Genomic DNA, 72,089 nt, shown 5'->3' with positions numbered 1-72,089 from the left:
TAAATTCATTTTAATTTAATTTACTCTTAAAATTAAAGAAAAAATCCTAGTAAAGAAAAAAGTAATTCAGAAATCATCTTAACCCTTAAAAGAGGTCTTAAGGTCAAAATTGTTAGGAGTATGGACGAGGACTTTTAAGAGGCTTAAGAGTTTCTTTAGCAGAGGAGAAAATGGCAGAAAGACGAATAGGGAGAAGAAATTAGTTGCAGACAATGGATGACAGTGAGTTAATAAGACGCTATAGATTGACACCCGGCCCGAATTTTCATTTAAGGATGGCCTTGTGTTCATCCACTAAATGGGCTAACAGTAAACACTGTTCCTCTGTCCAGTTGGGCTTTCTCATCCTTCTTGGTTTTGATTTCATGTTTGTTACATTAAAACCAACATTCAAACCACCACTTAAATATACATGCGAGCAATCAGTGTAATTGGAAAGAGTGGACAATTTTTATCATTCTAAGCCAATCAAATACCTTATAGGAAATTAACAGCATGGTAAATAAAAAAAAAGGTTTTATATACACATATATAATGTGTGTGTGTGTGTGTGTGTGTGTGTGTGTGAGAACGGTCAAATCGGAAAATATACGCATGTAATTTCAAATTGAAGGCTTAGAATAGACCCTATACTTAAAATCACTCTTTTTTCCCTTCTTGGACAAACAAACAATCACAGTCTTCAAAAGATTGTGTCATACATAGCAACGGGGTCAACCCCGCCTCGTCACTAAGATAAAAGTTTTTGTCCTTTCCTTACTCAGAGTTGCTCTCAGATCGGTCCCGAATCGCTCTTAAGCTAAGACTCCTACGTAAAAGATTTTGATTTCCATTACACGAGAGTAGATGTTAAAACTTCATGCTGATTTGTACTCGGCTTTCGCCAAGATAAGCACCAACTAAGACATAGCTTTACAGTAACCTATGCTTCTCCATCCATTTACGCTTCTTTCCATATGGTGATGTAAATCTCCTTCTGTCTAGTGTTAACACACGTCAGCACACAAAACGGCTGCAACCACAGTGCGGTCCCCCCATGACAACCGTCTGGATTGAGCGGAGTAGGGAACATCTCTAGGGTCTTCAAGTGGGCACCTTCCGTCCTCAGTGTTTCGTCGACTAGCCCACGACACCTCAAGAGGGCTCGACAGTGACTCTGGCGTCCCATAGTCACCCCCCTTCGTCCCCTACTCAACTCAGCCCAGCTTACTGACCTCTACATCCCTCCTGCTGCTGAGACCTAACCACAATCTCACAATCGCTCCGCAACCCAACCATACGCGCCAACCCATTTGACTAAGGCTGTCGAGCCCCACTGGTGGGTTAATATGCAGTTTCAGTGGCAACGGTTCCGTATGGCATACCACCTACCGCAAAACACAATATCTGCCCAACCACCCGTCATTCACGCAATATACACAGGAACATAATGACTGTAAATACTATACAACCTATACAAATAAACCTACAGACTCTTCAAGTTTTCAAGAATTCTACGAAACCGTAGCATGGCGGCCTGTACACAGCCAGCTAGAATCTTTCCGTCTCAACCACAGCCAGTTGCTGCTCCTTTCTGCTGCTTCAGATAAGTTCTTTACTGTGCAACGCAAATCTTGACCACTGAATCCGACGTCTCCGAGGAACCGGATTGTAGAGTGTGCCACAAAACCTCGACAACCCACTTCCACTGGATAAACCTGGACTCTCCATCCTCGCTGTTCTGCTTCAGTGGCCAGATGAGCATACCGCAGTTTCTTCCTCTCATATGCCTCATCTACCGCATCCTCCTATGGCACTGTTAACTCTATCAGTTGAACAATTCGTGCTGATCCAGACCACAAAACAAAATCTGGTCGTAGGTTAGTGGTGGCAATCTCAGGTGGAAAAATAAGCCGTTGATCAAGATCAATCTTAAGCTAAATTAAGAGTTTTCTGAGAGGATTCTTAGAATCTTTATGAATATGGGCCGTGATATATTTTACTCTTAAATGGTTAAACACATTTTTTCAAAGGCTTGATTGTGTTTGTGGGGTGCACAGTAACATGTGTTCATGCTTTGTTTTTAAAAAATAGCATTATATTTCATATATTTTACCTTTATTCTACACTGCTCTGTCCCTCCTTGTAAAAACGGTCAGATGGTTTCCGGGTTCTATGAAGTCAGTCCCTCAAAACTACGCAATGGGCTCAGATTGGTTAGCTGGCCCAGTGTGTTGTGATTTGCTAACCGCCTATTGCACGTTTTCCGGAAACGTCACACCCCGTACCTTTACCGGTAGTTTGTGCTTTGGTGTATTATAAACGATGACTTCAATAAAACCATATCAATTTGAGCCCGAATCGGACCCAGAGAAGGTTAGTGAAGATGATCGAGCAGAACCTGTTCAAGAACGGCTGTTATACAACGTTTCAGAAAGGTTTGTTTTTTGTTGTCTCATTACTTGTTAGATAGCCTACGCTGTTATTTAATTGTACTGATTATTATAGTTTTACAAAAAATGAGCTTCATAAACAAGAATTTCATATAATCGGTCTAACAAATTATACTACAGTCCTCAAAGGGATTTTTTTTTAGTAAAGACTGCGGATCTATAGTGATCGTTACTGACTGTACGGCACCGTTACTTTTGTACTTTTAGAACGATTGTAGCCAAATATCTGTCACCAGAACTATTAACCCAAAACGAACACTAAACATTGGCTTTACTACAGTAGCCAAATCAAAGTCAAGTCATCCTCTTTTATATAGCGCTTTTAACAATGTAGATTGTTTCAAAGCAGCTTTACAGAGATAAAGTTATAATTTAAGGTAACAGAGATTGGTTTGGTTTTATAGTGGTTCTTGAAAAATGTTTTTTCCAGCTAAAGTTAGTTTTGATTGATTCACTTCCGTCTAAATGATCATTTTTTATTAAATTAGGGGCCGCTAAGACGACACTGTTCTCTCTAAACAGACTTTAAACGTGAACCTGTGATAGACGCTGATGGCGTTCACATGCGCATTAAGAATTGATTCTATAGTTATGTGAGTTTGAATATATGTGCGCAGGTTTGTAATTCCTTACAAACCATGCCTAAACAAACTACTTGTCTTGTCTATAAATTTCGATGCAGAATTTTATTTTATCTGATCACTTTGGGTAGGTACGCAAACCGAAAAATTCCACAACGCTTTATCTGTAGAGTGGTATAGGGATCCTCCATAGGGAGAGGCTAGTTGGTACTTCAGCACTGCATTGTCATCGGGTCAATCATTATTGTCATTATTGTCAAACACAGAACCATGTTTAGCATGCCTGTAGATAAACACGCATATAGATATACAATACATAAAAGCTCTAATCAAAGAATAATTTACACTAATTCCAAGTTCGCTGTTGAGATTAAAAAAAAGTTTGTAACGTTAGGTGTTTGTCGGATAACATTAAGTATGAATGAGCATTTAACAACCTGGTTTGCAGAGACAAACAGCGTTGTCATTTGTTTACTTCCTTGCTACAACGTACAATTAACAATACGAACTATTACAGGAAAACACATCGACGAAAAATAATTCATACCTACAGGTTGTGGCCCGTAAACAACAGCTTCTGTTCTTAAAGTTGGAACTGCTCCATCTTTCAGGACAAGCCGTTGTGCGAATCCTGCATTGAACTCGCCAAGATTGTGGAAGCTTTCCTCCGTAAAATGTGCAGCACAGAGAGCGGGATTTGGGTAATAATTAACCATTGATCCCTAACTCCCGCGACCCTAGGAAGGCTGAACAAAGTGTACCTGCAATCCGGATGAAAATAACAGCGTTTTGACTAGTGGTGGGGGAAAAAATCGATTCTGTTCAGTATCGCGATATTTTGCGCACGCAATTATATCGATACAGTAGCGCAAAGTATTGCGATATCTAATTATAAAATTATCTGTTTTACTTTCCGGTTTTCTCAGTTTACTCTGATCATTTACATTTGTGTATTACATCCACAAAGTGGCGCTTGTTGCAGTGCTTTGTTGTCGTACATTCGACAGCAAATTCAAATGAAAATGGCTTCAGTATTACGGTTGTACACGACGCTCCGCATCTTTCATATCGAAAGTGTGGATAAATTTCGGTTTTATGATTATTCTCAGGTTTATGTTACTCTATTATGTCTGCTTTATGTTACTCTATTGTATTTAAATAATTTTAATTTATGTGCTGGGAGCTCAGTGAGTTTTGTTTGTTTCATATTAAATATTACCTGCTCGGTCTTGTCTGTCAGCGCGTTGTCATTGTCCTCTATTTTTCACTGCTTGAGAACATGGGTTGAAATCGCCCTCTAAACCCTCATTCACTAAGTTAGGCCTATTCCCTAAGTTAACGTTAGTCCACTAATACTGTTCACTTGAAGGAGTGAATGAAAACGAGTGAGCGACAGGCGTTGAGCGTACATAAGCTGTACATTCGTTAATGCAGTGCAATGTGGGACAGAGACGCGATCTGACACGCGTCCCATTTTCTCACAAATCTCTACGTTTATTTAAATAATTCAAGATTGCTCTTATGAGAACACTCGACAAAACTGACATTTTGGCATAATTTGTGTGTGTTATGGTTTGTTCAAGCCCGAAAGAGAACTTGATACTGACGCGCGTCTTTTCTGTGGGTCGTGTGTGTGTGTGTGTGTAATACAGGCAGGATTTAACGGATACTGCGTAATTTTAAACTTTTTTTTTGTTTTTGTTGCGGTGCCGCGGTGGGCAAGTGATGAAACCAGTGTTGCAATGTGTCCCGAATGTTCAAGAACAAGTTTTTCAGTTTTTGCACTTCAGTTAATGTGTAGAAGATAATGTTTACAGAATTAAATGTGACATTTAAAGTGAGGTGAGCGGTCTTATTTTCCTAATTTTTTGTAATGCCTTTGAATAATATGGGGGGCGTGAATCGCAATATCGCAGAATCGAATCGCAATACTTGCTGTATCGCAATATATTGAGAATCGCAATAATATTGAATCGTGGCCCAAATATCGCAATACTATCGAATCGTCACATTTTTGCCAATTCCCACCCCTAGTTTCGACGGCATTGCGATGACAGCAGCCTACTATACCACAACAACTCTTCTCCAACGCAATATAAAATGGCCTCGCCCCCCTTATTTAGTGTTCTCGGAGGAGGGGTTTAGTGGGGTAAGTGATGTCAGCAACCCTGGAGGAATGTCGTGTAGTCCCTACTGGCCGTTTGCGGTAGTCCCTAGAAATTGATTTCTTTAAAAGCAAATATCTTCCTTTGCTTTGAACTTTTAGCGCTGTAACTTTGGAGATGTTGTTTATGCTCAAACAGCAACATTACACACTAGCTAAAGTTAGAAAGGTGAAATAGTGTTTTAACACCCCTTTAACGCTGTAATGGAAAAACGTACAATTTATAATATACATCGTTTATAACTTTTATATTTATAAAATTCTTTTTAACATGTTTTATGAACAATGAACCTGTTGTTTTCAACATTAGAGCAGCAAGGAGTGATGTGTATGCTAAGGAGTACCATGTGTATTCTAATATCATGTCTACTTTTACTTTGGCCTAATCTTATGTTGTAATCACATGTTATGTGTGAAACAGTGGACTGGGGCGAGTAAACCAGTGGTTGTACCTCATTAACAGAAGCTTCTATCAGAAAGTCTATTTCTTCTAGGCGTAAGCAACAAACCTCCCAGAAAAGCCGCTCCACAGGAGCACTTGATGGGGTTGGAGTGTTATACTTCAAGAAAATGTTCTTAATGTATAAAAAAAACTGATGCAGAATCTGAAGGTCATAGGCTGACCTCAGGTAGTCCATGACTTAATTAAAGTAGGTCTCTGGCTCTGCCTCAAAAGTGAAAAAGTCCATCTCACCCTGGCTGGCAGATGTTGTGGGCACTGTGCTGCAGGAGTAGTTGTGCGGCGGCACTCTGCTGTCAGAAGCTCTTTTACATGCCCCCTCATACCTGCATCTCTCAGCCATCGGAGTTTGAATATTGGACAACTGACATCTGCAAGAAGGGCAACTTTGTTGTCCAGCACACCGGCAAAACGAGTCTGGATAGCCTGAAAAATATAATTGTTATGTTTATGCCTACAAGGCCTACTGTTTATTATGTCATTGAATTACTTGCAAACCATGCCTTTTTTGGGATCAATATTATGGATTTAATTTTGTTTTAGGTTACTTACCGACATTTGTATTTGTTTTGATCTTCTTTTGCTATGATAATGAATATTCTGTTCCATGTTCATGAATAGTGTGATGCAAGAAATTTTAACAAGCTTAAAAGATGAAACATACATGCACTATGGCATCTGGAAGGCCTGCAGTCATCCTGGAGAGGGCATCTTTCACAGCCAGGGTCTTCTGCATCAGAACTTCAAGTGTGGGTAGTAAAGTCTCATATGGACAGTCGCCTTGTAAAATGTCCAGTGCTGCAGTCAGAGGCTTCATGGTGGTGCAGTACTCATGCAGGAACTGGTACTCTTTGTCTTTGAAGTACTTAACTCCCAGCTTAGTGCACAGAGTATTCAGCTCACTCATGGGGATCTCTGCAATTCTCTTTACAGCATCAAAAAAGGAATTCCACCTTGTGGATGTTGGTACCAGTAGCTTTCTTTTGCTGACTTCCTCCACTGTTTCTGATGCAAGGGTGGATCTACTTGATTTGGTCCAAAAAGCTGTGCATTTTGCTGTGCTGCTCCTATACACAGCCTTGCTCTCTACATTGGAAGTTAAATATTTTTCCACATAATTTGTGGAAATGAGGTTGATGGTGTGTGAAACACACTTGTGGTGCGGGGGAAGAGACAGCTGGCCATCACTTTCATATTCAGCTGAGAGGATTTCTGACAGATCTAAAAAAGTGACATCATCATCATCATCTTGGGTGGACTCTCCCTCCTCCGTCTCATCATCAGACTCTGTGACAGGCTGATAAACTTTAAACGCCTTGACAAAGTTGGATCCATTATCAGTCACTGTTGCAACTACTTTGTTGAATAGTCCATATGAAGAGTGAATGTTTTCGATTTCTGCACCAATAACATCATATGTGTGTCTACCGCAAATTCTCCTACATGCTAATGCAGCCTTGTTGTGCTCTAATGTGGATCTGCAGATCCAGTGGAGCATACTCCCATATAACTTCTGTTGTTAGCAGTCCAAATATCCGCGGTAGATGACACAAAGTTGACCTCATTCAGCGCAGCCTTCAGATTTCTCTCCATCACTGCATACTCCTTCTCCATGTAAGAAGAAAAAGCTGTTCTGTGAGGCAGCTCGGCATTGACATTAGTTGGGATCTTGTTTATTATGTCACGAAACGAGGGCGAGTCAACTGTGTTTAAGGGCAGTATTTCCTCTACAACATACTGCCCGACTAACTACTTCAACTCTCCCCCACATACTGGTTTTGCACCGAAATCCAGCTTTTGTTGTTTGGGTGGTGGGGGACCTCCTGCTCTCTGCTTCACATCACCTGGTGGGACTTGTCTCTGTAAGCTTGACTGTGCTGTGCTGCGACTCCAAATGTTACTTCAAATTTGACGTAGTGTTTTTGTAGCTATATAGCACTTTGTCGCCAGCACAGAGTGTACAACGAACCTTAATATTGCCATCTTTAGCTGACATAAACTCAAAATAGTGAATGTATTTCCAGCTAGAAAACGCGCATCTCTCTCCTCCCTCCATTGTTGTTTACGTTTGTGTCGCTGCGTTGCGTGGTATGTATTACACGTGACGTGAACTGTCCTCGTGCTGAAAACGTGACTTGTCGCATACGTGACTTCACCTTCCGAGACGCAAGAAGAAAGCGAAAGTATACATTTTTACCAAGGGAAATTTAAGGAAAATTATAAAAATAGTAACGCACAGTGACTTGGATAAGTAACTTTAATCTAATTACTGGTTTGGAAATAGTAACGCGTTAGATTACTCGTTACTGAAAAAAGTGGTCAGATTAGAGTAACACGCTACTAAGTAACGCGTTACCGGCATCACTGTTAGTGATGATGACATGTTGTCCAGTCGGGCGGTCCTGAGTTTTGATGAAATGACCAGCATCAGTCTGAATAACATTAGCATGCTTGAGTTTCTCTTATCATTAAATTCTGTCTCAGGTTGTAGAAGTATTAAATTTTCTTCTTAAAATGAAATAAATTAATTGAATAAAAAGTGATATCTTTAAAGGCCCACTGAAGTGCCTCGGAACGTGCAGCTTTGTTTGATGCGTTGACGTAATTTCCACTGAAACAGGAAGCTAAGGCAGAGGCGGGACATTTTGAATGGCCCCTCCCCCTTTTCAAATAGCCAAAAGCACTTAGTTTACCTCACAGACTGACAGCACCATGGCAGCGAATCCGAGCGCTGATGATACGCTGGATTCAATAGTAGAGATGTGAATAAATTCTAGCCATTTCATTCTTAACCAATGTACAGTTGGGAACCGGAATAAAACTGGAGCGTTTGAGCAACTGAACACACACTCCAACCCATATTGCTCTGTGATGAGCCAGGTGGTATTTATAGCATAGGGGGCGGAGCTTTATATTCTAGAAAGCATTTAATTGGACAGAAGATGTGATGAGAAGCTGAAGTCCGCGGTGATGTCATAAAAATTTGTGATCCATTTTAGTGAGTGTGTTGGTCCCACTCACATATGATCATGAGAGAACGCTCACCTGTCACTCACCTGATGCTCTCCTCTCCTCAGGTGTGTCATAAGTGTCACACATGATCATGAGAGAACATGAGAGAACGCTCACCTGATGCCCTCCTCTCCTCAGGTGTGTCATCAGTCTCACAAATGATCATGAGAGAACATTAGAGAACATGAGAGAACATGAGAATGCCCACCTGATGCTCTCCTCTCCTCAGGTGTGTCATCAGTCTCACACATGATCACAAGAGAACATGATAATGCTCACCTGTCGTTGTCAGTCTCACACATGACCATGAGAGAACATGAGAGAACATTAGAGAACGTCTCGGGTTATGACTATAACCCTTGTTCCCTGAGAAGGGAACGAGACACTGCGTCGAGAATCGACACTTTGGGGACGCTCCCTTAGCATGCGCCTCTGAAGTAAGAATGAAACTAATCCAATCCTGATTGGTGTTGCGTCGTGATGTAACATGTGACGGCATAACCGGATGCATAAAAGTGACGCTGACACACACACACATCAGCTCCGCGATGAAGCAAGACGCTCTAAGGCCTCGAGGGGCGTGGCAGGACTTCTCAGGGAACAAGGGTTATAGTCATAACCCGAGACGTTCCCTTTCGAGGGAACTCAACACTGCGTCGAGAATCGACACTTTGGGGAACGAATGCCCACTAAGCCACGCACCGAAAACAGGCCTGCCCCGGAGTGAAACTGATTCAGGCACTCAGCTAGGACAAGAGCACGTGTGCGCCAAGCGTACTAGGGAGGTGCAGACTATAGAACCTAACAAAAGTGTGTGGGGTAGCCCAACCGGCTGCCTCACAGATCTCCTTGATGGGAAATCCCGAAAGGAGGGCCCTAGAGGACGCCATGCCTCTAGTAGAATGAGCCCTAACGGCCAAAGGTGAAGGGAAATTCCGCACCTTGTAGGCCTACTTATGGTTTGTATAGCCGGGAGCCCCTAATAGGTGATCCAAAACACACTACAGTAGGTCCGACCTCCTCCAAGAAGAGGACCTCTCAAGGTAATACTCAGAACTCTGACTGGCAGAGCAAGGAACCTCTCCTTTTCTGCCGACACATGAGGTGGAGGATGAAATACTTGCAGGACCATGGACCTAGCCATGATCCCAGTCTCTTTAAAGAAATAGCTAAGAGAAAGGCTATCTTGAACGTGAGGTCCTAGGCGAAGCCGACTGGAGGTATTCGAAGGGAGCCAGGAATAGCCCTTCGAGAACCACCGCCAGGTCCCAGGAAGGAACCCTGGACCTGACTGTCGGTCTCATCCTCCAATACCATGGAGAAATAGTAAGACCAGTTGGTGCCTCCCTAAAGGCCCAACATTTAGTGGTGCATGGAACGCCGCAATGGCAGCCACGTACACCCTACGTGTGGAAGGGGAGAGATTCGCAGAGAAACAATCTTGAAGAAACTCCAGAACTGAAGCCATTGGGCAGTTAACTGGGTCTAACTCAAGTTCTCTACACCAAGTAGAAAAATATTTCACTTGAGGCCATATAATCTCCTAGTAGACGGAGCCCTAGAGATAAGTATGGTTTCGACCACCCCAGATGATAGACCAGCATCTAGGTACTGAGCCCCCTCAGAGGCCAGACCCACAATTTCCACAGTTCTGGATGAGGATGGAATATAGTGCCCTCCGTCTGAGACAACAGACCCCTCCTCATAGGAATCTGCCATGGCGGAGCTATCAGGGGTGAAATTAAGTCTGAAAACCATACTCGGGCTGGCCAAAACAGGGCTATCAGAAGAAGACTGATGCCCGTCCTGACGGACCCTCTCCAGGCGAAAGCGTACAGGCGAAGCCTCGGCCAGGCCTGTACCATGGCATCCAACCCCAGCGGGGCTGGATGAGTGAGTGAGAACCTAAGTGGACAGTGGGATGGACGTCCCTCGAGACGCAAACAGATCCACTTCCACTGGTCCAAACCTCTTCCATATGAACTCCACCACCTCTGGATGGAGTATCCATTCCCCGGGCCTCAGCCCCTGCCTCGACAGGATGTCCGCTCCCTGATTCAGATCCCCCGGGACATATATTGCTCTTATAGATAATATTTTCCCTTGGGGCCATAAAATGATCTGATGCGCCAATCTGGATAGAGGGCGCGATCTGAGTGTCCTTTGTCGGTTTAGATAAGCTACCACTGAGACGTGGTAACCTTTGATGTCTGTGAGGAAGCTCCTCAGAGCCCTGAACACAGCCAACATCTCTAGGCAATTTATATGCCAAGAATGATGATGGTCCTGCCACAGACCCCTGACAAAGTGGCCGTCCGAGACCGCGCCCCAGCAGTTTCAGTTTCCCGGCGACATGACGCCCCTACCACTAGCCCTTGGGACAAGAACCAAGGTTTCTTCCATATTAATAGGGAACGAAGGCATCTGCGCGTAACCTTTATTATATGGAACGGATTCCCCTTGGGGAAAAAACCCTTGGCTTTGAGCCACCATTGAAGGGGCCTCATGTGAAACAGGCCCAAAGGAATTATGTTGGATGCCGCTGTTATGAGGCCCAGCAGTCTTTGAAATTGCTTTACAGTGATGGCCTGGCCTAGCTTTATCCCGGACACCATGGCCAGGATGGATTCGATACGAAGCGGGAGACATACGTGCCCGCATCTTAACCGAATTCTATACCACGTCCAGAAGAGTAGTCTTCTGAGCTGGGTCCAACACATTTTTCTTAGTGTTAAGCCTCAACCCCCGGTTCTGAATGTGGCCAAGGACGACATCTCGATGCCGAACTGCCATTTCTCGAGACTGGGCCAATATGAGCCAGTCGGCGATGTAATTCAGTATACGGATGCCCTGAAGCCTCAGTGGAGCCAGAGCCGCATCCATACACTTTGTGAACGTGCGGGGAGAGAGTGAGGTCCTACCCTCAGAGGTCCTACAATCAGGACCTCTTCGCCTGAAGGTCGGCCCTCAGGTCACCCTTCTGGCTGGAGGACTTCGGTTGAGAGTGCTTCCTCTGTTTGCCAAACTCCCGCAGGAGGGCCTCTAGAGGCAACGCTCTCTTTTTTTCTTTTTTTTTTTTGCTTCCTGAAACCTGTCAACGACTGTAGTGACAGCGTTGGAAAACAGGCCAGAAGGAGATAGCGGAGCGGCCAACAGGAAATATTTGCCTCACTTAGATCTTTAAGAAGATCGGCCTGGTACGCCTGCAAAATCGTCCTAGAGTGCAGGCACGCACCAGCCTGACCTTTTCTTTTCTAAATATTTTACCAAAGGAACCAGGCTCTCGAGCCTGGCTTCGGGTATTAATCGGGATTCGTTCTCGACCCCCTGAAGCGGGTTTCCGGAAGGGCTGGACCGAAAAAGATTCTCGATTGGCGAATGCGAATGCTGCCTGGCCGCAAAAATGTTGGGCGGACAGTGCAGCCTGCGTTCGCTGGAAACCGATGTGTCCCGAAACGTTTTTAACGGCGGAAGAGCAACATCGATTTCCTGCACCATATAAGCCCAGCCAACCAGTGCAGAGGTGTCCCTGCACGGTTTGTTGGGCAGCGCCGGGGCTTAAAGTGAAGATGCCGGATCAGGAGAAAGATAGCACGCTAAAGCTTCCTCCATCTGCTGCAACTTGCCATAACCCGACTCTCTCGCACCCACCACATTCGAATAAACATATAATGAATGTGGTGAGATACCTAAAGAATGGGGTTTTTCCCAGGATCTACATATATATTTATATTTTTATAAAGATCTGGGAAAAACAGTAAGCCCCGGCTCTGAGGTTGTGAACGGTGCTGCAGGAATCTCTCGTCTAGTTCATTTTGACGGGGATCATCCTGCTTATTTTGTGGCCAGCTCATATATTTTATATATATAAATATATTTATTTATATATTTATTTAGTCTGGCCACCGCACGCATCACAACCTCCACGAGCTCTACATAAGCAGAAACATAAGCCGGCGAGTGTGACTCATGTTGCTCGTATCCGATGCTGAGCACATCTACTTCCTTATAAACAGATAGCTCGAGCACTGGGCACTCGTCACGGGCAGAAGAAGCCGCATCATGGGCTTCTGCGTCGTGAACGAGTGTCATAGAATCTGCGGATGATGAGAGAAAAGGTGCCTCAGCAGTCTCGTTCTGATGCTCTCCTCTCCTCAGGTGTGTCATCAACATCTTCAGCTGGAGACGGGAGGATCCTGAGACAGACTGACTCTATGTCTGAGCAGCGGCTCCATACAGGTAACAACATCATTCCTAATGTCTCTTCTGACTCTCACTGATAAAGTACAGTTAGGGGTGTAACAATATATCGTGTCACAATATATATCACAATAGAAAAGTGCAACAATATGTATCGTGGATAGTGACAATATATATCATGGATAGTTCACCCAAAATAAAAATTACTATGAGGAAAAAATTTAAGTTTACAGAATTTTTTGTTTCAGTACTACATTAAACTACTATATATAATGTTGAATATAATATATAATAATGCAATGGGGGAATATTTGTGGGTCCTGATAATGCCAAATGTCTTATGTTAGGCAAACAGTGCGTATCTGGTCCCTTCCGGTCTGAGCGAACGCTGGCGTGTTCTGACAGCCGCTGCTCTCTCGCTATCTCGCTATCCTTTTGTCTTCGTGACAAACTGTGGACTAATTATGGACTACTCAAGCGTGTTTTTTTTTTTCAACGCTGATTTTAAACGCTGAATTACGGTGCTGTTTAAAAAATTGTCTCTGCATCCCTTCAGTCAAGCTGCTACCTGCCAAACGCGAGCTTTCGCCACCGAAGCAAACAGGCTACTTCAACTGTTTTCCGTGAGTAAGCTTCTACTTTCTCTCGGACTATTGGTTGCCATATGCTAGTCAGGTTGATATGGTCTTAGAAAGGGCTGTATCTTCCACATACTTGCACTGTGTAGTAGTTCAGCTGCCCGGTGTGCTGGCTAACGTGGTTTAAAATCTGGCTGGGTATGCGCGACTCTAGGATGATCATCCTCTTTTTATTGCACGTAACTTTTTTATCTGCTTCTTTTTATTTTTGCGCGCTGTCTCAAGAAACTTTGCTGCCTTTTTGCCGGTGGGGTTTTTATGACATGACTTTTTATTCGTCGTTGGATCTGCACCATCTGAACCCTAAAGTTCGGTCATCGCTGCCCACTAATCTTTACAATCACTGCGCTGCTCTTGGTATCGCCCGCCGGCTTCGTTACATACATCGGGGCTCCCACAAACATTGTACTGGGCTCTCTACTTCAGCTCACTCAGTTGACTCAGTTGACGGATGTATTATTCCCGTCGTCTGGTCTTCCTCTCGTCGGCTGTCTACAAAATCTCGCAGAGAAGGCGGAAATATTAACTCTGCAAATCACCGTTCTCTGGAATATGCCCCACTTGGGGCCCTATCACCAGCTAAAACTTCCTCTGCATCAGCTCAGCCTTCAGTGAAAATGGCTCTAGTAAACGCTAGATCACTATCAAATAAAACATTCATTATGAACAACTTCTTCTCATCTTATGCCTTGGATTTTCTGTTTGTGACTGAAACCTGGTTGAAATCTGACGATGTTTCGTCTCTGGGCGAATTATCTCCTCCTGACTGTTCCTTTTACAGCACTCCCAGGCCAAATGGATCTGGTGGTGGTCTAGCTACAATCTTCAAGAAGTCATTTAAATGTCAACTACTGCCCGTAGATACTTTTTCCAGTTTTGAAGCACAACTATTGCACATCGACCTAAATGGTCCTCTAATTTGCATCCTGATTTATAGACCACCGAAAGTCAACACAACGTTTATCCATGAGCTCTCAGACTTCCTGTCAAATCAAGTGTCACGCTGTGATAGACTGTTGGTTCTGGGGGATTTCAATATCCATGTTTGCTGCCCCTCTAAACCTATGGTTAAAAATTTTATGAACCTCATTGACTCACTCAGTTTCGCACAGTGTGTCTCTTCTCCTATTTTGACTCGTGGTCTCTCTATGCATTCATGTGAAGTATTTGATGCTGGTATTTCTGATCACTATTCTGTTTTATTTGAACCTGCAGTTCCATATGTACAGCCCGTCCTCTTTCAGCCTGTGTGCTGCTCCCGTGTTTTTCATGCCACTACTGCACTAGAATTCTCAACCACCTTTTCTAATTGTGAGGTCTCTTTGTCACCTGATATGAACACTGATGAGTTGGTTCTCGTCTTCAACTCTGCCTGCTCTACTGCATTGGATATTGTTGCCCCTTTGAAGCCTAGAAGGCAAAAACCTAAATCAAACTCTCAACCTTGGTTAAATGACTCTACCCGTGTGCTCAGACGGGAATGCAGAAGGGCTGAGCGCAGGTGGAAAAAGGACGGGCTACAGGTCTCTTATCAAATTTTAAAAGATTGTCTTGCCACCTATCAAAAGTCGGTCAGTGATGAAAAGTCTCAATATCTTTCAAATTTAATTGCTATGAATGCAAACAGGCCACAAGTTCTTTTTAAAACTATAAACTCAGTTCTTAATCCAGCCACCTGCTCAGCTCCTGTTGGCAATCTCGAGACCTGTATAGAATTCTTAGGTTTCTTTGTACAGAAGATACTAGATATCAGATCTCGCCTCTCTCCTTCTGACACGGCTGTTTCTCCCCTTATCTCTCCTTCTAGTAATTTTACTAGTTTTAAACCAGTGTCTCAGTCTCAATTAAGTGCATTAATTTCCAAAATGAAAGTGACATACTGTCAATCTGATGTACTGCCTGGCCGTTTGCTTAGAGAGGTATTAGACACTATTAGCCCTGCGCTTTTAACTATTATAAACAGTTCTCTGTCCACTGGGGTTTTCCCTGAGTCTTTTAAGCATGCTTCTGTACAGCCCTTGCTAAAAAGATCTAACCTTGATCCATCTGTTCTTAGTAACTACCGGGCAATTTCTAAACTCCCATTCATTTCAAAGGTTTTAGAGAAAGCAGTGCTCTCACAGTTTACTTCTTACTTAGATGCCTTTAACATTTTGGATAAGTTACAATCTGGTTTTAGAGCACTTCACAGTACAGAGTCAGCCTTGCTTAAAGTTACAAATGATCTATTGTTGTCTACTGATTCAGGGTCATCTGTCATTCTGTTACTGCTAGATCTGAGTGCAGCTTTTGACACGATTGACCATGACATCCTCTTGAAACGACTTCAATATACAGTAGGGGTTCAAGGCACGGCATTACAATGGTTCAACTCTTATTTAAAGGGTAGGACGTTTTCAGTAAATATCGGGTCGTTTACCTCACCTACTGCACCCGTCACTTATGGTGTTCCCCAGGGTTCTATTCTTGGCCCTTTGTTGTTTTCACTCTACATGCTTCCCCTGGGCTCCATTCTCCAGAAACATGGCATAAACTATCACTGCTACGCCGATGACCTACAACTTTACCTTCCAATCAAACTTGAAAATGATTTCTCTATACAACTCCTTTTATCATGTCTTGATGAAGTGAAAATTTGGATGGCGAACAATTTCCTGCAACTAAACACTGACAAAACTGAGGTGCTTCTGCTAGGCCCCACTGCACTCAATACTACTCTGACAAGTAGGTTAGGCTCCCTCAGTGATAGCTTACAACCCTATGTAAAAAATCTAGGGGTCTATTTTGACCCTTCACTACAATTCGACAAACAGGTGAACACGGTTGTAAAGAGTAGCTTCTTCCACCTCAGATCTGTTGCGAAGGTAAAACATTTTCTTTCTCAAAAAGATCTTGAAATTGTCATCCATGCACTAATCTCTTCTAGACTGGACTATTGTAATTCTCTATATGTCGGTCTTCCACAAAGCACTCTATCTCGGCTTCAGATGGTCCAAAATGCGGCAGCCAGACTGCTGACAGGAACAAAAAAACGGGAGCATATTACTCCTGTTCTTGTTTCATTGCACTGGCTCCCTGTCAAGTTTAGAGTTGATTTTAAGGTACTTCTTTTTGTATATAAGGCTCTCCAAAAATCAACCCCGGATTATCTCTATGAACTTATCCAGCCACATACAACCTCTAGGTCATTAAGATCCTGTAACCAGCTTCTTTTATCAGTTCCTCGTTCACGTTGCAAATCAAAAGGCGACAGAGCTTTCGCGGTTGCTGCACCTAAACTTTGGAACAGCTTACCCTTTAATATCAGGGCCTCTCCATCGCTCAATGCTTTTAAATCTAGCCTAAAGACTCATTTTTATACTCTTGCATTTGAGTGACGCTGTGTATGGTACACTGTGTAAATGTACGTAGAAATGTTCTTTTATTCGTTTATTATTATTAATAGTTTTCTTTATTAATTTTTAAATTTTTATTTTTGACCGTCTGTAAAGCACTTTGGATCAACTAATGTTGTGTTTATGTTGTGCTCTATAAATAAATTGACTTGACTTGACTTGACTTATGTTACTAGTAAAATGTGGCCTACATTATTTTAAATATATCTAGTCACAATGAAAGCATGTTCATCTAAAATAATTTTGTATTTTCAGCTTCAGAATCATGCATATTTTTATTCTGGTGTCTCTATTGTCCTGCGCATTGGGTTTCCAGCACCAAGACCAAGCCTATTCATTTACACCCACATTGTAATACTAAATTTAGCATTTTAATCAATTACATTTTTTAATTTTTTGAGCTTTTATCATATGTTTTGGAGTATAATAATATTGTATCGTGCCTATGTACAGTGTTAAAATATCTAGAATATGTCAGTCATTCCCTCTTAGTAGCCACTGATCCTGAAATCTTACATAACTTCTGCTATATATCACACAGTCATTCAACTGGGATTATCTGCGGCATACAGCAGTTCTACAACAGGACAGATCTCTCAACTCTCCTCGAGAAATAATGGCCAAATGGCTAATAAATCATATAAAAACAGTGCCCTTTTATTCTGATTGCTTTTAAACCTTCATCGTTACAATCATGGAATCAGATCTCTGGTGTTCAGCCCAGATCCCGCCGCACATTAACTTCTGTGCAGAGCTGATAAACACTTCCTGCAGGATTTATATCTGCACACCAGGGATTAATGGAATATGAAAATATTAGTATATTGTATATGAAATCATGATCATCAAAGTTTGTGGCAGATGGCATGTCAAACATTGTACAGTGATGATGGCAATAAATAGGAGTATGTGCTTTAGACACACATACGTGTCCAGTTTGTGTTTGTGTTTTTCTTCTATAATCATGGGTGTTATTTGAGCTGGAGGAACAGGATTCATCCCACTAAATAATCTTTCTTTTGGGACTCCTCTAGTGTTGGACTTTACATGAAAAAGCAATAGCAGCAGACAGTGTATCTGTGGCTTGCTCTGGAGGGAAACTGCTTATCGCAGGACTCCTGTCAGGAACAGTGTTATTTTTAGAGTGGCAGCTTTGTTTGGGAAGTGTTTCCCAGCGGGATTATCTGCCCTGTCGGAGGCATTCGAGTACCTCACTGTTTTAATCTCTCAGTGTGACTGTAAGTGATAATAGATTATGATGGCAGAGCTGATCCCACAGTGACCACAGCTCAACCTTAATCTGGCATCCTCACAGATCGCTTCAGTTCAATCTAGAGGGATGAGCGGAGCGGCACCTCACTCCTCTCAGAAGATCATTTATGGTCAGCACTGGACTGGCCATCTTTGGCTTCTCTCACTTCAGGAAATTTCATCAGTGGGATGCAGAATTAATCCGTTCAGTATTAAAGTGCTGTTGCTTCCTTCCCAGAGAAATTGCCAATTGATTCTGCTTTCAGAAGAGGAACTTTTAGTGTGACGTCCAGAACGAGAGAGATTGAAGGGGATTAGTTTCTTTTCTGACCTCTGTGTCCAAAAAGGCGTCCGCTATGAAAGCATCTCTCCCTCTGTGTGGATTTGAAATATTCATGCACTGATTACTCATTTACAATGCAGATTTATCACATAATCTAGGCCTAGGGATTAGGCTGATCAGGGTCCTGCCATTCTGGATGAAAAGCTTTCAAAACTCAACAATATACTGCAAGCAATATACATAGTAGGGGTGTCCCCGACTAAGAATTTTCATAGTCGAATCAGAATCGTCAAGTCTTCCCTATAGTCGACTAATAGTCGAATCGTGTGTGTGGGGTTAGGGAGGGGGCCAGGCTTTAACATTTTAAAGCCTGGATGTACAGAACATCACACAAAGATATAGAAAAAAATGTAGAAAAACATTTCGGATCAATACAACTAAGAAATAACATAAATAACTGCAGAAAGGCCACACTGCAGACAGGATTTGCATTTCACATGCAAATCAAATTAAATCGGCTAAATTGCCTACAGGGCGCAATATCTATGCACCGAAAAATAATCAACAATTAATTTACAGGATTAAATTAGAACAGAATATGCCTTTCTAAAAAAACAAAAAACGAAACAAGTCTGAATCAAGTCACAAGATGCAGAACAAATGTGTGCAAAGTGCCTAAATTGCAGGGCAACATATATTCAAAACACAAGCCACAGATAGTTAAATTAGATTACCCTGAGTGGTCAATAAATAAAATAAAAAATAAAGATATTATTAAAATATCGAAAGTATAGCCAGAATGGTCAACTTTGTCTTTTTAACTGCATAAACAACAATAAACGTTGAACTCGAGTGACAGTTTATCTAAACATGTTCACAGCATCCAAAAATCAAATTAGAACCGTCTGAAATGTTTTGAAATCACTTGTTCCCTACCTGATCGAGAGAGAAAAAAATGCAGTCTTTCACTCTGTCTGTGTCTCTGTGTCCATTTGAGTCTTTTCAAATTGTGTGCGCATATAAAATACATTCTAAAACGCTTAACATGAAAAACGTTTAACGGCTTAATGTCCTAAGACAGTTATATTAAAAGATCAAATTCTATGCACACCTTATTAATAAAGCAGTTTTAATACTGAGCCCAGTAGCCTATATGAACGCAACGCGTTTAATTAAACGCTAATTTTCCTCCCATTGAAAACCGTAATTATAAAGAAAACCAACTTGTTAACGTTGGCCTGCAGAAGTGCGATCATGGTTTCCTGATGCTAAATTCAGTCTGGGAAAATATCCTTTCTGATGGTGTGCATCCACTCTTTAGATTTTCTTATCCCAGAAATTTTTAAAGATTTAAATCCCTGCCGCCAAAACGCTCCTCATCGGTCACGTATCGAAAGTGAAATTTAAATCTGTCACGGGGTGTTTGGATGTATTCATGCACGTTAAACATATTTATTTAAAGCTTCTTCCTTTGCACATTTGTATTTACAGCATTATCATAATAGGCTCCTATATTAACGTATTGACAGAAATCCAGTAGTTCTATGTGAAATCAGACATTCAGCACCCTTATGCGAAGATTCGACTGTGAGATTGGTAGTCGAATCAGGCTCCTCCTATCGATGCATCGAATCTTCCACTGTTCGGGGTCACCCCTAATACAAAGTACATCTTGATTACATATTTCAGCCTCTATTCCCTTTTCCCTGAGATGAATGGGAACGCTAATGGACAGAGGTGTCCAGGTGTCATATTGTACATCAAACTCTTATTTGATAAGTAATGTAGTGTTGAGGGTTTGATAAGTAATCCAGTGTTGAGGGTAAGCAATCTAGTGTCAGGGCTGAACTGGCCATCGGGCATACCGGGCATTTTCCCGGTGGGCCGACGTGCTTTTTGGGCCGATACAGATCATTCTTTAAAAAAAAATGTTTTTGTCTAAACAGCCCATAATACTCGTACATCTGGTCCAATCACATCTTTAAACTCCTCTCCCTTTGGGCTCTGCCTCTGAGCGAGCGTGCAGTGTCACTGTGCATTCTGTAAAAATAGTCAGAGATGGAGAAGAAACGAATGTAGGAATTTGCAGAGAAATAGCGTGAAAAAAAGAAACGGGTCCTTCAAGTGTCTGATGAGGATATTGAGGAGGATCAGGAGAGAATGAGTGAGTGTAGAGAACTGTGGTAAGCAGAACTAGGCAACTTTCAGAACACTGAGGCGATGAGTGTTGGAACCCATTACCCATTTACGCATTATTTACACATCTGCATAGTTGACGATTATGCATTTTACTAGAATTGTAATGAGACGCGTTTGTAAACCATGTTTTCCGCCAAAATAAAAGATCATGTGTTTATCTCTTTCAAGCATAGAAAATTGTTTTAGGATTCATCATTGTGGAGTAGTTCGATTGTATTTTAAAATTAATTTTTACTCATTCCTACTCACTCATTAGGCTACTTGGCATTAGTGGTTTTAATATGAGTTCGTATACATATTCAGGGGCGTAAAAAGATCGGTTGTGTTTATGATTATATGTAGTGGGCCAGTCTGGGCCAAAATGCCCAGGCCGATTTTTAGTCCCAGTCCAGCCCTGTCTAGTGTTGAGGGTTTTTTATTCAAATATTTTTATTGAGTTTTGAATTGTAAACATTTATGAAACACTTAACAAGTCCCTATACAGCAACCCCAACATACATAATAATAAATGACAGTGTAAATCATAAAAAATAAATAAAAAAAAACCTGATGTAACGCAGTGCGGTTGAAGTAAAGATGAGGCAGGATCCAACTGCAGCACACGCTTTAATTAACAAACTACAAACTTTACAACAAGCAAGACTGGATACAGGGCTGACATGAGTTCTTACAGAAGAACTCACCAAATCGTGATCCAGCAGCCATGCCTTTCTGGAGTCCAGTCGACGTCCAGATTCTCCGTCTTCGCCAGGAGAATCACGCCATCGAGGATTATGACACAGAAATGAGCACACAGTGCTTGAAGATCTTCTTCCGCGGGGGATTATCGGAACCTCTCGGGTCTCAGATGCCCGAACATGATCCGCACGGGTCTTTAGAGTGGTATATCGACTTGGCCCTGTTGTGGGGCGGCTCTTCGTTTACCGTGGGCGTGGAGGACAAACTGCGAGAGCCTGCGCTTCACGTCAGCCCGGTCTCGCCCGCACCCGCGCTTCACTTCAGCTCTGCCGAGACCACGCTCCACAAGCCCGCGCTTCACGTCTGCTCAGCCGAACCCACGTTTCACTTCAGCTGTGCCGAGACCACGCTCCACAAGCCCGCGCTTCACTTCAGCTCTGCCGAGACCACGCTCCACAAGCCCGCGCTTCACGCCTGCTCAGCCGAACCCGCGCTTCACGAGTCAAGTGAGCCAAGTGCCGAGTCAAGTGAGTCAAGTGCCGAGTCAAGTGAGTCAAGTGCCGAGTCAAGTGAATCAAGTGCTGAGTCAAGTGAGTCTAGTGCCGAATCAAGTGTGTCAAGTGCCGAGTCAAGTGAATCAAGTGCCGAGCCAAGTGAGTCAAGTGCCGAGTTAAGTGAATCAAGTGCCGAGTCAAGTGAGTCAAGTGCCGAATCAAGTGAGTCAAGTGCCGAGTCAAGTGAGTCAAGTGCCGAGTCAAGTGAGTCAAGTGAGTCAAGTGCCGAATCAAGTGAGTCAAGTGAGTCAAGTGCCGAGTCAAGTGAATCAAGTGCCGAGTCAAGTGAATCAAGTGCCGAGTCAAGTGAGTCAAGTGCCGAGTCAAGTGAGTCAAGTAACGAGTCAAGTGAGTCAAGTGGCGAGTCAAGTGAGTCAAGTGTCGAATCAAGTGAGTCAAGTGCCAAGTCAAGTGAATCAAGTGCCGAATCAAGTGAGACAAGTGCGTCCAGTGCTGAATCAAACCAAGTGAGTGAATCTAGCCAAGTGAGGGTATCTAGCCCAGTGACTCGCCGTCGCAGGAAGAGGAGAAGGAGGACTCGTTCGGCTCGCCAGGCTCCGGTGAGCGTAACCAGACTCCTCGCCCTGCCGGCCCCGCCTCTGCGCCTCGCCCTGCCGGCCCCGCCTCTGCGCCTCGTCTTACCTGTGTCCTTCAAGCTCTGGGAGGTCACTCTTGAACCCAGTTACAGCCAGGAGGTTCCTCCCGTGGATTTCCCCAAGTATTTTTTGGGGGGGGGGGGGGGGCAGTAGGTACCCTGAGAGGGCGCTGACATGGACCTTGTCGGTGCTATCTTCACCTGAGCCTCCTATGCCCTCGTCCCCTGCCAAGTGTGCTCCGCCCTGGTCCCCTGCCAAGTGTGCTCCGCCCTGCTCTCTCTGTCACAAATGTAAGAAAAAGTGTCAAAAATTAAAGACCAAAACTGTATTAACTTTGGGCAAGCCCAGAACATATGATAGAGGGTAGCCGGAGCCTGACGGCATCGGGAGCAAGTCTGGTCGACATCTGGATATATCCTGGCAAGCTTACTCCTAGATAAATTAAGCCTATGGAGCACCTTAAACTGAAGCAAACCATGTCTGATGCAAATCGAAGTTGAATGTATTCTCTTAATTGCGCTTTCCCAGAGTTGTCCGACAGTCTAAATCCTAGTTCTCCCTTCCATCCTGCCCTAATATGACTAAGTGACGGCGAGGCGATCATCTGAATATCCTCATATAAACTACTCACTCCTCCCCTTTGATTTAGATCCCCCTCCAACCACTCCTCTATCCAGTTATTTGACGAGGATAACGGAAAGGAAGAGAAATGTTTCCGAACAAAGACGCGCACCTGCTGATACCTAATACCAAATAATGCGAACTGGGGATATTATACTCATTTACCAGCTGCTCAAATGACATGAACACACCATCCTTAAAAAGATCCTTCACCCGTTTCAGACCATTCCTGGACCATGACTTAAATACTGTATCCATGAGTGAGGGTGGAAAGAGTGCGTTGGCCGAGATTGGGAGAGAGGACATAGCCTGTCTATGTTTGAAGTGGGTCCTGAATTGGGACCATATTCGAAGTGAGCCACTCACAATAAGATTATTTGTAAGGCGCTGCTTACTGAGTGGCAATGGCGCACATACTAAAGAAGGTAGGGATGAGCGGAATGTTGTTCCATTTTAACCCATACAGGTCCACCCCCCTCGTTAGACGCAGAGACCCAATATATTAATTTATGAATATTAGCTGCCCAGTAATATTGTAAAAAATTTGGTAGTGCCAAGCCTCCCGCCTTTTTCTGTTTCTCCAGATGTGACCTCCTTATTCGTGGGATGGTCTTGTTCCAGATAAAGGTAGAAATAGATTTATCAAGCTCTTTGAAAAAAGACTTTGGGATAAAAACAGGTATTGTATTAAACAAAAATAAGAACCTGGGCATAATTATCATCTTGACAGAATTAACCCTGCCAGCAAGTGATATGGGCAGCGCTGACCAACGGGAAATGTCCTGTTTGGCCCTTTCCAGGGCTGGTTTAAAGTTATGCTTGAATAAATCCCTGTAGTTGCTAGTTACTGAAACGCCAAGATAAGTAAAAGTGTCGCAAGTTTCTTTTAGTTAATATGCCTCAAAAGACATCTGTCGAGCCTGGTCGTTAATAGGAAAGAGCAAACTCTTAGTAAGGTTGATTTTGTAGCCTGAAATGTCTCCAAAGTTAGAGATCATTTCTAATGCCTTAGGAATAGAGGTGCAAGGATCAGACAGGTACAGTATCAAGTCGTCCGCATATAGAGACAATTTGTGATTTTGGCCCCCCCTGATAACACCCGTGATCTCCTCGGCACTCCTAAGTGCAACTGCTAGTGGTTCGATGGTGAGGTCAAACAGAAATGGGCTCAATGGACAGCCCTGTCTACCTATAGGAAAATAGTTGGAGATTTTTTTATTAGTATGGACGGAGGCCTGCGGGGTAGCATATACTCATACTCAATCCGATCAAACGCTTTATGAGCATCGAGGGAGAGCAAAACCTCTGCTGTAGGTGGAGTTTCCGGGGAGTAAATAATATTAAAAAGCCTCCGTATGTTGCCAAAAAGCTGCCGCCCAGTAATAAAACCAGTCTGATCTGGATGTATCACTGTATGCATAACAGACTCCAATCTACTAGCCAGAACCTTGGTCAAGATTTTGTAATCACAGCACAGTAGATTTATAGGCTGAAATGACTCACAATTCAGAGGGTCTTTTCCTTTCTTAAGAAGGACTGAGATAGTGGCCTGGGTCATTGTGGGAGGGAGAGTCTTACGCTCCAATGCCTCGGTATTTCCTTTTTTTAAAAGAGGGGTTAGTTTAACTGAGAATTTCTTTAAAAATTCAATAGGCAAGCCATCAGGGCCCGGAGCTTTATCGCTCTTCATTTTTTTAATTGCCCGATCAATTTCGGCTGCTGAAATGTTACTATCAAGATCTGCCCTGTCTTGTCGGCCTATGGTTGGGAACTCGAGACCATCGAAAAACTGAGCTAACTTAGTGCTATCCCAATTTTCAGTGGCTTAGAGATCTTCATAGAATTTTCTGAATTGTTTATTTATGCTTTTTTGATCTGTGCTTATCCCTTCTGGAGAGTTAATCTCTGCTATAAATCTAGCCTCTGTGGATTGCCTTAGCTGATGGCTTAGTAGTTTGCTGGCTCGTTCCCCATGCTCGTAAAATTCCTGACGAGATTTAAGATAGAGCTCCTCAGCTACTCCAGATGCGAGAGTATCGAATTCTGTTAACAAACCTATTCTCTCTTTACAAAGAGCCGCAGATGGAGCTTCAGAATTTGTATGATCAACATCCCCTATCAAAGAGATCAACTCATTAAGGCGTGCTGACCGTTTTCTGTTCATGCTTACAAGATATTATCTGACCACGTAAATATGCTTTCATTGCCTCCCACAGGTTTGAGTGGCTAGTGTCTGGTGATTGGTTTGTTTCTAGAAAGAAGTCGATTTAGGCGGATAGGAAGTTAACAAAATCTTCATCAAACAAAAGACGTGGGTTAAGTCTCCAATTGCGTTGTGGAGGCTCGTTATCTGGAAAGCAGAGCACCATTGTTACTGGGCTATGGTCAGAGATAACAATACTATCATATTCACTAGACCTCAGCAGGTGGAGGAGTTTCTTGTCCAGCAAAAAATAATCTAACCCGGAATACGAATTATGTACTGGAGAAAAAATAGAATACTGTCTAGAAACCGGATTTCTATATCTCCATGCATCAATCACCCCAATGTGCTTGGAGAAAAGCGTTAATAGTCTCTGCTGATTTACTTAGTGTTCTCGGTACAACCCTAGAACGGTCCATAGTGGGATCCAAAACACAGTTTAGATCTCCCCCAAGAACCAATTGGTGACTGTTTAATTCTGGAAGGAGTGAGAAAAAGTCAGTAAAAAATGTAGCATTATCCCAGTTTGGAGCATAGACGCAGGCCAGTACTACTGGTAAGTTAAATAAATGTCCTTGAACAATAATAAACCGACCGTCTCTATCTTCCCTGTAGATAAGAATGCATTTAGCGTTAAATTTGGAGTGAAAAATCTGTGAAAAGCCCCCTCTCTTAAGTCTGGAGTGATCCTTATCAAGCAAGTGTGTCTCGGTTAAGAATGCTATGTCTTTTTCCAGCTTTAATAAATAAAAAAATACCTTACTAGGCTTTACTGGGTGATTAAGCCCTTTGATATTCCAGTTCGTGAATTTAGTGTTTGCCCACCCCGAACCACTAAACTTATTTCTCGCCATATTCTAGTATCTGAAATGACCTGACAGCAGCCTGTCTAGAAACGACCTGATCGTAAAGCCTTTTCACAACTGACAGATCTCTGTTTAGACATTGTGGAATTAAAACCAATAATAAAAAACACAAAAACAACAGAAAATACAAAAACACAAAATCAAACATATAACTCCATTGCTGGCCTCTCCCCGAACGAAAGGCTGCATACTCCCCCAGTCGTATATTATCGCACAACATAAAGCTTACCTTGTGAGACCGAGTCCCACCAAAACTATATTAATAACAGAATAACATGTTGCAGCTAATCTTAACTGTAACCAAATATAGTACACACTCCCTAAATGTCCAATCTAGCACCTTTTTTATATTACACTTTATGTGAGTTTGTTTTTATGTAAAAATTTTCTGGTGCATAATGGATCCAATAGAACAACATTAACTTTCGATGGAGTTTCAAAACCGTCCAGTCATGCCAACAAGGCCTTGGGCCAAAAAAGAACAGTGGAGGAAATATACATTTTAAATCAACAAGTTATGTGTTATCAAGGCCAAATCCGCCCAAAACAGAGTTTGTCGTAAATTTACGCCTTTGCTGACGGTCTTTAGCTGGTGATTGGATATATTAAAATCCCCTTTTCTTAAAGTCTTTATCAGGATGATAATTCGGATAACGTTGGTCAAACATACCTCTGGATCCGATGTAAGAAACCATGGAAAAGTATGTCACTCGATCTGCGCTGTCACACCTTTAGGTTGCACGCTTCAGGTTTACCATTATGAAATCCTTGGCCTGTTTTGGATCTTTAAAGCTTGTGCGTACACCATCTGACGTCGTTATCCTCAGCTCCGCCGGGTACCACAGGCCGTAGTGGATTCCCTCACAACTCCTTAATAGGCCCCGTACTTCATTGAACTCTGCCTGCTGCTTGGACACTGCCTGTGTGTAGTCTGGTTGGATGCGGATCTTATCGCCGCCCCCCGTAGTCAGCTGTTTCATCTGCCCGGCTTTCCTTAGTATTTCCTCCTTCTCCTGGTAATAATGGCATCTGATGACAAAGCCTCTCGGCGGGTCACTGTTACCCGGTCTCATGCGCAGCCTACGGTGTGCCCGGCCCAGTAAAGGGGGCTTATCGAGACCAAGCGTCTCCTTCAGGCACTGAGATATAAAATCCGTTGCACGCTTCCCGTCCTCCCGTCTTTCCTTTATCCCGGTAATACACAGGTTATTGCGACGCGACCGTGCCTCCAGGTCCTCATTTCGTGCTTTCTGGGTAAAAAGCTCCCTCTGCACGTTAGCCATGTCCCGCTCCAGAGCAGCAATCAGATCGGAGTGGCTGTTGGCTGCAGACTCGAGTGCGACCACCCGTTTATCTAGGGCTTCACTCTTGGCGTTAGCATTATCGTTGGCTAGTATAATTTCTGCTCTTAACTGGTCAACCTGGTTCTGAATTTCAGCGGATTGTGTCTCTGCTTTAGTGAGCAATTCCGTCCTTAGCACGGCGATTGCTAGGAGGATGGCCTCATGTCCGGGTCCGCGGTCAAGTGCGGCGTTAGGTACAGCATCCGGTGTAGCGTTAGCCTCTGGGCTAGCCTTGGAGCTAGCCCTTGTATCAGGCGCTTTTCGGGGGTTTTGAGACATTTTCAGCGAGCGTTAGGTCAAAATGTCAAGCCTGGTACGACGCCTTGGATTCAATAATAAGCGTGATACAAGGTATTTACATTAAATTGCTGCTTCTATATTTCTTAATAGTGTTGGCGAGGAGTTCGGTAAACCACGTCCTCACATAGTGTTGAGGGTTCGATAAATTATCTAGTGTTGAGGGTTTAATAAGTAATCCAGTGTTGAGGGTTTAATAAGTAATCCAGTGTTGAGGGTTTAATAAGTAATCCAGTGTTGAGGGTTCATTAAGTAATCTAGTGTTGAGGGTTTGATAAGTAATCTAGTGTTGAGGGTTTGATAAGTAATCTAGTGCTGAGGGTTTGATAAGTAATCTAGTGCTGAGGGTTCGTTAAGTAATCTAGTGTTGAGGATTTGATAAGTAATCTAGTGTTGAGAGTTTGATAAGTAATCCAGTTTTGAGAGTTTAATAAGTAATCCAGTGTTGAGGGTTTGTTAAGTAATCCAGTGTTGAGGATTCGATAAGTAATCTAGTGTTGAGGGTTTGATAAGTAATCCAGTGTTGAGGGTTTAAGTAATCCAGTGTTGAGGATTCGATAAGTAATCTAGTGTTGAGGGTTTGATAAGTAATCTATTGTTGAGGGTCCGTTAAGTAATCTAGTGTTGAGGGTTTGATAAGTAATTTAGTGTTGTGGGTTTGATAAATAATCCAGTGTTAAGGGTTCGTTCCCTTTAAGAGGAGCGGGGGGATACATTATGGTGTAGCTCAGCACACAGAAATGATCTAATATTAGAGTAAAAGCGAGGCCACTGAGAGTATTTTCTCCTCTTAGCAACAGCTCTGCTCATGATAATGGAGCACATGTTCGTAAGTCTATTGATAGTTTATTAACACTCTTCAGCAGCGTTTTGTTTGCTCTGCCTACGCCTGTTCAGCGGTCTGGAGGTGGAAGCACAAACTCAAGCTCAGCTGCTCTGTTTTCATTCCTTGCTTGGGATCCTCGGCTCATAGCATGCCATTTTATGTTGTTTTAACCTTTCTTAAATGTCACTTATGTCAATTAAGTTAATTTATGCAGAAAAACACTCATTAATGCACAAATACACAAATTATTATTTTATTATTTTCATTGTGACATTGTCTGAACACTCAGTACTGTTGTAGTACTGCATCTCCTTTAAAGTGACCACATTATGCCTATTTTTCAAGTTTCAAATTTCAATTTTGGGATCTGCTACCCTCAGTCTGAAACGCTCTGTTAAAAAAAAAAAAAAATTATATTCTAATAATTTAAAGGAAAATTCCGGCAAAAAATGAACCTAGGGGTTAATAACACATGGGTACCGAGTCAACCGTTCTCTGGGATGTGTTTCCATGATAATCGAATGTACCCAGTTTTAGCTCAAACCACAGATTAGCTTATAACGCTAGTATATAGGGCATAGAGATAGTAAAAATAAAAATCGCTTGTTAATACCACTAACAAGGCTCAAAATAGCCCCACACTAACACAGTAGCATAATGAGGGTCCCTACCTGCAAACCTGATACCCATGTGTTATTAACCCCTAGGTTCATTTTGCGCCGGAATTTTCCTTTAATAATGCTACTGACATCCTGTTCCTCTGTATGAGAGATCTGCAGGTTTTGTTCTTGTGTTGAGTGTGACATGCGGTCTCTGAATTATTATTAGTATTATGATCAGTTAGTGACACTTATACTTTGTACTGTGGATTCAGTAATTGTGCTCTTACTGTCACTGACACTAATCACATTACATAATGAATATTTGTGTTTCCACAACCCCTGTGAGATCCTGGTGGGCTATAAAGCTGCTCACTGAAGTGGGACGGGACTTTCTGTCACCCGAAAATTGAATGTGCTGGATGGGATTTTCTGCTGGTGGAGACGTTGTTCTGAAGAGATAGAGTTTAAAGGGGCTTATCCTACACTCTTGGAGCATATAATCCCACTTATCATGTTAGTCAAGGTTTCTGTGTGTGGCCTCATGAAAGGGTTATTTCACTGAAAGTGAAGAAATTAGCGAGAGAGAGAGAGAAATGTCACGTTTTCTCCTTATACACCTGAATCTGCTGATTGTTGCCTGGCAAACAGCTACTAAAGGTCAGGTGTTACTGCTAACAGATGACAGTCCCATCAGTATTTTACAGATCTTTTTTCTCAAAAATTGGGGTGATATTTACAGGACATTTTAGATGAACATGGCAACATGTTCCTGGAGGCAGACGTGAAAGCACTCAAGGGCTGTCAAATAAAAATGTGAATTTTGAATATTCTTCGAATTTAAAAAAAATACTCTGCACATTTGAATTTCTGGTGTGTCGAGAGGCGCGCAAGATATGTTGATGATGTAACTTACGCGGTGTGTTTCTGTTAGCTTATCCAGTATACAGTGCTGGATTGCTTTGTTAATGTGAAAAGTGACATGAAAAGGCTCTTCCTGCTGATGAAAACCCTCTCAGTTGGATGCAAAAATCGTGCAACGACACACTTGACCAAACCTGCTCATCGGTCAGAGTTAAAGGCACACTATGCAAGAATTGTACCTTAATATAACAGCTTCAAAGTCATTTCAGTGGTAAACAAACTCATAGTAGGGCGAATCATCCTGGTACTAAAGCTTGGGGAGGACGCCGCTCGAAAAACCAGCAATGCAAAATTGAGAGGATCGCCCCCGACAAATCTCGCGAGAATCACAACATGATTTATGGCAACGACGTCCCACACATCAACAACAACATGAAGCACGAAGACACTTACGCACATTTCAGACGTGATACTCGACAATGGAAAAAGCAAAGAAAACTCTGTCGGAAGAGACTAGGAAAAGGAAAAGAGAATCTGACCGCGCAAGGAACCGGACAAAAGTCCCACTCTGTCAGGCTTTCACTGTTAAAGTTGATTACTGGGATTATCATGAGAACAGTTGTCAATATCTCACATAATTATCAGGACATAAATAAGCCTACACGTTGTAAATAGTGTAAATGAGCGCAATATTTAAACTATTATGTTAAATTGCAATAATCATGTCTAACGACATCATAACGGACATTGTTACGAAATAATGCGATGTACATGTAACTTTATTCATGTCATCTGGCATTTTGTAATGTTTACATTACAGTCAAAAAACACAAATGAAATGATACAGTAGGCCTAGGCTATAGGCTATTTAACGTTACCGTATTTTCCGCACTATAAGGCGCACTTAAAGGCCTTTAATTTTCTCAAAAAACGACCAGTGCGCCATATAATCCGGAGCGCCTTATATATGGATCAATTGGTTAATTGGATCAATTGGTTAATAAAGCTCCGCGTTATTAAATTCGCCCGCGAACTCGCGCTCGTGTCCATCTTATGCCCGCTCTGTCACACGGCCAGTTCAACCTCGTATAAATCAGGTTATGTGTGTAAGTCACGTGCCCGCTCACGAGCGCTCACTCTTACTAACAGATATACGAACAGACACACTGTCCCCGGCGCTGCTCGCGCGTCACAGAATGTTCATAAAGCGTTCCCCGTTCACAGTAACCGGGTCGTCTCATTCAAAACAGCCTGCTGTTGCTGTCAGCGAGCTGCCGCACATGAATACTCATATGAGTCAGGCTGCGAATGTAAGTTACGTGGCCGCCCCAGCGCGCTCACGCTTACTAATAAACGCCTCGCCTCCGACGCCGCGCTCTCGCTACAAAGCTCTCAGAAAACGTTCCCCGTTCAAGCCAAGGTAACCGGGGCGTCATATATGAATCAGCGTGCCATCGCTGTCAGCGAGCCGCTGCACATGAATACTCATATGAGTCAGGCTACGAATGTAAGTTACGTGCCCGCCCCAGCGCGCTCACGCTTACTAATAAACGCATCTTTATTAATACTACTTACTAATTGCACTAATAGCACATTAAATAGCACATCTAGTGGATGCATAACGCAAACCCAGTCAAACCTTTGACTGCAGTATCTTATGCGCCTTATAATCCGGTGCGCCCTATATACAGTTAATGTTCTAAAATAGGTCGTTCATTGAAGGTGCGCCTTATAATCCGGTGCGCCTTATAGTGCGGAAAATACGGTACTTGTAATTTACCTGCAATCATGTAAAAATGTTATAAGCCATCAAACGCGGTAGGCTACATTATTATTATAAAGTGCAGAGGCCGTGAGTGCAGAGACACTCTGCGTGAGTGGTATTTTCGACAGGAATGTTAAAAACAGGTACTCCAGCGAGGCTTCTCATCCGGAGGTCAGCAAAGTGAAACTTGCTGAAGGAGATTAAATCTGATTTCTATGGCGAAATGGGGGTTTATATAGCTATAAGCCACGCCCATTCTGGCGGGATGCACATGGGCGCGAAGCGTCCTGATTGGTTCGCACATCCTAGCCGACTTGCCATAGGTTCATGCAGTTGCCGCAGCACAAGCCAATGAGCGAGCTAAGGCACTCAGCTGTATGTCTACTCTGCAGCTGCACTGTGTTTTAAAAAATTTGCTTCAATATTCTCGAGAAAAGGAGTTTTGCCATAGCGTAAGTTAACGTACGCAATACGAGATACCTCTCGAAAGGGAACACAGTTTTATGCACCATTGTAACCTAATTTTCCTTACATGCACATTAAGGAAAATTAAATTTTGATTTAAGAACAATTGTTTCAAAAGTTAATGCACTTTAAAAAGTGAATGTCATTGCATTTCAATAAAAGATGCGATGCTTGATTTGGTTTATATTTGCTTATTGTGCTTGCTTGCGTCCTCTTGTGGGCATAGGAGACAATTTAGTACTTTTTTAAAGTATTGCCTTTAGAATTAGAATATAATTAGAATTTTGCTAATATTTCAGAAAGAAATTCGAATTTAGCTTTTCTGCCATTTTGACAGCCCTAAAGCACTCCAAAGGCTAATGTGTTGAACGGGGCTGTTATTGTGTAAGGCCTCGTCCCCAGGCAGACAACTGGGGCTGATCATGTAAATAATTAAAGACAGCAGCATCTCAACAACGCTCTTTACGGTTGATCTCGTCTGAAGACTCATTTATACTCTCGCCAACAGCCCTGTACAGTCGGTTACGCAGCACTCACTCGCTCTATCCCAACAGTGTGCATGAAGTTTTAATGAGGACATACCCATCTGGCAATGACCAATGAATTAGGGACAATTCTTGTTTGATTGCAGTTTTTTTCCACCTTTGTATTTGCAAGATTAAATCTGAGTAGTGTTAAAGGGTTAGTTCACACAAAAATGAAAATTAAGTCATTAATTACTCACCCCCATGCTGTACCGACCCCGTAAGACTTCGGAACACAAATGAAGATATTTTTGATTAAATCTGAGAGGGGGATCACTGCAACATAGGTTGCCTAAGGGAATGAAACTTGACGGCCCAGAAAGTCATTAAAGAACATGTTTAAATATTCCATGTGCCTACAGTGGCTCAACTATAAGTTTATCAAGCGACGAGACTACTTTTTATGCGAAAAAACCCCATAAATAACGACTTTATTTGACTATTCCATTACTTCCTTGTGGGCCTTGAGACGAGAGTTCAAGAGATTTCCACGACGCATGCGCGAGAACTGAACAAGAAGTAGTAGAAGAAGAACGTCCTCTTCTCAGTTCTCGCGCATGCGTCGTGGAAATCTCTTCAAGAGCATTGGGTGCAACTCAGCAGAAAAACACTCTGAAAATACACTATATAGGCTTTTTTAAAGCAACATACAATACAGAATGTGAAGTTCATTGTTCAAACAAAGACATCTACATGTTCTACACTGAGTGACAAACTTCTGACGCAAACTTTTCAGTGTATATAAAATGATGCACTTTGGCCTTTGGTTCTGTGTAGATTAATTATCATTTGGATGCAAATGTGGCTCTCCTCATTTAAATTGGATTTCACGACAATCAAGTTGTAATAACATTAACTTGCTGTAGAAGACACAGGCTTTACAATCTCACACAGCTCTGGACTGATATATTGCATCCTGCACACTTGTAACACATTATTAGGAATGTCCCAGGTTTGGTATCGGGTCAAATTAAGCATATAACTGATCAACATCGGCTATCCTAAGCCAGATCCTTTATTTTACGTCAGCTGTCACACAGGTTTTGTGAAGTATCAAATTCAAGTCACTGACATTTGCCTACAGAACAACCACTGGCTCTGCTCTCTTTTTTACCTAAACTCATTACTTCAGACTTATGTGCCATCCAGAAACTTGCGCTCTGCAAGTGATTGTGGTGCCATTTCAAAGAGACAAAAAAATCTCTTTCTCAGACCTTTACCTTGACTATCCCCTGCTGGTGTAATGACTTGCCTAACTCAACCAGAGCAGCTGAGTCCGTAGCCATTTTAAAGAAACGGCTGAAGACGTATCTTTTTCGACAGCACTTGTTCCAGTAATACTAACACTTTCTCTTCTATTCTATTTATTACAAAAAAAAATGTACATGTCCTGCGTTAGATTAAACTGAGAAGGGTCATAGCACTTGCATATTGTTGTCCTACTGTTAGTTTTACTGCTTCTATTGTTCTCATTTGTAAGTCGCTTTGGATAAAAGCTTCTGCTAAATGAAGAAATGTAATGTAAATGTAATGTGAAGAAGGTGGCGGTATGCACCTTCAAGTGGGTTTTCCAACCGCCATTAAAAGGAAAAGAATGTAGATGTTCAAATGTAGACTTAATATTCATTGACTCGGATCCTGATCCTGATCAAAACTCGGGGTTATATATAAAGATATATACAATCGGGAGTATACATAAGTACTTAATCTGCATAAGTGTGTGTGGCTAGCAGGACGAGGCCGAGGGCCGTGGGAGAATGGCACGAGGCCGGTGGCGTGATTACTGATGAGCGACACCTGCGCGACGCACTGGTCACGTATCTTTCACGGAGGAGCAGAAGCATAAAAGGTGGAGCGATAACAGAGGAGATCGAGAGAGGAACAGGCCTGATTTTACGTTGTGTTTTGTTTCTGTTTTGTGTGGCCTGTAGTCGTCCATGGGGGGCTGCTGGCTTATACTTTTGTTTTTGTTATATTTTATTTTATTATTAAAATTGTTTGAATGTTCGACGGTTCCTGCCTCCTTCTTCCCATAACATCTGAACCTTGCTACAGTGTGGTTACCATCTGTATAGCTGATCAGTATTCACTGAGTGATTCTAGAAAGTTACTGCTTATGCACAAGTCCTCTTTTGCTTCTTAACATCTGTCACAGTAACCTGATTCAAAGACACTGAATGAAATCATAAATGACCCTCTATTTCATGATACTGATTGTTCCTTGTGTGTTGTTGTCCTCCAGGTCCCTTCATGTGAATCTACCATGGACCACATGCTCTATCAGATGCTGGTCCTGGGTATGGCTGTGATGATGGCCCGAGCGTGCCCCAAGTACTGTGTGTGCCAGAACCTGTCTGAGTCGCTTGGGACCCTGTGCCCAGCTAAAGGCCTGCTCTTTGTGCCAGATGATATAGACCGCAGCACCGTGGAGCTCCGATTAGGGGGAAACTACATCCTTCGAATTACACAGCAGGACTTTGCCAACATGACAGACTTGGTGGACCTTACTCTCTCCCGCAACACAATCAGCTACATTCAGCCCTTTTCCTTTGGGGACCTGGAAACCCTCCGTTCTCTTCATATTGATAACAACCGTTTAGTTCAGTTGGGCCCTGATGACCTGCGAGGGCTGGTCAGCCTGCAGCATCTTATCCTCAATAACAACCAACTGGGTCGCATCTCTGAGAGGGCGTTTGAAGACCTTGCCGCATCACTTGAGGATCTGGACTTGTCCTACAACAACCTTCAGACTCTGCCCTGGCATTCAGTCCGGCAGATGATCAACCTGCACCAGCTGAGCCTGGACCATAACTTGTTGGACTACATTCCCGAGGGGACCTTTGTGGATCTGGAGAGGCTGGCCCGCTTGGACCTCACCTCTAACCGGCTCCAGAAGCTTCCACCGGATCCCATCTTTGCCAGAGCACAGGATTCAGAGGTGATGACCACACCGTTCATCCCTCAGCTGTCACTCAGCATAGGAGGGAACCCGCTTCACTGCAACTGCGAATTGCTTTGGTTCCGACGTCTAGAGCGAGACGATGACCTGGAGACTTGTGCCTCGCCTCCCGGCTTGAAGGGCCGTTACTTCTGGAGTGTTCGGGAGGATGAGTTTTTGTGTGAGCAGCCACTGATTACTCAACACACCCACAGGATGCTTGTTCTGGAGGGGCAGACCGCCAGTCTACGGTGCGAAGCCATAGGAGATCCCACCCCAACTATCCATTGGGTGACCCCTGATGATCGATTACTGGGCAACTCTTCCCGCACTGTGGTGTACCGCAATGGGACCCTGCAGATCCCAATAACCACTTCAAAGGACTATGGGACCTTCACCTGCATTGCAGCCAACCTGGCGGGTGAATCAACCGCTTCGGTGGAGCTGTCAATTATTCAGCTACCCCACATAAGCAATGGCACAGGCCAGGCATCACAACCCAAGTCCCGTCTGTCAGACATTACAGGCAGCTCAAGGACTAGTAAAGGCTCTCCCAAGAGCCCACCAGAGACAGCAGTGTCCGTGTCTGAGGTGACTGCTGTGTCTGCCTTGGTCAAGTGGTCCGTCAGCAAGACTGCTCCCAGAGTTAAAATGTTCCAGCTACAGTACAACTGCTCAGATGATGAGGTCCTCATATACAGGTACGAAGCAGAATGTCTTCTTTCACATTTCCTGGGCTATGACAGAAATACTGATCCCAGAGAAAAATATGTTGTGATTTAAAAAACTGTGGGGATCCAAGTGTTTGTTGGTTTTTTTGGGGGGAGTGGTGGGGCATATCAATAAATTATGAACTGGTAAGTGAGCTGGGAAGGATTTGCAGGCAGGTATGATGTTCATTCTATTCATCAATGTCCATGTTTTATTAACGGTTCCTGTTAGTATTGTGTACTGTAACTTTTTTCATTCAAAATTTATATAATGAGCAAGTACATCATGAATCCATCTTTCAACCCATGCTTTTGTCTTATTCCTAATCACTACGGTACTCCTCTATTAATTTCATCTATCTATTTTCAGTCTTTTTTACCGAGCGGGACAACAGACAACGACTGCAAAGTAACCCAAGTACCTGCATGACGCGTCATATACATAAAAAGAGAGAAAGCATAAACTTTCTTCCTCAAGACGCATGCAAATCAACCAAATTTTGGAAACTTCCTCGGCAGAAATAAGATTCTATATTTGAACCAGTTTCAGAGATGTTCATTTTAACAGCTTCTGAAGCTAGAAAGAGTTCAAATATGCAGTATTGTAACTACATGTTTTAAACAAGTGTAATGGAAAGTGTGTTTGCTCTCTCCACACATTGTATTCACATCAAAAACCAAGATTTACCTCACCTGGATTGTTTAAGTATTACAATGTCCTATTGTTCCAACATGTGAAGCATAGACAAATATAGAAAGATCAAGTATCCACTGCTAAGGGGCATGTTTGGTGAAATCACTGAAAATACCTCAAACTACAGTATGAAACATTTAAGGGCTCCAAAACTTGAAGTAGTTCAACCTGGGTAATTTAAAACCTTGGGTAAATTGGATCCTATATGCAAAGAGATGTGCATCACTGCAGCGTATCAGGAAAATACCATACCAAACACATTGCTTTCCATCAATGACCGTTACATCGCATTGTTTTCATCCTAGTAGCCTGATAAACACATAATCTCTGTAAAGTAACTGGCCATCCAGATCCAGAGTAGTATTAGTAATAGTCAGTAATTGTCTATTGAGCAAGTTACCTAATAAATTTAATAAACCAATGAGCGTTGCAAAGACGCAAACTTGAGTAGCAAACCTCTACCCAAAAGCCTTTCATAACCAGAACATAACTAACATTAGTAAGGGATAATCCACAGCTAGCTGTGCATTAAACGATTTTAAAGCACAACGGGGAGACCAAAGAAACACCCAACGCGAAAGGGGAGACTGAAATTATCAAAATGATGGTTATTTTGTCAGTTATTTTGTCTATGTGTCATTAGATCTAGCATTCTGCCCTCTTTAAATCAGACACATCGATAAAGTAATTTGGTAAGATTACATTTGTTTGAATTAATTAGAGAGATATATTGTGTGTGCGTGAATTACCTTTGTCAATGCAGTGTCTCTTTATTAATAGTAAGCTGTGTGTTGACTTACTTAAATTACTTAAAAATGGTCTGCTCTGCGCAGAACTTCACCAAATTAGCTTAGCATGTGCGCCATATCGCTCTTTATATTTCAATGGCATTGCTGTCCAGGAGTAATTAGCTTTTGAAGTGGATTTACTTAATGTAAAGTTAACGAAAGTTATCATGAGGATTGTAATGTTTAAAGCAGATGTCTTAACAAATGTCAGTAGACTGCGAAGATTTTAAAATGAGCCGTGCATTCATAAATACGCAGGATCGCTGTGAAAATACAGACCGGAAGACAAAAGACAATGAGCACAGTGCTGAAAAGGGGCGGGGCTACATAAGGTCTGTAGTTTTTTTTTCATAGGCCTTTTTTAGACCCTTTTTATTAGGAGTTCAAGCACATAGTGCTGAAACCCTATTGTTATTGTTAATTTTCCCATGATGCAGCATTCTCCATCTGAAACTGATCGGGCAGCCCAAACCATAAGTCGTAGAGACTTGAAACTTTGAGGGCTGGTAGTACTTCTGGTACTGGTACCCTACCTAGCTGGTACCCTTCAGGCACCATTTTCGAGTAAATTGAGTTTTTTTGAAAAACCTACTTTTGTGAACTACTCCTAGGTTTTTGGCCTGATTGGAACCAAACCACAAATATTCTCTGGAGAGTGACTATCAATAATCATAATTTTTTTTTGTTGAAATTTCAATTCATGGTCGCTAAGGGGAACCAAAATGTTCGATGTGACCGGAGCCACTTTTACTAAAACGGCTATAACTTGTGAACGGAAAGAGATATTTTCGCTAAACTCGGGACACATGTTTATGAGCTCAATTTCAGGACACATGAAAAAAATCTCGACGATTGGCCACTTGGTGGTGCTATAACAGGGAAAGAAATCATGAAAATGGCTATAACCGCACCCAACCGTTAGTCCGATGAAAATTGGCATGCAGTGTCTTTGTCCAGGGTGTCATGGTAGTCTATGAGAACATTGGCATATCTTAACAAACTCAGTATGCGTCATCTGCACAATGCCCTGAAGGAGGCATTAAACAAATATAAACAAAACATACAACTTGTTTATGCCTCTGTACAGCATTAAAAAAGAATGTCATATGGAGAAGCCTCTCAGAATTCATCCAAACACAAGGTGTGTGTGTTAGTTTCCCTCTTTTGAGTGTGAGAGAGAGCATGCAAACTGAGAGATCACACCCCCACGGCTCTAATAGGCTGTGTCTGTTGTATAGCACAGCATTTTCAGCAGATAGAAATATTGCTTGTCCTAGGAATCTGTCGCAGCTGCTTTTGACACTGCATCTTTGCCACGTTGAGAGTTTATTACACAGTAATCATTTTCCAAGGCAACCATTATGAAGAAATGAGTCGATAATGTATTCTCTCACACCGGCACAACATCGACGACTCTGATAAAGATGCCTAACAGAATTACTGCCTATAAGCTGAGCCGAGCAGTTTCTTCAGAGATTTATGAGTGAATGGCTTCAGTAATTTGATTTTCCCTCTGTCTGGATTCCCTCTCTGTAAGGGGACTTGAGCAGCTGCTATAATGTACTATTACCTCATCAAAGAAATGGAGGATTGACATACTACTCACCCACAGAGTCTAAGGCTGTACAGCCAAATTGAACTCTGTTTGCATCATCAAATCCTTTTCCTGCTTATCACTGTAAAGCTGCTTTGAAACAATATTGTATTGTAATAAATTCTGTTGACTTAAGCAATCTTTTTTGCATTATATGCCAACAGTGACAGTTCAAAAATGGGAAAAGCACTTGTGTTTTTCGCCCTTAGTTTGTACACCTGTAGTCTCGCGTAGCCAGACCTTCAGACTGACAGCAGAAGGTCTGGACTCCATCACTGCTTTCATTGGCCAAGGACCACGCAGAGGCCGTCTGACTGACATGTAAAGCAACCAATCACAGTTCGTTTTGCTCCACGTCAGCTGGCGGTCCGTGGGCGTGACTTCTTAGGCTGAGATTAGCATACCTGTAACGCGAGAAGTATTAAATATCTTATTATGATTTTATATTCTAGCTCCTAAGAAATGTTTCTTTTGGTATCTTCAATTTTAAGGCCCTATATGTTTAAATCCCAGAGATATTGGGATCTAGTGGCGTAGCATCTATTTATGCAGGGTATTCATGGGCTAATGAGCCCGACTTGATTGCGGCCCACATCCGCAAAGCTACGACGTCATTCACTACATTACTCTATGGCTTCATTGAAGCACATGCGCACACATACAGACAGTCACTCGGTAGCACTACTGAAACGCTACATAACATTTCTCAGCAATGAGAAAGAAGTATTACTGTTTTAAAGCGCCACCAATGGCCCGACATCCATAAAAGTTTCCAAGCTTCCAAGAGAGTGGGGCTGTACTCAACCAAAGAAAATCTTGGTCGACTGAAGTCCTGAAATTTTCAACTAAAAATTACGTTAGAAAAAAAAAAGTTAAATTAATTAGATGCGCACTGTGCGCAGTACTTGGTAGCCTTGTTGTCCGCCTAAATGGATTATAAATAAACATAAAAAACTAGTAGGCTATTTCAAATCAAATCAAATCAAATCCTTTTATTGTCACACAACCATATACACAAGTGCAACAGTGGGTGAAATTCTTAGGTGCAGTTCCGAGCAACATAGCAGTATGACACGATGTGACGAAAACAATTACAGCAAACATCAGATTTACATAGATTACACATCTAATGTGCGCACAATTACTCACAGTACCGTATACACTAACAGAACAATAAATAATATACAATGTACAATATACAACAGTTTACAATATACAACAATTTACAATATACAACAGTATACAAAAATACAAAAAGAGGTAATTATACATAGAATAGATACTCGTAAGGTGCAAATATATATATATATATATATATATATATATTATGTAAATGCAGTAGGTTATGTTGTGCTGTGTTGACAGTTAGAATGTTTATGGTTATTGATCATGAGGGATCAAGAGTTTAGAAATCTAATTGCTTGTGGGAAGAAGCTGTCATGGAGTCGGCTGGTGTGTGTCCTGATGCTGCGGTACCGCCGGCCTGAGGGTAGCAGTGAGAGCAGCCCATGGCTCGGGTGGCTAGAGTCTCTGATGATCCTCCGAGCTTTCTTCACACACCGCCTGGCATAAATATCCTGGAGGGAGGGAAGCTCACCTCCGATGATACGGCTGGCAGTGCGCACCACCCTTCGCAAGGCTTTGCGGTTACGGCTGGTGGTGTTGCCGTACCAGGCAGTGATGCAGCCAGTCAGGATGCTCTCGACGGTGCTGGTGTAGAACTGTGTGAGGATGTGGCGGTTCATTCCAAACTTCCTCAGCCGTCTCAGGAAGAAGAGGCGCTGATGAGCCTTCTTCACGACGGCCTCAGTGTGGACGGACCATGTGAGTTCCTCTGTGATGTGGACACCGAGGAACTTGAAGCTGCTGACTCTCTCCACCGGTGCTCCATTGATGGTGATGGGGCTGTGTTCTCTGTCGTTCTTCCTGAAGTCGACCACTAGCTCCTTGGTTTTGCTGATGTTGAGGGAGAGGTTGTTCCTCTGACACCAGTGCGTCAGAGTGAGCACCTCCTCTCTGTAGGCCGTTTCATCGTTGTCGGTGATCAGACCTACGACCGTAGTATCATCAGCAAACTTGATGATGGAATTAGAGCTGTGAGTTGCCACGCAGTCATATGTGTACAAGGAGTACAAGAGTGGGCTGAGAACACAGCCCTGTGGGGCTCCAGTGTTGAGGGTCAGTGATGAGGAGATGTTGCTGCCTATTCTAACCACCTGGCGTCTGTTTGACAGGAAGTCCAGGATCCAGCTGCACAGCAAGCTGTTTAAGCCCAGAGCCCGGAGTTTCACATCAAGCAAGGAGGGCACTATGGTATTGAATGCTGAGCTGTAGTCTACAAATAGCATTCTCACATAAGTGTTCCTCTTTTCCAGGTGGGAGAGAGCAGTGTGTATTGTAGATGCAATAGCATCATCAGTGGAGCGGTTATTGCGGTATGCAAACTGCAGTGGGTCCAGTGAGGAAGGTAGAACAGAGCAGATGTAATCTCTGACTAGTCTCTCAAAGCATTTACTGATGATGGGGGTCAGAGCAACAGGGCGCCAGTCATTTAAGCAGGTGATGTTGGTTTGCTTCGGTACAGGTACGATGATGGACGTTTTGAAGCATGTGGGGACTACAGACAAGGAGAGGGACCAATTGAAAATGTCCGTAAAAATACCAGCTAGTTGGTTCGCGCACTTTCTGATGACGCGGCCCGGAATACCGTCTGGACCCGCGGCTTTACGGATGTTCACCCGACGGAAAGATCGGGTTACATCCGCTACAGAGACGGAGAGTGTACTAACCTCTGTAGCTTCAGCCGCGAGAACTCTCTCCGCGAGGGGGATGTTAGTTCCCTCAAATCGAGCATAAAAAGTGTTCAGCTCATCTGGGAGAGAGGCAGTGTTGTTCACTGTGGAGTTTATGTTTCCTTTATAGTCCGTAATGCTATTAATTCCCTTCCACATGCTTCTAGAGTCGGTGGTGTTGAACTGTCCTTCAATCTTGTCCCTGAATTGGCGTTTTGCTGCTCTGATAGTTTTTCGGAGGGCATAACTTGCTTGTTTTTGCTCCTCCGCACTCCCGGAGTTAAAAGCGGAGGTCCGCGCGTTGAGTGCTGCACGAACATCGCCATTAATCCATGGTTTCTGGTTCGGGTAAATCCGTATTGTTTTGATCGGAACAACGTCTTCTACGCACTTCCTGATGAAACAGGTTACGCTATCAGCATAAGCCTCGATGTCGTCATCAGAGGCCGACCGGAACATCTCCCAGTCCGCGTGATCAAAACAGTCCTGAAGCATAGAGTCTGATTGGTCCGACCAGCACTGGATCGTTTTGAGGGCGGGTGTTTCCTGTTTCAGTTTCTGCCTGTAAGCGGGCAGAAGGAGAACGGAAGAGTGATCCGATTTGCCAAAAGGTGGGCGGGGGAGGGATTTGTAGCCATCCCGGAAAGGGGAGTAGCAATGATCCAAAACCCGGTCCCCTCGTGTGTTAAAGTTTATGTGTTGGTGGTATTTAGGTGCTATTTTCTTAAAGTTGGCTTTGTTAAAGTCCCCGGACACAATGAACGCGGCCTCAGGGTGCGCGGTTTCCTGCTCGCTTATTTCCCCATACAGTTCCTTTAGTGCCCGGTCTGTGTCGGCTTGTGGGGGAATGTACACAGCCGTGATAATGACCGCTGTGAATTCCCTCGGTAGCCAGAATGGTCGACACAGAAGCATGAGAAATTCCAGATCAGGAGAGCAGAAAGACTTGATAGAATGTACGTGCCTCTGATCACACCAGGATTTGTTGATCATAAAACATACACCCCCACCTCTGCTTTTACCTGAGAGGTCTTTAACTCTATCCGCTCGGTGCACTGAGAACCCCGCGGTTTCGATGGCCGAGTCTGGAATCTCAGCAGACATCCAAGTTTCTGTAAGGCAGATAATGCAGCAGTCCCTCGTCTCCCGTTGGAAAGAGATCCGCGCTCTCAACTCACAGAGCTTGTTGTCTAGAGACTGAACGTTTGCTAGCAGAATACTGGGAAGCGGGGGTCGATTTGCACGCCGTCTTACTCTGACGAGAACGCCGGCTCTTCTTCCCCTTCTCCGGCTGCGTTTCCGCGGCCAAGCTGCCCAGACAAAGGGCTCCGCTGCCGTGTTTGTAAACAGCGGGGCATCACTGAAGAAATGAAAGTCCGGTTTTCGGTGTTCGATTGCGGAACCAATGTCCAAAAGTGTTTGTATGTCGTACTGAATAAGACAGACAACATCCGAGACAAAAAACAAAAGAACTGTAAACAGAACAAACAAAAAACTACCATGTTGTGACGGAGCTCGCAACGCAGCAGCCATACTCGGCGCCATCTTGAACTCTCAAGAGTTCTGAGTTCTCAAGAGTTGAATACTCAAGAGTATTTGCAGTATATTAAATCATTTTTGACCTAATTATTTTGCACTGAAATGAGTCTGACACACGAGTCTGTCGGCTCTGACAGCGTTGCATTACGTGCACCTGTGCAATATCATAGCCTATGATTTCTGAAAATAGTACTATGTTGTCAACTAGTGATATCACAAGAACTGTTGAGGAATATAAAGATAAGAGAAAGATAATAAAAAAAGATAAGAGAGGACGAGAAGAAGATGAGCTGAAAGGAGGAGAGAAATGCCTGGACGAGAGGCTTTATTTAATGATTTAAAGAGCTCATGCTGATTACAGGAAACCTGAGAAGAGTGCGCCTGTGTGAGTTATCACTGTTCACTGCAATGACTGTTCTTTGTGTTTCTGTTCTAATGAAGCACAGTGAACCTGCTCATGCTGATGGTCTGAAACTGATGTGAAACAGCATCAGTAAACAGTGATCAGGCATCAGAAGAGCCTGTACCACCATCCTTCAAACGCTTTACAGTCGTTCTTGCATTGTTTTTCCTTTCCCAGCGATCATTTCTTTATTAATATATGTGAGTGATATGAGATTGGCCATCTGCTCATGGCAGCAGCACAGATGGGTTGAAGAAGTGAAGCCAATTACTGTTGGCTGTCAGCTCAGCATGGACCAACTCAAGGGAAGTTCACACTCAAATAAGAGACGTCCAGTCAAGTCTAGTGGACAGCTGAGCAATAATTTTAGACATTTGACTACTAATGGCATACAATATGGTCTTGTTTGTGGCTAGAATACAATGTGTATTTTGTCACACCGATGGCGGCGCCCATGTCAGCAGCGGCTGCAATGGCTCATGGCAAAAATACAGATAAAAGTGTTAAAAACACAGACTGAGATCTGACTCCTGAACCACGAATCGAGAGGAGACTGGCATATGATCGGCATGATCTACTGTAACTGCTCACAGTTGGTAAAGTAGGAACTATCGATCATAACACTGCGGACTCACTCAAGACGCTCGGACTGCTACGTTCTCCGCAAGAGGCCTGCACAACACCGACTCTTCGCTCCAGCGCTACCTGCCATCAAAAGAAGCGGAGGCGAAAGAGGGGTAAGCGCGGAGGAGCTAGCACTAAGCTCAGAGCTAACCCATGCAGAACGCCTTTACTATCAATCCTGCTTGCTAATGTCCGCTCATTGGAGAACAAATTGGACTATATTGGACTGGACCTAACAATAAAACGGGAGGTGAGCGATTGTTGTGCTCTGATTTTCACTGAGACCTGGTTAAATGACACAGTCACAGAGAACGCCATTAGCATGGAGGGGCTAACTACTTTCCATGCGGATAGAAGTGGAGCCCTCAGTGGCAAATCTAAAGGTGGCGGGGTGTGCATCTATATCAACAACAGATGGTGCACAAACACAAATGGGATGCACTCTCATTGCTCCCCGTACATTGAGCTTCTAACAGTTAAATGTCGCCCCTTCTATCTTCCAAGGGAGTTCTCTGTCATAATCATCACTGGTGTCTACATACCTCCCCATGCAGATACTAAAGCAGCCCTAAAAACTCTGTCTCATTCCATAAACGAGCTGCAAACTATACATCCAGAGGGAGTACTCATAGTTGCTGGGGACAATCAGGCAAACATGAAAAATGTCCTCCTTCACTTTTACCAACATGTGGGCTTTGCAACAAGGGGAACCAACACACGGGACCATGTTTACACAAACATTGAGGGAGCATTCAAGGCATCACCCCGCCCCCACCTTGGCTCATCTGACTACATCTCTGTCATGCTAGCCTCCAGCATACAGACCCCTGCTCGTCAGAACAAAGCCCTCCTTAAAGCAGGTGAGAGTTTGGCCGGAGGGAGCCATGTCAGCTCTGCAGGACTGCTTTGAATGCACTGACTGGTCTGTCTTCAGAGATGCTGCCACTAAAGGCCATACCACAGACATCGAGGAGTGTGCTGACGTCGTATCAGGGTACATACTCAAGTGCATGGATGATGTCTGTGTCACAAAAAACATTACAGTCCAGGCGAACCAGAAACCATGGATGACGGCAGAGGTCCGAGCCCTGCTCAAAGCCTGGAACTCCGCCTTCAAATCTGGGGATGTCACTCCGGTCTGCAAGAGACCAATCTGAACAAAGCAATCAGAGTGGCATAGAGGGCACATTGACAAAAAATCCAGGGTCACTTTCATGACCACAGAGACACCAGGAAACTGTGGCAGGGAATCCAGGCTGTTACGTTACGGACTATAGGACTGCTCCCCAGTCCTGTGACGACAGCATGGATTTCCTCAACAACCTCAACAATTACTTCGGTAGGTTTGATGCACAGAATACCACACCAGCGAGGAAAACCACCCCACAGGAGGGAGACCAGGAGCTCACACTGGATCCAGCAGATGTCCACCGGGTGCTGAAGAAAATTGACCCACGGAAAGCTGCTGGCCCAGACATGATACCGGGCTGCTTGCTTAGAGAGTGTGCAGTCCAACTGTCTCATGTCCTCACGGACATATTCAACATCTCCCTGAGTCAAGCTGCTGTGCCTTCAAGCTACAAAACCTCAGCCATCATCCCTGTTCCAAAAAAATGCAGGATCAATAGTCTGAATGACTACCGGCCCGTAGCACTCACTTCCATAATAATGAAGTGCTTTGAGAGACTTGTAAAGGACCACATCTCATCTGTCCTCCCCCCTTCACTTGACCAATTTCAGTTTGCCTACCGCCCAAACCGCTCTACTGGGGATGCCATATCCACCACAATGCACTTTAGCCTGGATCACCTTGAGAACAAGAACTCTCTTGTTATCGATGCTGTTTGTTGATTTCAGCTCGGCATTCAACACCATAATCCCCCAGTATCTGGTCAACAAGCTGGGTTCAGACACACTGGGCATAAGTTCTTCTCTGTGTAACTGGATACTGGATTTTCTCACAGACAGGCCTCAGTTTGTGCAGGTAGGCAACAACACATTCACCATCATCTCACTGAGCACTGGCTCCCCGCAGGGATGTGTTCTCAGTCCTCTTCTCTTCACACTGATGACTTATGACTGTTGTGCAAAGTCCCGCACCAATCACATCATAAAGTACGCGGACGACACGACAGTGGTGTGTCTTATCCAGGACGGAGATGAGAAGGCATATTGGGAGGAGGCGAGACTTTTTGCAGACTGGTGTAGGATCTACATCAATGGGACTGCTGTGGAGACCGTAAAAAACACAAAGTTCCTGGGGGTTCACGTGGCTGACATCCTTTCCTGGGACCTACACACCTCCTCCCTCATCAAAAAGGCACACCAGCGTCTGCTCTTCCTGCGGCGGTTGAAGAGGGCCCACCTCAGTCCATCCATCCTGACCACTTTCTACAGGGGCACCATTGAAAGTGTTCTGACCAGCAACATTTCTCTCTGGTTTGAGAACTGTAAAGCTACAGAGAGAAAGGCACTGAGCAGAGTGGTGAGAATAGCTGAGCGGACTATTGGGACTACTCTTTCAACCATTCAGGAGCTGGCCCAGAAAAGATGACTATCAAGAGGAAGGGGTATCATCAAGGACCCCACTCACCCTGGCCACAAACTGTTTTCCCACCTCCCCTCTGGCAGGAGGTACCGCAGTCTGAGAACAAGGACTGCAAGGTTCAAAAACAGCTTCTTCCCCACTGCTGTCAGACTATTGAACTCAAAACCCCACTAAAACACACCAATCAATGTGAATACTACATGTACCTAATTATCGGTTCTAACTGCACCTTATTCTCAACTGCACTATTTTAAATATGGATATTTCTACTCCCAATTGTATATATCTAGATACTACATGTACCTAATGTAGATGTAATACTACATGTACCTAATTATCTGTTCTGACTGCACCTTATTCTCAACTGTACTATTTTAAATATGGGTATATATTCTCCCAATTGTATATATCTAGATACTAGATACAAACTGTTTTCCCACCTCCCCTCTGGCAGGAGGTACCGCAGTCTGAGAACAAGGACTGCAAGGTTCAAAAACAGCTTCTTCCCCACTGCTGTCAGACTATTGAACTCAAAACCCCACTAAAACATACCAATCAATGTGAATACTACATGTACCTAATTATCTGTTCTGACTGCACCTTATTCTCAACTGCACTATTTTAAATATGGATAATTATACTCCCAATTGTATATATCTAGATACTACATGTACCTAATGTAAATGGACATGTAATACTACATGTACCTAATTATCTGTTCTGACTGCACCTTATTCTCAACTGCGCTATTTTAAATATGGATATTTATACTCCCAATTGTATATATCTATATACTTATATTTTACCGGTTTTTAGACGTTGTATATTTATATTTATCACTCTACATGCTCTGCACACCCATATACCGTAATTCTTCAAATAAAAAACGGGGCCTTTATTTACCTGAACTGCAGAAGGTAAAAGGCTTTTATTTGAAGCAGGCTTTTGTTAGAGGCAGGCCTTTATTTCTAATTCCATCTGTTTGATAAATAATTGTTTTAAATAAACCGTTTTAAATTAAAAGCGATAGCGTTCCAACGGACAGAGATCATTCAATTTTTTAAGAAACATTTGCAAAAATATCATCATATACATCAACAGTCAGGAGGGCGACAAAGCAATTTGGGTCAGAATTACAGTAATCAAACACCACCATTGTGTCAGTTTGAACCCTGTAAATGTACCGGGTGTTTATTTCAAATACAGGTACTACAGTATCGCTGGTAGATTACAATCAGAGCATACGGTAGCTATGTAAAACACATTGCTGGTTTGCAGCACACCAGTATCTGATTAACGTTACAGACGGAAGCTATAACCAGCATGAACATGACAAAAAAAAACAATGTTTCCTCAGAGCTACCGGTACATATGGCATCCAGTGTCAAAACATAAAAACAACAACAAATCTGAAGTACCGCTACTCCGGATACCGTAACATTAAAGTCAAAAGACATTCCTGACAGGATAGTCAACTGCCGGTATCTAATAACATTCAGCTGCAAGCAAAATCCGAACAAAACTGATTAAAAATAACATCAGCGCAGCTTACCTTGATAAATGAAACGGTGTAATTACCCGTACCAATATTTGGTGGTCTGTCCTCCTCCTCAAAATTACCATCCTCGATATCATCAAGAACTATAAGTTCATTGTTAAACAGCTCCTCTTCATCTTCCTCCTCCTGAGGTGCTTCGCGCCGGTTCTCCCGGCCCTGCTGTCAGACCTGATCGAGCGCCTCTCGTCCAGCGGCGCAAGGCTATCCCTCCCTGAAGCAGAGGATGAGGTCATCTTCGCTCCCGTCAGTTTTCAAAGACAGTCCACAAACTTTGAAATACTTTTTTATCATATCCAATTCCAGTTTTTCCCAGGCGGCGAACACCCAGTCCACAAGCAAGCGTCGGGCGGGGGCTTTTAAGTTACCTCCGGCTGTGTACTGCTTATCTGCATCCCCTGCCATCCACTGATCGTAGGCATCGTGCAGAGTCACCTTGAAGGGTTGGTTCGATATCACATCGGGGGCTTGGATATATTTAGTGCAGCCTACCGGGATCACCGCAGTTGTGATATTTTAGCCACATTTAAGTTCCTCTTTGGTGGCGGCACTGATGTGGCAGCGGTATGAGTCCCACACCAGCAGCCGTGGTGTGAAGTTGAATTTTCCCACCACAGACTTAAGCCAATCTGCTGTGAGAGTGTCATTCATCCAGCCATTCAGAGAAGCTGCGATTACTGCGCTGGAGATCTGGACAGCCCCTTTAAAAACGATATAAGGCTTCAGTTTGGTGCCGTCGGCCTTGCCAGCGAGGACAACGGTAAGTGTAGTCTTTAGAGACACACTCTTTGCTCCTCGTGTGTCAAAAGTAGTGGGAGACACCATGTCAAACCAAACTGCAGTCTCGTCCATTGCAATGATGTCCTTCTCTAAAATCTTTTTAGAACTGACAGCCTTGCTAACGTAGTCAACATACAAAGCAAGTTTCTCAAGTTTTCCCATTATCAGAGGCCCGGCGTTTAATTGACTACCGGTTTTTATTTGAGGAATTACGGTAGGCATTTTTTATTTATTTATATTCATGTAGTTATATCTTGTTTTTCTACGATGTTTTTAATTGTTTTTGTGTTATATTTTTAAGCTATGAACTTTGCACGTAATTTCGTACTACAGTGTACTGTGGAATGACAATAAAGAAATCTTGAATCTTGAATCTTATTCTGGTCAAGAACAGGAAGAGAGTCTCTGACTATCTGAGATCTATGATATTTGATTGAAAATAATTAAGTAGAATTTTTTTTTTAGAATGGAAAACACTAAAGAAATTAGCAATAACATGCGTAGACTTTATGATCGATGTCAGAATAAACAGGGGCTGATAGTGGACGTCAAACAGTTCAATTTTTTCAAAGATTTTAAAGTCAATAGTAGTAGTAAATAATTGTATCCCTAAAACTCATCTTTGATCACCAAAATTACATATTTAAATGTTTTTTCTTTGAAAAAAAATTCTTCATGCCTTAAAATATCTTGAATGTAATTTTACACCCTTGCTTCATTTAATATAAGCGGTTCCATGAATATGCTAATTAGCCCCGTCTCCACTCACTCGGCTCACAGATTCACTCGTTCAACTTACTGAGGTAAACGCTGCACTATGGTATTGCTTTTTACAACATCAGACACATAACGGTAATTAGTATGATTAGCATTTTGCTTGACTGTTATCAAACAGCTTATAACGTGTTGCTAATGTTACACAAAACATGTTCCTGTTCGCCATCTCAGAGTCAGCTGCTGTCTAACCATCATCAGAAAGGCTTTGAACAACTCAGAACATCAGTGGAGAAAGACATATAGTTCATCATAACATCGTAACATACATCATACACCCGCTATATTGCTAAATCTACCCGATTTTTCATATCAACAGAAAAATATCCCGGATTCCCGGGATAACCTGGCATCTCTCGAGACTCCCCTGCTGGATCACTGGTTTGTCTTAAAGCATATTAAAAACACCACATAGACATATAAACAATATTAAAAACTTGATTTTCACCACAGGGGGACTTTAATACATAATTGATGCCTCTAGCATTAGCAAATCCATAACTACTCAAGTAACTTTCCTAAATGTCTTCATTGATTATGGACCGCTTCCATCAACTAAACTCCTGATGTCATTGTGTACGGTAAACATAAGACAGCAGCAGTTTACTTCATGGGAAAAGAGCAAAAATAGTGCACTTATTTAGACTAATATATACTGAACTCTGTGTGTGACATCAAAGACACACCACGGCCCGGCTGTCACAATAAAAGTCCTGAAATATAATCTGACTCTCCGAATACATTTAAATTTAAATAGGATGACCAATCTTCTGTTTTTTTTCTTCACGTTTCTGTGAGATGTTAGATTTCAAGTAGTTTTACTTTTCTTTTTTTGTAACTTTGTAAAGTGCAAATTGTGCTGAAGAGTCTGCTGCTTTCTGAATTTTCATCTTCTCTTTCCCTGACTTGAATAATAAAGCATCTGCTAGATGAATAATGTGCCCTTTGAGTGAGTCGGAAGTGTTGGGATTACTAGTTCAACACAGGAAACACTGGGAGAAGTTGTGTTTTCCAGTGGAAATCTCTTCATATCAGCTGAAACATGAGTGGCCAAGTAACGAGGCAGAAACACTGATGATTATATATATAAACTTTATTTCAGACCCAGGAGGATCCATATCACAATAACAACACACAGAGTAAAAACATAGAAAAATACAAATCCTTCCACAATGTTCAGTGTCTATAACATGCAGACATGTTCTCCAGTGTAGTGCAGGGCGGTTTGACCAAAAATTGATATCACGTTTTTTTTTCAAAATTATGCCGGTTTCCGGTTTATGACGTTTTTTTTTCATACATAGTCAGTTGTTCAATGCATTTTCTACTGGTTGAGAGAGGAATTACTGCAGTAAATTGACTTAGGATGGTCTATTTTACTGTCATTAGTGAATATTGTAGAATAATTCCACACTAGTAATACAGGTTTGCATGGCCCCAGAAAATTATGCTGTTGTTTACAAATAAGAGCCATTCATGATTCCAATGAAGTGAGGAATCAGAATGCAAAGACAATTGCAGTCAAAATACAGAACTTTTATTTTAAACAACACAATTAGAACAACTTGGAATACTTACAAAGTACAAGTCCAGGAACATTACGTGCATTCAAGTAAGTATAAAAAGAAAACTTAAACTTGTCTTGCATTGCTTTTGAGGTCTATAAAAAAAATAGTAAAAAAAAATTATGCAACTTGCATTAGTTATTCCTTCAAAAGTATTGCTTCGAAACCAGAACAAACATAAAATAAATATAAAGTGCAACTTGGCACACAGGATTATCCAGTATAATGGATGTTCGTGTTGCCGCCTTTGGCGAGATTTTTAGCCCGACAGCACTTACATAAGTTGTTCTGTGACATGTTGTACTAATTCTTCAGCATCCATCGTCCATGTAACGTAACAGAGCACTGCTGTTTGTTTACCCTCACTCGTCACTGCTTAGTGTAAGTGCAACATTGTAAAGGGTCCGTCTGAAACAGTGTCGCGCAGCGTAACGTTTGTTCCGAACGTTGTGTAATTAAATACATCGGTATGGCGGTTTATTCAAAATCAATATCGTGATGAAAATATAAACCGGTTTTCGGTTTGAACCGGTTTACCGCCCAGCACTACTCCAGTGGTCCCACAGTCTGGAAGAAAATCTGACAGAACTTCGTACAGGGTTAGCCAAAACAGCGATTAAGTCATTTTCTGACTCAGATACCCTACACATAAATCTATACATTAAGTTACATAGCACTGCAGAACAGGAAGGCACCCTGGCACTGACAAACATATTGCTTGCACTGGAGCTTCTTGGAGCTCTCAGCAGCAGCCTCATGCAGTCATTATAAATCACTATAAGTTTTCTAATGCTGCCTTGCTTATACCGACACCACAGGTGGGCAGTATACAGAGGTGTACAATAATTATGCTCTTAAGAGTAAGATCTTCACAGATACCGAACACATGCTAAACTAAACTTAACTGTTAATACAGATAACATGTATAATTGTTACAAAGTTTTGAAGATCCAAATGCAGCTTTATTGGGACAATACAGAATCGTAATCCATATAACAGGCCAAAGGTCAAACACACAGTCCACATGAACAACTGGGCAGAAAGCACAGACAAAACGGTAATCCAGAAAACTGGCAGAGAATCAGAAAACTAGGACACAGGAAACCCGGATAACGCTCAGAATGGCAGTGTAACAGAAACACAAGACTTTATAAAGTAAGAGTTAATACACGGGGCTTAAACAGGCAAGAGTAAAGGAGAAAATAACAGTAATCTGAACAGGATTAGTCCAGCAGTGGGTTGTGGGAGTTGTACTGAAGATAAAGCAGATGTAAAGAGCACCCTCTGGTGGAGATAATGGGATGGGACAGTAATTTAGAGAGAAAAAGTGGGTGGAAAGCAATGTTTTTCATCATTCTGAATTCAGATGCAGTTATTTGGGTTATTGTTCACGTCACGATACTTTTGTTTTGTTAATACTACTTCCACATTGCGTTTCCAACATCAGTGTGTGGCGTATCGTAATATATAATGAATGCCCGAGGGTCAAGCTTCCCAAATGTACTTCAATCATACACTAAAGATTTTTAGTCCCTGTAAAGTGAAAATTAATTACTGTATGTGTTCTGAGTTTGTCACACCACTGAAAAATGTGTTATAAGCCACCCATCCAAATTTGAATGATAAAAAAATAAATAAAATTGGCTTTCAAAATCTTGAGAAAATGAGCAGTAGGCTATTCTCTGCTCTCAAACGCTGGGGGCGTGTCGGCTGGCTGTGCTGAAACCAATTGAAGGATGAAGGCAGAGGCGGGAGATAGTCGGTTTGGCCCCACCAGTAAAAGCAGATTAACAGTGAATCCCAGTTGTCTCCGACGAAAGTTTATAAAACTATCTTGTGTAAAATTATCACTACAGAGGCGGGTGTCGGTGGTGATCCTCAGCTCTCCATCAAGGTGGCTCTTCACAAAATTAATCCACATCTTCTTGATATGATCGTTTTTTCGGAAATTTAAAAAAGGACACCGGTCTGTTTTGTAAGTGATGGCATCCAGGTGATACGCATTTATCAACTAATTACAACTAATAGTACTGAAAGTAACTCACGAATGTGCTCTAGTTATACCTTTAGGGGAGGGGCCAGCCTCAGTGGCTCAGTGCGTCATCAAGCCACCATTTTAGCCCCGCCCAAAAAATCCTGAACACAGCAATGGTGAAAAAAATGTTTAACGGTCTAACTCCACAATTTAGTACTTCACAGTCTTTGTAATGTTTTTTAGCAATACATTTCGGACATTTATAATGTGTTTAGAATTTTTTTTAGGATTGCCTTTACAGGGACTTGAATGTTTTCGAAAGAAGTCTCTTCTGCTCACAAAGGCTGCATTAATTTGATAAAAAACAAACAAAAATAAAACAGGAATATTGTGAAATATTATAATAATTCAAAACAGCTGTTTTTTATGTGGATATAGTAAAGTGTCATTTATTCCTGTGATCAAAGCTGAATTTTCAGCATCATTACTCCAGTCTTCAGTTTCACATGTTCCTTTAGAAAGCATTCTAATATGTTGATTTGATGTTGAAAACAGTTGTGTTCATTTTTCATGATTCTTTGATGAATAGAAAGTTCAAAAGAACAGCATTCATCTGAAATAGAATATTTTGTAACATTAAACACTACCGATCAAAAGTTTCGGTCTGTAATTGATATATACATGTCCTTCTCAAAAAATTAGCATATTGTGATAAAGTTCATTATTTTCCATAATGTAATGATAAAAATTAAGCTTTCATATATTTTAGATTCATTGCACACCAACTGAAATATTTCTGGTCTTTTATTGTTTTAATACTGATGATTTTGGCATACAGCTCATGAAAACCCACAATTCCTATCTCAAAAAATTAGCATATCATGAAAAGGGTCTCTAAACGAGCTATTAACCTAATCATCTGAATCAACTAATTAACTCTAAACACCTGCAAAAGATTCCTGAGGCTTTTAAAAACTCCCAGCCTGTTTCATTACTCAAAACCGCAATCATGGGTAAGACTGCCGACCTGACTGCTGTCCAGAAGGCCATCATTGACACCCTCAAGCAAGAGGGTGAACCCTACAGAGAAGCAGCACTGGACTTCAGGCATTTTGGCATTTCCTTCTCCCCAGTCTTCCTCCAGACTCTGGCACCTTGATTTCCGAATGACATGCAAAATTTGCTTTCATGCGAAAAAAGTACTTTGGACCACTGAGCAACAGTCCAGGGCCCGGTTGCATAAAGCACCTTAAGTTTTTCCCTTAAGTGTGGGACTTAAGGCGTGATTTCCCCTTAACTAAGGGAATGATTTAAGGGTGTTGCATATAATCCCTTAATTAGTTCTCTTAGGTAAGGGAAACCGTTAAGTGTTTCACGGCAGCGATCCAGGTTTGCCGTTATAAAAATCTATCGTTGCCATAGATACGCTCCTATACACATTAACCTAGGAGCTTTAAAACAACGAATAGCCTAAAGAAATGGATAAGGAAAACAAAAAAAGAAAGCCAAACTGGACTGAGGATGAGAAGTGTATTCTTCTAGATGAATATGGGAAAAGAAAAGGAATTTTAAGAAGCAAATTGAATCCCGTCATAACTGCTGGCAAAAAAAATAAACAGTAGGAGGAAATAACCGAGAAAATTAATGCACGGAACTTAGGAGTAAAGAGGACGGTTTCAGAGGTAATTAAAAAATATGAAAACATCTCTGTGGGGGCAAAAAAAGAAATAAGCATTCATAAGAGGGAGTCCAACAAAACTGGTAAGAAAAAAAACGCTCTTAGTTTTTTCTCTATTTTCTTCGCACGCACCGAGAGCTAACGATAACAAAACTGTAGGTGGAGGACCACCGCCAACAGAATTATCAGAGACAACTAAACTGGTCCAAGACATCCTTGGGGCGGACTCACCTGTCCTGGCTGGCATCCCTGGCGGCTTAGAGAGTGAAGTGACTCAACCAGAGGAATGTAACACGGAGTGAGAGAACATTATTGTCTTAAATTAAATAAAATGTATCTCTATGGGGATAAACGATATGAAAATCACGACAGGCGTAATAAAATATTTTTATTTGTATATAAATATAAATTTTGATTGGTATTTCTTTGTTTCACGCGTTAGACCTTTCCAGCAATCAAAGCAACACCGACAGAGCGCCAGCAGTACGCCAAACCAGGCAACAAAGTGAGTTATTTATTAGTTAACAATTATTTTAGTTTTGTTAATTTGACTTAGAACAGCCCCAATATTATTTATTATATTATATTTCATAATTCCTCCAAAACACTTGTGAATTGCAGAAAGACGCAACTACCCTCTCCAGCCTCTACAAGAGAAGAAGTGCTGGAACTGCAGAGAGACGTCCTACAGCTACAAAAAACAAAGCTGCAATTGGAGATCGAAAAAATTAAAAAGGAGAAGGAAAATCAAGACCTTTACAACATAATTCTTAACAACAAACTGTTGCAACTACAAAGTGAAGGGAAAATAACAATAACATCACTTGACGAATAAATATATTATTATAAATACATTTTATGACATATCTGAAAAGTTTTGTATTTATTTATGTAATTACAAGGACAAATATATTAACAAAATTCCAATAATAATAGCAAAATACAATATAGCTAATATATTTATAAAATATTAATACTAAACAACACTAGCCTATAAATTATAATTTATAAATCATTACATTAACTTGCAACTGCTAACCTACTATATACATTGTATCATTAACATTAATAATAATTATTGTAATAGGCTAATAATACATTTTATTAATAATATTACTACTGCTGCTAATATATATATATATATATATATATATATATATATATATATATATATATATATATATATATATATATATTAAATATTAGCCTACAACTATTGGTCATAGGCCTGCTAATTAAAGAATGCATTTACGATGGCATCTCTGACAACAAATCCAGCCTGTTGGAAATCTTGCTGCAGAAGATTTGCTTCATGAGCCTCTTCTGCTTCATTACCCTCTTCTTCGAGCTCATCTTCCTCTTCGAAGGCAGAATACATCTTGGACATGTTAAAAAGAACAACGCAGGCGACAATAATTTTGCAAGCCCTTGGAGGCTCAACGCGCAGTTCACTGTGGAGACGATCCAAAGGGTTCTCCCTATCCCTAAAAATTCTTCTTGGCACATAATTATCTTCAATGGGTTCCATAAAGTCAGCCATGTCGTCTTTTTTTTTGTCCGCGTTACTCTTAAGGTAAAGTTTTCCTAACCTTAAACTGTACTTAGGAAAATGACAGTTAAGGGGCTTTATGCAACACTTAACGGTTTTTAAGGGATTCCTTAAGTGAAAAAACAGCATTTAAGGGAAATTCTAAGTGTTTATGACGTTTCACTTAAAGAAACCCTTAAGTACCATATAAGGGCATTTTCTGCAACACCCTTAAGTTTAAGGGAAACATAAGGGCGAACTTAAGGGAAAATTACACTTAAGGTGCTTTATGCAACCGGGCACAGTGCTGCTTCTCTGTAGCCCAGGTCAGGCGCTTCTGCCGCTGTTTCTGGTTCAAAAGTGGCTTGACCTGGGGAATGCGGCACCTGTAGCCCATTTCCTGCACATGCCTGTGCACGGTGGCTCTGGATGTTTCTACTCCAGACTCAGTCCACTGCTTCCGCAGGTCCCCCAAGGTCTGGAATCGGTCTTTCTCCACAATCTTCCTCAGGGTCCGGTCACCTCTTCTCGTTGTGCAGCGTTTTTTGCCACACTTTTTCCTTACCACAGACTTCCCACTGAGGTGCCTTGATACAGCACTCTGGGAACAGCCTATTTGTTCAGAAATTTCTTTCTGTGTCTTACCCTCTTGCTTGAGGGTGTCAATGATGGCCTTCTGGACAGCAGTCAGGTCGGCAGTCTTACCCATGATTGCGGTTTTGAGTAATGAAACAGGCTGGGAGTTTTTAAAAGCCTCAGGAATCTTTTGCAGGTGTTTAGAGTTAATTAGTTGATTCAGATGATTAGGTTAATAGCTCGTTTAGAGACCCTTTTCATGATATGCTAATTTTTTTAGATAGGAATTTTGGGGTTTCATGAGCTGTATGCCAAAATCATCAGTATTAAAACAATAAAAGACCAGAAATATTTCAGTTGGTGTGCAATGAATCTAAAATATATGAAAGCTTAATTTTTATCATTACATTATGGAAAATAATGAACTTTATCACAATATGCTAATTTTTTGAGAAGGACCTGTATACTACACACAGTGGAAAGCATAAGTGAACACACCCATTCTAAAGTTGACCAAAAAAAGGAATAAAAAATCATATTTTGGAAATTGATCTTAATGCCTTAATTTAAAAAATTAGGAAACACCCAACCTTTAAGGACACCAATTTTCTCTGTGAATGAATAATGTATCGTAAATAAATACATTTTCTTCCTTAAAGTACAGGTTGCATAAGTCAGGACACCCCTATGTTAAATTCCCATAGAGGCAGGCAGACTTTTATTTTTAAAGGCCAGTTATTTCATGGATCCAGGATACTATGCATCCTGATAAAGTTCCCTTGGCCTTTGGAATGAGTATCCCTACTCATAATGATACGAGGGCAGGGACGAATACACTATCCAAAAAGCTGTTTGCTCACCATTATACTCTTGTCTAGATATATAATATGCTTGAGAACAAACAACAATAAATAGACAAAGACAGTTTCACACAGAACGCTTGATAAATACACAGAAGCTAATCAGTGCCGGCGGTATGGGGGGGCATTAGGGGGCAATGCCCCCCCAAATGTCTTTTATGCCCCCCCAAATTGAATTATGATATAATTTACAAAATAATATCAGTTTAATTTAATTCACATTTCAGTGAGAAATAATAAAAATATATGTCTACAAACTGCTCATTTAGCTGAAAATATAATAAAGCCAACATAAAACCACAGTGTGGAGCTGTGAGGAAACCCCCCTGCCGCCCCCCTCAATCACTTGCACGTTAATACATGAATGAAATGACTTTCAGTTGGCGCGAGATTCCTGGCTGCATTCAAAACAAAGCAAACAGATGAAAACTGATAAACTGTTTTGATAAAGGTAACTACATGATGCTTTTTTAATAGTAGGCTACTTTAAACGCTTATGTTGCAAAGCAGAATAAAGATGTGTAGCTTTTTTCTCTCTCTTCCGCCAGTGAGATAGCAGTTAAACTACTATCCTGTCAGTGAGAGACTGTGTGCATGTTCGTTAGCTTTGTTTATAATAAAGCTGTGGTCAGAGTCGGTCTTGCAATTTTTTTATAGGCCTATTTAACCCTTATTTAATCAAATTTCTTAAGAGTTGCACGTCTTGCAACAATGTGTAATGGTTTATGTGTTTATTGTATGGGTTGCATCACTTCATGGTAATAGCTAACAGAAAAGGCAGTAGCAAAAATAAATATAGGATATCTGATATCCGAAAAAAAGTCCCCATACCTAGTGCCCACCCATCGAATATAAATGCCCCCCTGCTGAGCGCAGTCTGAAGCCGGCTCTGAAGCTAATGACTGCTTATTCCAGGTATGCTTTATAGTTTCCTGGTCAATGACGTCACCTTCCGTCACGCCCGAGTTCCCTTGAAAGGGTTCCCTTCCCCATTTAATAATCATAAATGTTTATTGAGCATCAAATCATCATATTAGAATGATGGAAGACAGGAGTAATGGTGCTGAAATATCAGCTTTGATCACAGAAATAAATTACACTTTTCTATATATTCACATAGAAAACAGCAGTTTTACAATGGAATAATATTTCAATATTTTACTGTATTTTTGATCAAATAAATGCAGCCTTGTTGAGCAGAAGAGACTAGAGACATTAAAAAACGTACAGATGACAAACTTTTGAACGGCAGTGTACATGACTGATGTGTTTGTTGTTTGCTTCTATCAAACCCTGTTAATACTGTATGAACGCAGTGGATCAGATGATGAGATGATCTGTGTGTGATGAGTCTGTGGTTGTGTGTCCGCAGATGATCTGTGTGTGATGAGTGTATGTTTGTGTGTTCGCAGGATGATTCCTCCCTCCAGTCAGGCGTTCCAGGTGTCCAGTCTGGTGTCGGGGTGTCGGTATGACCTGTGTGTGCTGGCAGCCTGGGACGACACCGCCTCCACGCTCACGGCCACCAGCGTGGTGGGCTGCGTGCGCTTCCACACCAGCGACGGGCTCCCGCGGTGCCAGGCTCTGCACGGGCAGCTGCTGGGCGGCACCATGATCCTGGTGGTGGGAGGAGTGATCGTGGCCACGCTGCTGCTGTTCATCGGGATCCTCGTGCTGCGCTACAAGGCAGGAGACGGCGGAAGCGCTGAAGCTGAAGCTCCGGTCAGCAAGCTGAGCGACAGCACTGACTCCTACTCTCAGCCCAACGGAGGACGGCTGGGGCAGAACGGCGTTCCTCTGCTGCAGCCCAAACCCAAAGTGACCCTGCAGGACAGAGTGGTCCAGTTCAAGTCTGGTTCTCTGCAGAGCAGCCTGTCCTCCTCCTCCTCTTCCTCCTCAGGTTCAGGAGACGCTCCTCCCTACAGCCCCAACAGTGCCCTCGCCAGTGTACTGAGGGCCGCTCCGCCCAGACCCCGGAACACCCTGGACCAGCTGCTGGGGGCCTTCACGTCTGTGGAGCTGCGGGGCCCCTCCTCGGAGCCGCTCCCGTCTGGAGGCCCAGCTCCTGCTCTCCCGGTGGCGGAGCCTACGGACCGGGAGCCGCTGCTGGGCCGGACTCTAGACTCACGGATCAGCAGGTTAATCACGTCGCCTCTGGCCTCCAGACCCCGAAGGAGCCACTCGTTCGACACCGGCGACTTCACCGTGTCCCGTGCACAGCAGCTGTGCTCGTACCCGCGGCGATTCAGCAGCATCTGGACCAAACGCAGTCTGTCAGTGAACGGCATGCTGCTCAGCTGCGACGAGGATGTGAACAGTGGCGGGAGCAAAGGCTCCGGCGGGAGCGCAGACTGGGTCATGGAGAGCACTGTATAGGGCTGAACCTACACCCATCCTGCAGGACATCACCATTATTACTATTACTCGCCTTGCCATATCCAGAACAGGGGAAGAGTCAGGGGGAACTCACCAAACAATCTAGAACGTTATATGTGACCCTGGACCACAAAACCAGTCACAAGTCGCACGGGTATATTTGTGGCAATAGCCAAAAATACATTGTATGGGGCAAAATTATAGATTTTTCTTTTATGCCAAAAATCCTTTGAATATTAAGTAAATATTATGTTCCATGAAGATATTTTGTAAATGTGCTACCTTAAATATATATATATAAAAATATATATATATTTTATGAGTGGATGCAGCAATATCGAGGACTTCATTTGGACTAATTTAAAGGCGATTTTCTCAATATTTAGATTTTTTGCACCCTCAGATTCCAGATTTCCAAATAGTATTATCTTGGCCAAATATTGTTCTGTCCTAACAAACCATACATCAATGGAAAGGTTTTGTAGTCCAGGGTCCCATATTTCAGTGCAAAAAACCCTGCTAAATCTTGCAAATTATCCAGTTTTCAGCTAAACACGTCTATTTTCTCAGTAAAGTACGCTTATTTAACCCATGCTCATCAGGGATGATCACTATAATGATACTGTTCTAAAGAAATCATCTACATATAAAGAAAAGCAGAGTCCACATCATAATGGTACCATTCCTCTGTTATTGTTATCGCTGGAATCATTTTCAGAACGATTTTTCCAGCTGATGCAATATAAAAACATTGACAGCCAATCAGAATCCATTCTGCTTTAACAGCTCAAGCTTTTAAAGGTAATGCTTGCATGATTCAGTTATCATTCCTGAACCTGCACTGCATTCTGAATGAATTGCTCCTCAGTTGGCTGTGCTGATTCACTGGTGTGTGTGTGTGTGTATGTGTGTGTGTTTGTGTGCCTGCATGTCATATTTATGTCATATTTGGGTCTGAAACGATGGGATGGGTTGGAATATAAATTCTTGTGCTACTGCAGTTTTCTAGGCTGGTAAGAGCTGATGAACATAGACTGAGGAAATTAATTTACCATGCCAATGGTTTCCCTGAAGTGCAGTATACAGACTCTGTGAATATCTTCTTGTGCAAAAGTGTATATATGTGTAATGAATTTAAAGTTCCCTTTCAAGGGAACTTCGAGCTGCGTCAAACGCTGCGGGAACGCCCCTGCGTTGTGCGTCATGAAGCACGTATGGAATCAGCCCAATGGAGAGATGAAACGTCATAGGCGGGTGACGTCATCGACCAGGAAACTATAAAGCACCCCAAAAACACAAGCGCATTAGCTTCTGTGCTTTCAGTCGCGCTACATGTGAATCTGTCCCTGTGTGATATTGTCTGTCTTACATACCCTGCACCACACAAACAATTTATCCCTATATATATATATATTGAGAGATTATGGCGGACGAACAGCAGTTTAGAAAGTGTGTTCCTCCCTGCTCGCGTTATTTAACGAGCGGGGATACACATGATCTTTGTGTTGTTTGTTTGGGAGTTCAGCATGCCCAGTTTGCTCTCGAGGGAGCAGACTGTGAGCATTGCGAGCGTTTGCCGTTAAGGACGCTCCGCTCCCGCCGATCGCTCTTTGAGGAGAGCGGTTCGGTGCGCGCTCCCCGCGGTTCGGGTCCCGCTTCTGCCGAGGCAGAGCGGCGGCGCTTATCGTGGGGATCGCAGATGGATCTCACAGCGGGGTTTGAGACGGGCTCTGCCTTATCTCTCCCTTCACCTGTGAGATCCAGTGCCTCAGTCCCGGGTTCGGAAGCACGCGCTGCGGTTTCTTCCGCTCGGGCTGAGGCACCAATGCTGCAGCTATCCAGTTCTGAGGAACTTGATGTTGTTAGTGTTGAGGGAGATGTGGAGGATTCGCCACCCCACACTCCTGAGAGTGATGAGCTTATGGAGGTGTTAACAAGAGCTGTTGAAAAACTTAATATTGAATGGCCAGTGACTAGACAGGAGTCTGTTTCTAAATCAAAGTTGGATGAGAGATTTTTGCCGTCACGTGTGCAGCCTCCACGCCGGTGCCTGCCGTTTTTCCATGATCTCCACACCGAGGTGTCGAAATCATGGAGAAAACCGGTGTCATATAGAGTGTTTAGTCCCCAGACTTCAACATACGCTAATATTATGGGAGCCAAGGCTCATGGTTATGGTGCTTTGCCTCGTGTGGAAGAGACACTTGCGAGCCATCTCTCCCCCGAAGCAGCATCATCTTTTAAGGCACCGGCATTACCCACCAAGCCTTTAAGAAACACTTCGGCTTTGGTGGGTAAAGCATATTCGGCAGCAGGTCAGGCTGCGTCATGTCTGCATACTATGTCAATCTTGCAGGCATACCAGGCTGATCTGCTAAGGGACATGAGTGAGAGTGAGGAGGTCAGTACTGACGTAGTTCGCGAACTGCGTCAGGCTGCTGATTTATCCCTGCGTGCCACCAGAGAATCGGCCAAATTAATGGGTCGTTCTATGGCAGCTCTGGTGGCCGCAGAAAGACATTTGTGGTTAAATCAGACTAATATTAAAGAGAGAGAAAAAGCTTTTCTTTTAGATGCTCCTCTTTCTCCCATGGGGTTGTTTGGTGATGCTGTGAATTCAGTTATCGATAAATTCCAAGAAGAAAAGAAACAAACTGCAGCTTTTAAAAAGTTTCTTCCCCTTAAAGTTCATGTCCCTGGGGCTGCTGGGCGGGAGCAGCCCCGGCCGTCTTCGAGCTCATCACATAGAGCGCAGCAGAGGCAGAGTGTCGCGTCTCGTGCTCCCCCTGCTGGACAGTGGGCTCAGCCGCGACACTCTCAGCCGAAGCCTTCTCCCAGTAGAACTGATCTGAGGACAGTTATATTGGCTAAGAAGGCTTCGGCTAAGAAGAAGTCCTGACGCCAAGCCGTTCAGGATGCTGAGGGTGGTCCCCACCGAGGCGGAAAGGTGTTCACCTCTTTTTACGGTGCCCATTCCTCCTCGGTGCCCTCAGGGGCTCGTTCTGTCAACCCCGCCTTTATGCCGGGGCACAGACGATCCCAGCGAGCGCTTTCCCGAGGGACGCTCGCTCCCTCTGAGGAGGGTCTCAGAGCGGTCAGACCAGTTGTTCCCTGCCGGTGCGCCGTTACAGGGCGCTGCGTCTGCTGCTCAAGTTACACCAGAGGCCAGTCTCGAGAGGCTGGTACCCTTAGTAGAATTTCTGGCAGAGTGGAAAAGCCTTCCAAAAATATCTCATTGGGTCCTGCAGACAGTAGAAAAGGGTTATGCTATCCAGTTCAGGTGTCGTCCACCAAAATTCAGAGGGGTTCTGCACACAGTGGTGGGCCCCGAGCAGGCTCTGGTATTGGAACAAGAGGTGAAAACGCTCCTTCAAAAAGAGGCTATAGAACGGGTTCCTCCTCCCAGTTTGGAGTCAGGTTATTACAGCCGATATTTCATCGTTCCAAAGAAGGATGGGGGTTGCGTCCAATTTTAGACCTGCGCATATTGAATCGCTCGGTAGGGAAGCTAAAATTCAAGATGCTCACTATCAAGCAGATCGTGTCTCAAATCAGGTCCGAGGACTGGTTTGTCACGATAGATCTGAAGGACGCATACTTCCATGTGTCCATCCTTCCACAACACAGGAAGTTCCTGAGGTTCGCCTTCGGGGGCGAGGCGTACCAGTACAGGGTTCTTCCGTTTGGCCTAGCTTTATCTCCCCGCACTTTCACGAAATGCATGGATGCAGCACTAGTGCCTCTGAGGCTTCAGGGCATTCGTATTCTCAATTACATCGACGATTGGTTGATTTTAGCTCAGACCGAGCAGATGGCGGTTCGGCATCGAGATGTCGTCCTCGCTCATATCAGAAAGTTGGGGTTGAGGCTGAACGCAAAGAAAAGTGTATTATCTCCTTCCCAGAAGACCACTTTTCTGGGTGTCGTTTGGGATTCGGTATCGATGCGGGCGCGACTCTCTCCGACCCGCATCGCTTCGATTCTCTCAGCTGTGAAACAAGTGAAGCTAGGCCAGCTACTCACTGTCAAGCAGTTTCAGAGACTGTTGGGTCTGATGGCAGCAGCGTCCAACGTTATACCTTGCGGCCTGTTGTACATGAGACCGCTACAGTGGTGGCTCAGGACCAAGGGATTCTCCCCGAGGGGAAATCCGCTCCGCACGTTCAAAGTCACGCGGCGCTGCCTTCGTGCTCTGGTCATGTGGAGAGAAACTTGGTTCCTATCCAAAGGTCCTGTGCTGGGGGCTCTTTGTCGTCGCATAACGCTAACGACGGATGCTTCCCTCACAGGGTGGGGGGCGGTCATGAGTGGTCGCCCAGCCCAAGGTCTGTGGCAGGATCATCATCTTTCGTGGCACATAAATTGTCTAGAGATGTTGGCTGTGTTTCAGGCTCTGAAACACTTCCTAACAGACCTGAGAGGCCATCATGTGTTAGTTCAATCAGACAACATGTCGGTGGTCTCTTATATAAATCATCAGGGGGGCCTGCGGTCTCGCCGGCTTTACAAGTTGGCCCGTCAGATCCTCCTGTGGTCCCAAGGGAAGCTACTATCTCTGAGAGCAATGTATCTCCCTGGGTATTTGAATGTGGTAGCAGACTCCCTGTCGAGGCAGGGGCCGAGGCCAGGGGAATGGAGACTCCACCCCGAGGTGGTGGAGCTCCTTTGGTTGAGTTTCGGTCGCGCCGAGGTGGACCTATTCGCTTCCAAGGAGACCACTCATTGTCATCGGTGGTTCTCCATCACTCTTCCAGCCCCCCTGGGGTTGGATGCTATGGTGCAGCCGTGGCCGAGGTCACGTCTGTACGCCTTTCCCCCGATTGCTCTGTTACCAGGAGTTCTGGAGAGGGTCCGCCGGGACGGGGTCAGTCTACTACTAGTAGCCCCGTTCTGGCCGGCCCGAGTATGGTTTGCGGACCTGATTTCTCTCCTGGACGGTTCTCCTTTGGAGCTCCCGGTCAGGAGGGATCTACTCTCCCAGGCGGGGGGCACGATACTTCACCCCCGCCCAGAATTGTGGAAACTGTGGGCTTGGCCTCTGAGGGGGCCCAGCTCATAGACTCCGGTCTCTCAACCGAGGTTGTTGAGACCATTCTTAACTCCAGAGCTCCATCCACGAGGAAGCTTTATGCCTTGAAGTGGAAACTTTTCACTTCTTGGTGTGGAGAACACCTGCAGGACCCAGTTAACTGCCCAGTGGGTGCAGTGCTGGAATTCCTGCAGGAGCGCTTCTCCACAGGGTTATCCCCCTCCACACTAAAGGTGTATGTGGCGGCACTAGCTGCTTACCACGTCCCTTTCAGTGGAGTTTCTCTTGGGAGACACCCGCTTATAACTCGTTTCCTCCGTGGCACTTTGAGGCTGAGGCCAGCAGTTCGTACGAGGGTGCCGACTTGGGATCTGGCCATTGTATTAGAAGGTCTTTCCCTAGCTCCTTTTGAACCTATCGAAGAAGTTCCCGAGAAGTTTCTCACTTTTAAGACTATCTTTTTGCTTGCTATCTCTTCACTAAAAAGAATCGGAGATTTGCAGGCTCTGTCGGTTTCACCCTCGTGCCTGGAATTTGCACCTGGCATGGTTAAAGCTTTTCTGCATCCTAGACCAGGTTACGTTCCTAAGGTTCCTACTAATATTGTTAGACCTACGGTTCTGCAGGCTTTCTGTCCTCCTCCATTTATGTCATCGGACCAGGAGAAACTTAATTCACTCTGCCCTGTTAGGGCATTAGACGCTTATGTCCACAGAGCTGCCCTGTGGAGGAAATCAGAACAACTTTTTATGTTTCGGGCCACCCAGGAAAGGGTGTCCGGCGTCTAAACAGAGAATGAGCAGGTGGGTGGTTGAGGCTATCTCACTTGCTTATGAGTCGGCTGGCCAGCCTTCACCTTTGGTTGTCCGAGCTCACTCTACCAGGAGTATGGCTGCTTCTAAAGCTCTTTTGTCGGGGGTTTCCCTGAGTGATGTTTGTGATGCGGCTGGATGGTCTTCACCGCATACTTTTATTAAGTTCTATGACCTAGACTTAAGCTCTACCCCTGGGGCACAGGTGCTCTCGTCCTCTGTGCGCTAGTCTCACATGACGGTCATTTGGTCCTATGGCGACGTGGGTATTCGCGTTCCCGCAGCGTTTGACGCAGCTCGAAGTTCCCTTGAAAGGGAACGTCTCGGTTACGTATGTAACCCTAGTTCCCTGATAGGGAACGAGACGCTGCGTCGCTCCGCCATACTCCCGGCACTCCCGTTAGCGCTTCCTTCAAGCCTATCAGAAGCTAATGCGCTTGTGTTTTTGGGGTGCTTTATAGTTTCCTGGTCGATGACGTCACCCGCCTATGACGTTTCATCTCTCCATTGGGCTGATTCCATACGTGCTTCATGACGCACAACGCAGGGGCGTTCCCGCAGCGTTTGACGCAGCGTCTCGTTCCCTATCAGGGAACTAGGGTTACATACGTAACCGAGACGTTTTATATTTTTTATCTTGTTGGTTAAATGCTCCTCTTTCTTGATGAAAGAGAACTGAAATGCATTCATCTCATCCTCACTCTCTTCCAGCTCTTGTTTACTCGTTTTTCCCTATGAGAAATCATGTGTGCAATTTCAATGAATCTTCTAATATTTGAAGCTTGTTGTTTACATGTGATGTTTTTCTATATTTATGTATTTACAAAGTTGGTGGAACGACATGAGACATTAGTAATGAAAAATTACTGTTAAAACATATATGTTGTGTTATTTTGAGTCACTTTACAATGACAACCAACTGCATTTCTTGTGATTTAAAGTAAGGCCAGTCCAGATGTTCTCCAACAGGGTCTGCAGTTCACTGACCTCCAAGTGAGCCATGGGATGACTTAAAAGATTTAAGTATTTAATATGCATGCAATTAACACCCCCCAAATAACTATTGTGTTTAATGAAGAGCATCAAGTTCTTCGAACACTGTGTTGGTCAGGCGTAGAGAACCACTGGCCATCCCGTCCAGCACAGCTGGAGAAAACAGATTTGCCTTTGACATTGAAACATCATTTTGGGTTCACTTTTATCTGTTCTGCTTCACATGGATTTATCTGGTTCTGTTCACACACAGTTCAGTAACAGGAATGACACGGTATCACACATCCCAGATCATTCCTGAAGGATTCAGTGCGTTACATCAGGAATTCAGCTCGTCTGAGAAACAGAGGTATGTGTCTGAGTTAATTTTTCTCAATAATAGTTTAAATTAAACACAAATAACCCTGAAACATCCCACTGATAGTACTGTAGTGATATGAGTCAGAAACCAAACAAATCTGAAAAAGCATCCCAGCAAACGGTGATGGCTTCAGGTTTGTGTGCTGTTTACCCTATAATTGTGTAATGAATTAAATTATTTTTACAGCTGTATCTATTGTGTTGTCTGCCGTTTGTAGCAGTTATGAGCCGAACTGTGAAAGCTGACAGTGAGTTTACACCAAAATCTCACATTATGGCATAAATGATACAGATCTGATATCATCGTCGTTATTTTTGCTGGGAATTCAATGCACAAAATTGTACACAAAATAATCATGAATTAATGTCTATTTTTGATAATCAGCTGAATTAAATCTTTTAAAAATGAAAGGTGTTTGCCTTTTTTTCACATGTTTATTTGCATCTTGATGAACAAACCAAAACATCAGATTATTCATCACAAATGTTGAGCTGGTTTGTTGAGAGTAAATCACATCACAACTTGTGCTTAAACTAGTTTAAAGATGACTCAAGAGTTCTGTGTGAAGAAAGAGCTTCATATCATTAATGATTGAAACTTTAGCATTCAATCATTGTTTTTCATTTTGTTTTGGTTTCTGAAAGAATGATAAAACTATCAGAATAATACAGACCTGGTCAAGCAGCACTGACCCTGATCCAGGGAGAAATAAAAGTGTCAGAGAGTTGCGGTTCATCTTAAGAAATATACTTTCCCATGCACTTCAGTGTCATATCACTCAACCGACAGCACTAACAGGACTGAGTCCCACTGAGGGCCAATCTCTACAGGCCGGGGTGTGTTGGTATTGTAAGAAACTGTAGTCTGCCTCGACCCAGATTCCACTCCAAAATATATTTTAGAATGAGCTCATCCCCAAAATGGCTTAATTATCATAGAGATGATGGAAGTGAAGTTATATTGTTTCTTCACCATTTGGGTTGATCACATCCTGAGCAAATGGTAGTCAATTGTAGAATGAGAATGGGTGTGGGACACCGAGAACCCTTGTCAGTCAATGGGGTGTCTCAACTCCATTAACATGCAGAACACAGCTGTTACAACAAGAGCAACTTCATTTACATTAAGAGTGGTAAACTGTAACTGGATAAAAGGTTTAAGATTTGGATGTTCTGGGTTCATTCTGACGCTGACGAACCCCAGGTGCTTCGTGTACCTTGCCACTGCTATGCTGTAATAAACTTAATTTTTGAGTCATCATTTTATTCCTCATTCAAATAATTCATACGCAGAATAAAGGGGCGGGGCCTGGTTGAGTTAGTTAGGCCCAGTCCCAATTCGCATACTATCCGTCCAAAACAGTATTCGAAAATAGAATTAGTACGTCCCAAATCGTAGTATGTTGTTGTTGTGTTGAGGGTTCCAAAGATACCCGGATGGTCTTCTATTTCCGGTCAGAATCCGAAGTGCAGATCAATGCACACTCTAACGGCTAAAATTGCCCACAACCCATCGCGCGTTGGACGAGGATTCGGACGCGCGAGTCCACCGGTTATGTAGAGATATTTAGAGGGGTTTGAGTGATTAATTATCAGTATATATCCTGACGGGTAACCTGAATAAAGGTATTTATTCAACATTGTCTAAATTATATTGCATCTGCAGCAGCATTGTGAACTTTTGTAAAGATACGTTTAGCCATTACCTTTTAAATGCATCATTATATTCAAATTGCAAACACATGAGGAGAGTCTCCGCATGAAAGACCCACGACTGGCAGATGAACGTGCTCTCCGAAACGGTAGGAAATAAAATTAGATTGAATTTTGACCAATCACAACACACTGCTCCAGCCGACCAATCAGAGCACAGTGTGTTTTTCAGAAGGAGGGGCTTCATAGAGACAGGAACTAAACAGAATGTCACTGACAAAGTGTGAAGAGAGGAACTGCAACAATGAAGAAAATGGGAAATAATCAACATTCAAGCTGGAAAACCTGTTGTAGTAGAGACTGAAAACAACATCAAGACTTTGAGAAACGGCAGAATATGGCCTCTTTAAGATCTGAATTATATGTCTAACCTGATGATGTTTTCCCCTCTTGCACACGAAACAGATTTATTTTGCAAGAAAAACATCTTGATCATTTGAGACTGAACTGAAACTCTCTAAAGACTGACGATGTGTTTTTATTGCGCTTACCCTGAAACTACATGGAACAGGAGTATATTACCCCAGTATTGAAAAAAAATGCAATAGTTTTACTTATACTTTTCTTGAAACACGAAAGCCCAAAATAAAACTTTTAAAACTTTTGCTTTCAAAACAAATCACTGTATAAAGCACAGATATGCACCCTGGTACACTTTTATTACAAAAAGGTACGCAGTTTATGTTCTCACTAAATTGCTCCCAAATGTAATATTGTTGTATCATAGTAGTATAAGTATCCCTTAGTTCTAAAATACTTAAGAGTATAAATAATTTGTTGATTCTCCTGGTTGATTCCCCTTTATTCCCCAAACTTAACAATTCCCTCATACTTACATGTAAGTACTTTATAGTTATACTATAATTACTGAAAGTTAAGCAGTAAATTCGTTTTACTTTCCGGGCTGTAATCTAAAGCGTTACCCAGATTTGGGAGCTGCAGCAGAGCGAACGATTGTCAGGATAATTACTTAAGTTCAGTCTGTTCAAGTTTTCTTATTTTGTACCATAAAAATAATCATATCAAACTGGTTTTGAGCAACATGAGTAAATAACAAAAAGACAGAAATGTCCTCATAATAGCAGACTATAGTCTCTACTTGAGCTGGGATCTTTTTTTGTTTATGGGGTAGCCACTTATGTCTTCTCAAATTTATTAGCCGAGTTTATAGCCTCTAGGGAAAACCCTGTATACTTTGAATGTCTTTTTGTTCAAATTAGTTTTCACGTAAATAAACAGCTGACTACAGGGAACATCTATTGACCTCCAAACTCCCCTAGAGAGTCAATACACTGCATAGGCACTACTATTAAATCTGTGGATAGCTCAAACGAGATGATTATCCTTGGTGACTTTAACATTAACTGGTTTGGTCGTTCATTTCTAAATGACAGAAATTTCTTTGAAAGCTTAAATCTGACTCAACTAATTAGAGAACCTACTTGGGTTGACCACAGATCCAAATCTTTGTTGGACTGGATTTTGGTCACCCACTCTAACAGTATTACTGAATCTTGTGTTCTACCCGATTGCTTTAGTGATCATTCCATGATTTTCTGTTTATGGAAAATTAGATTACCTCGCCTACCGCCCAAGGTAATCAGGGTAAGGCAGAGTAAATATCTTAACAGTGAGTTTATCCAAGATTTATTAGATTTAAATTGGAATAGGTTTCACCTTATTCATTTTGTTGAAGATGCTTGGAATTTTCTCTATACGGAAGTTCTTAAAGTAATTGATAAACATGCTCCTTGGATATTGTCAGGATACAGGCACGGAGACAGAGGTAAGTGAATCCAAACACAGTTTTATTAAATGTGATACAAATGCAAAGGTGAGTATTCAAGGTTCAGGTGCAGATTCGGTGAAGATCACAATGTGCGGGGCAGACTACAGGTGAGCAGGTTATCTTCAGGTTAGTTGATGTCAAGCAGTCACAGTTCATTAATACTTGTCACTTCTCTTTCAAATGCAGTCTCAAGCTAGTAAACTACGCGTGAACACAGGAAGTTCAGATGAACACCGGGTCCCAGGAAACATGGATTCAGACTGGATTTCTGAAGACAGCA

General features: G+C 42.8%; 1 protein-coding gene and 2 long non-coding RNA genes across 3 annotated transcripts; all 3 read left to right on the top strand.

Moving 5' to 3' along the window:
* Positions 1–12,793: 12,793 nt before the first annotated feature.
* On the top strand, positions 12,794–61,499 carry lrfn2b (leucine rich repeat and fibronectin type III domain containing 2b). The gene is made up of 3 exons (XM_077221218.1): positions 12,794–12,888; positions 35,059–36,455; positions 60,150–61,499. Exons 2-3 carry the CDS (start codon positions 35,080–35,082, stop codon positions 61,111–61,113), a joined length of 2,340 nt encoding a protein of 779 aa, XP_077077333.1. The 5' UTR covers positions 12,794–12,888; positions 35,059–35,079; the 3' UTR covers positions 61,114–61,499.
* LOC143729804 (uncharacterized) lies at positions 55,930–56,647 on the top strand. Its single transcript, XR_013200075.1, has 3 exons — positions 55,930–56,071; positions 56,216–56,278; positions 56,395–56,647. It is a non-coding gene; the product is annotated as an uncharacterized LOC143729804 (long non-coding RNA).
* Positions 61,500–67,675: 6,176 nt separating the features above from the next.
* On the top strand, positions 67,676–68,713 carry LOC143729807 (uncharacterized). The gene is made up of 2 exons (XR_013200078.1): positions 67,676–68,296; positions 68,495–68,713. It is a non-coding gene; the product is annotated as an uncharacterized LOC143729807 (long non-coding RNA).
* The last annotated feature ends 3,376 nt before the right edge of the window (positions 68,714–72,089 follow it).

The sequence above is a fragment of the Siphateles boraxobius genome, unplaced genomic scaffold, assembly GCF_051911475.1.
Source record: "Siphateles boraxobius isolate OS27281-9 unplaced genomic scaffold, OSU_SipBor_1 8, whole genome shotgun sequence".
NCBI classification, from domain to species: Eukaryota; Metazoa; Chordata; class Actinopteri; order Cypriniformes; family Leuciscidae; genus Siphateles; species Siphateles boraxobius.
Note: the sequence above shows the minus strand (reverse complement) of the source record. Positions and strands in the feature narration are given on the sequence as shown.

What these genes read in the sequence shown, in the direction of transcription:
- lrfn2b (XM_077221218.1), top strand. Translation starts at nt 35,080, where the DNA reads ATGGACCACATGCTCTATCAGATGCTGGTCCTGGGTATGGCTGTGATG. An exon ending in GATGAGGTCCTCATATACAG is followed by an intron (nt 36,456 to 60,149) that starts GTACGAAGCAGA and finishes GTGTGTTCGCAG; the next exon opens with GATGATTCCTCCCTCCAGTC.